We start from the raw sequence: 72,089 nt of genomic DNA on the forward strand, positions 1-72,089 counted from the left end.
TAAATTCTAATGGAGTATGTCCCAAAACACAACAGGAAACCATTTCTAATGGTTTTAATGGTTAAAAGTTGATGGTTTGGGATGATTGTAATGTTTTTTACTGGAAACCATTACAATTTCTGATGGTTTATATTGTTTTTTCAGCAGGGGACTAACTTGTAAGGCTACTCTAAGCAGTTTATGCAACCGGCTACAGGACAAAAGTTAATAATTTTCCTCGTGCTTTTTTATTATTTGCCTCCATCTCCTGGTGAAAGAGATGAATTACCAGAGGCCTTATAGGAGAACAGGAAAGGGACTAAACCGTGTGGATACAGCGAAAGTTCATTTTCTTGCATTAATTTCATTATATTATAAGATATATATGTATATTGGAAAAAAAAACATGCATTTATAAGATTTGTTCGTAAATAGACAATTTAATATTTGTGAGGCGTTTTCAGAGATGCGTATGGATGACGCAATCATTCCTCCACCAATGGGAGCGTTACGTCTTCATTCGTCTGGCCAATAGAAGCGCGAAGTGAAGAACCTGGCAGCTCGTTGATGACGTATGTGATCTGAAGCACAAAACCGCGTGAAAATGGTAAGTGTTGTTATGTAGCAATAACAAACCTTTCATTTCATTTAAAAAACACATTTGCACCGACCTAATAAATCTGTTTGCAATGTTTAAGATGGTTTAATGGTTACTGCTCACTGCCGTTGGTGAGGAATTAATAATAACAGTAGCTTGCTAACGGCTAGCTAACACGTCCAAACTCAAACTAATTTTTGTTAATCTTTTATTATTATTTTAATTAAATTCCAAATAGAAACAGCGTCTGTTGACACCAAATTTTTATATATTTATTATCAAGTCAAGTAATTTAGAGCCAGTGTAAATTGCTTTTGGTTTATGCAGTTAGATGCTTTCTTTCATTGTGTATAACGCAGTACTGTATTTCCTATATTAAATCACATTTTCATATCGTTTGATCAACTTTTGCTTTTACATCAGGCCTTTGAATGTAACATTAAAACTTTGAATTCCTCAGCTTTTCTACTCGTTCTTCAAATCCTTGGTTGGCAAGGATGTTGTGGTGGAGCTCAAGAATGACTTGAGGTAAGCACTGTCCCATGTACTTTTAAAATATAGTATATGCACAGTGTATTTTATATGGGAACTCATATTCTGAATGTCATCTTTGCAGCATATGTGGAACATTACATTCGGTTGATCAGGTATGGCTTCGCATTCCGCTTTATTGAAATATAAACAAATATTGAGCGAATTTAATTTTAAAATTAACCTTGTTCTCCCTTCGCAGTATCTGAACATCAAACTGACAGATATCAGTGTCACTGATCCAGAGAAATATCCACACATGGTGAGAACTAGTCAAGTGTGTTCTTTGTTACTGATAGGGAAGTGTGCAGACTATTTAAACCTCGATCACTCAATAGATTGATAAAGAGAAGTAATACCTAAATAGCAAAAAAGAACACTTGTTGTCTGATCTGTACCTAGAACCACAGCCACCTGAGTCTGTCATGAAATCTCATATTGAGTTTGAGCAGGTGCTCAACGGATGAACACCTTCAAGAAAACTTTGTCTGTATATGACTTACTGTTTATTATTGTTTTGTTTTAGCTGTCGGTGAAGAACTGCTTTATCCGTGGATCAGTAGTGCGATACGTTCAGCTTCCTGCGGATGAAGTGGACACGCAGCTGCTACAGGATGCTGCACGCAAAGAAGCTATGCAGCAGAAACAATAATGTGTTTACATTTGAGAATAGTTTTTTGTTGGACTGTTCACAAGCATAATCTGAGGAGTTTTGTAGATTAAATATGTTTTTCCCTTACCTGAAACTTTTATGTAAAGTTTGTATTTTTGTTTTCTCCTTAATTTCCAATTTTTTACCTCTGTTGTCATGAGGCACAATGCTGAGAGCGAGTGACTTTTTTCAGTTGGTAGTGGTTGTGTGCTTTTAATAATGTTTGGAAGGTTCTGTATTGCATCCAAATGACTTTTGTTTTAGTGAAGTTTCTCAAACCTACTAATAACAGGAATAAAATATTTTCTTCCACTGTCTATTTATTTTATTTTTTTTAATTCAACTACTGAAAAAATTTACACACTAGCTGTGTTCAGGCTCACCAGGCACAGGGGTGGAGACCCTGAACTTTAACCCCAAAATTTTTAAACCATTGTAAAATTGTTTTATATCATATGAATGTATTTTGAATGTATGATATCTGTCATTGTCAATTTCATGTGACCAACCAGTGTCACTTGCGTTGCTTCATTTGCCATTCACAAATCCTTTCCCATGGTCTCATGAGAGTCAGTTGTCCATTGTATGTGCACAACAGAATCTTGCTGGAGATTCATTTTTGCCTGCTACTTACTGGATATTGTAAATTTTGGATATACCACTTGTCTCACATAGTGTTTTTGCCTAGTAGGGAAGCATGAGATTTCAGATGCAGCTAAAGTGCACAGCTTAAAATGTTTATATACCGGTTAAGGTGTAGGAACAGTGTGACTAGTTAAATATGGGTGGGGTGCTGGGACACAAAGTTTTTGTCTTTAATGTTTATTTTTCCTTTATACAGTGTAGTGGAGTTTTGTACCTGTTTTAAATGGTGAGACGTTTGCCATTTGGCATTGTGCTTTAAAACGAAACATCATGAGATTTATTTTTTAAATAATTTATTCAAATAATTTATTTATTCATTCTTTAACACTGTGCAGCTTATTTACAGTGTTTTAATAGGAGTCCCTAAAAGTGATCCTGAGGGTCAGTGGGTAACATAAGAAGAATTTGCTTAATTTTTATGACATTTCTTAATATTAACTAGTTTCTGTTTAAAACTGAAACATTAAGAGCTGTATTTGACAAGCAAAAACAAACGCTACCCATCAAAAAACAGATGTTTTTTTTTTAAAGAAGTCTCTTCTGCTCACCAAGCGTGCATTTATTTGATCCGAAGTACAGCAAAAACAGTAAAATTTTGAATTTTTACTATTTAAAGTAACTTTTCTATTTTAATATATTTTAAAATGTAATTTATTCCTGTGATTTCAAAGCTGAATTTTTAGCATCATTACTCCAGTAACATGGTCCTTCAGAAATCATTCTAATATATATATATATATACGCAGTACTGTGCAAAAGTTTTAGGCCACTAGTATTTTCACCAGCTAAATAATGGTTATGGTTTAAAGTAAGCTATTTCTATCTTTTGCTGTAGTGTGTCAGTAAAAAATATCGGTTTACATTTCCAAACATTCTGTTTGCCATTAATTGTAATAATCCAGTGAGATTTTTGTTTGCACAAGAAGTCTGACAACAGCCAGTACTCCACACTGATCTAATCTCATCATCGTCTTCCTGGAATGACATGAAGACACAGAACAAACTGAAAGAGTAAATTCAGAAGAACTGTGGCAACGTCTCCAAGATGCTTCAAGAGACCTACCTGCAAAGCTACCTTAAAAAATTTGCGCAAGTGCACCTAGGGAAAAAGCTGCTGTAAACGCAAAGAATGGTCACACCAAATGTTGATTTCATTTAGTTAATAGAAGGTAATTAAGAAAATCTATTTATGACAGCATCCTCATTTTACAGCATTTTTACACAAGTGCCTAAAACTTTTAACAGGGCTGCAGCTTTGCATGTAGGTTTCTTGAAGCATCCTGGAGACTTTGTCACAGTTCTTCTGGACTTAGTCTGTCTGAGTTTGTTCTGTTTCTTCATGTCATTCCAGAGACAGACTGGATGATGATGAGATCAGATCACTGTGCAGAGCACTCGCTGTTGTCAGACTCCTTGTGCAAACAAAAATCTCACTGGATTATTACGATTAATGGCAAAATGAACGTTTGGAAATGTAATCTGATATTTCCTACTGACATACTACATCAAAAGACAGACTTGAACTGACTTTAAACCATTTTTTAGCTGATGAAAATACTAGTGGCCTAAGACTTTTGCACAATACTGTTTATACATATATATATATATATTTTTTTTGCTAAATAAAAGTATTAATTTCTAGAACGTCTTTTCCAATAAATAAATAAATACCGTCTTTTTAATTGTATACTGTATAATGTTACAAAAAGCATCTGGATTTGGATCTTTATTCATCAAAGAATCCTGAAAAATATGTACTCAGCTGTTTTAAATATCGACAATAATAGTAGTGATAATAATAATAATAATAATAATAATAATAATGTTTCTTGAAAAGCCAATCAGACTGGAGTAATGATGCTGAAAATTTAGCTTTGATCACAGGAGTAAATTACATTTAAAAATATGGGCTATTCATATAAGCAGTTATTTCAAAAAGTAAAAATATTTCACGATATTATTGATTTTGCTGTATTTTGAATAAGATAAAGGCAGGCTTGGTGAGCATCTTTAAAAAACATTAAAAATCAAAACGTTTGACTGGTAGTGTGTATATTACAACATTAGGCTGTAGGAGAGCGTTGCTTCATTTTAAAGTTGATTGTATGTAACGTTAGAAATAATAACGGGATTTTATTATCAATTTTTGTATATTTTAACAGTCTCGAATGTAGACATTTAGCATGTTAATGTTACGAGCACCCTTTAACAAAGTGGCGAAGGATTCGCTAATTAGCTCACCAATGAACTTGAGACCTGTTCATTTGGTTGAACCGGATGAACTACAGAATTGAGACAAACTGCTATCAGCCGTTGGCTAGTTTTCTATTCGAGGCCTTACTGAGAGATACAGAGTCTAATGAAAATGGTAGGTGTTATTTTTTTGTTAGTTTATGGTTCTTTCAAAACTCGTTGTGAAGTGTTATAACCGTCATGTTGCGTTCCAAGTCATCTCGAGCTGAGAACGCCTCCATGATGTCCACAAAGCTATTTTCCAGGAGTATATTTTATTACGACCACTTTTCGCGGTTTTGTTTGTCTGCTCGTCTTTATCACAAAGATTTAATACAATTACTACCTTGTGGCATCTGAAAAGCACTATGGGTGACTTTACTGAAGTCATGAATTGGGGACGGTATTGATTTCACACACGCGGAAAGAATACCACACAGCTTCCAAAGGTTCTAGTCTTGTGTTTTCAGGAGAAATACATGAATGAGAGTTTTGACATGGATGAGTGTTGCTCTGAACTCCACCACAGCAAAGTAAGTATAGAGAAGGACCTTTGGAAGTTTATGTAAATTATTTAACGATTACTAAAGTTTAAGCTTTAGCCTGTCTTATTGCTTTGTTGTTTAGATGGACGATCACATTGCTAAGGGTACTGCTCTAAACTCCTTACTCAAAGAGCTGTTAGATGAAAAGGTAGTGTTTTCTAAATAAATAAATAGCTTTAAGTTACTTTTTTTTTTCTTCAGTGAAACCGTTTTTTCTTATTTTTTTAGATTTCTACTCAGAGGAAAAATCATTGGATACTTGGCCCTGAGGACCTCAATGATACTCTTGTTTATGATTTTGAGATTGAAGAAGCAGCCTGAGCTTTGTATTGATGCCTACATGATTGTGCGTTCACCTGTGAATAAACTTTGCAGGTGAAAGGTGGTTTTTAAAAATTGTAAATAAAGTGTGTATATATATATTTGAATACTTTGCTGACTTCTGTGTGTAAAAATGCGTGTGTACAAGTTGTGTGTTCTTGTGAGGTCCTCACTATTCAAAAGTGTCCTTGCTGATATAGTGAAACTTGTTGAACACAAACTAGTGAGTCAGACTTAAGTAGTTAAAAAGCCCTGACTGACATAGTGAAACAAACATCTGCTTGTGTACACAATATTTTAGGAACAAATTTGTACCTAGATGTGACAAACCAACAAAACAGACATTGGGGATGTCCTCATTTGTAAAAACAGTATAAAATGTCAAACATTTTCAGTAGGTGTTAAATTGTGGCTATTAAAACCATAGAAGTTTATTGAATGCACCCACTTATTTATATATATTTATATATACAATACCCTCCAAAAGTTCTGAAACACCCCTGGCAAAGTGTGGTTTTGGACGATATCAGCATAAATCCTTATCATTTTTTGGTGCAAATACATTAAAGTAACTTGACATTATCATTGAAGACCAGCAAAAATAATTTTCATTTTGATTACATAGTAATGGCAATACATACATGTCAAAGTCAGACATGCCGTTTTGCCAGCTGTGATGCCTGGTTACTGGTTTAAACTTGGCCCAGGTTTTTAAAAGATTTTTGGGTCAGCACACCTTAATAGCTTTAACAACTGATTGACAATTAAGTTTACAATACAATGAATTTAGGCCCAGATTATGCAGAGCTGTAATAGCTGCTAATGGTGGATATTTTGATTAATCGAAAATTTAAGTATTTTCTGTGTATAAATTGTTTTATGTAATAACATATGCTTTTGTAGTTTGTGTTGTCCCCTATCAGTGCAAAATTATCACAAATTAAAAAGGATTCATGCCAATATTGTCCAAAACCCCACTTTCTAGGGCGTTTCCAAACATTTGGAGGGCAGTGTGTATATACATATATATAATATAGCAAGTGTGTGAATCAGGTTTTGTCTGTATTGTCATGAGCAGGTTACAGTCACCACAAAGAAAGCTAACACAAATTTTGAAAATTGCAGAGAGGTTTGGTTTAACAGACAATACTGGCTCAGTATAAAAACAATAGAAGTCGATGGAAATTCCCCACCATGGTAGAAAAAAAAAATGTACATCTATGTTGCATTCTGAGTTATATCAGTGTTGCATTTTCGTGTTATATTGGTTTTGAAGAAGGAAGCAAAAGAATCTCAGAGCTGTTCCAGAGTAACACAACAGGATCTGATACTTTTATGGTTTGTAATGCAGTATTCTGATCCCTTCTCCTAACCCCTCAGAATGGCTTTTATGTTGCAGACTTGGCCTTGTGTTGAACTGATTATGGATAATATCTGCATAACACTATACTGGTGTAGTACTATAATGTGCACACTGTAAGTCTGAGCATTAGTTGTGCAGTCAAAATCATTTTGGCTGATGGTTTAAATATCAGCATGTTGAAGTGGTACATCTGGTTGTGTTTTAGATGGTGTGGTTTGTCACCTGTTGACCATGTGAATTAGTAGTACCTGTATTTACAAAAAGCAAGTCTTAAAAATTAAAACGCTATAGCTTGGTTGTGTTAAACTACCATGGTTCATTCTTTCTTCATGATACTCTAGTCCTGTTTAAGGAATTGATACAACAGAGGTATGGAGCTTCCAGTGTTGCTTTTCACTACCCCAGCTTGTGGTGATTTGGTTCCCTGCTTTTTATCTTGACTCTCTAACAATTCTGCTATTGTTGTAACATGCAAGCCTTCCCGTAATGCTAAGATATATGGGTTGTTCTACAGAATTGGTGCAAACCACTGTCCCACAACCAAAAACGCAGTTAAGTATTCAAATGTTGTTTAATGTTTATTAAGTTCCTTCTATTATCTATTTGAAACCCACAATAATATTTAAAATATTAGTAAGCTTAATATATATATATAAAATCATCAATTATTGGGTACTTTCAATTGGGAGGTGGGTGTCCCGAACCCTAACCACAGAAATTTCAACTTATGAAAATGTTGAAATAATTTTTGTATTATCTTTCATTGTTTTTAAAAGTATCTTTTTGATTCTTTAAAAAAAAGTGAAGTTCAAAAAGCAATATTTATTTTTGTGTTTTCTTTTGTAATTTATGAAACTTTATATATATATAAAAAAAAAAAGTCACTACCAAAACAGTGTATGTTTTAGTCTATTGGCTGAGACTGATTTTAACTAAACCCGTAAATTTATGATCAGAAAATATTCCTGTGTCCCCCTCTTTCATAGCTACAAGGTGTGAGTAAATGTGTTGAAAAGTCTGAAAAATCAGTGTCTAACTTCAAGTAACGTCACTACCGAACACCCTTTTTCTGCAATTATAAGCATAGTTTTTTTTTGGGAGTTATTCCATAGCATTTTGTTTTTATGTGTACAGCTGTTCAGAACTGTGCTAGCCCACCATGTGTTGATTAGCATTTTTGAGCTGGGTTCAAAAGTATCTAAAATTGTCACTAGCGAAACAGTCAAGACCGAAACAACATCTTTGGTTTTTGGGTGTTATCCCATAGAACTGTCACTACCGAAACAACATCATTGTTTCAATACTGACAAAAGGTGACAACACATGTGACAACACATAATCCTCATATTTGGGGGAAATAAACAAAATATATTTATACAGTTATGCATTTTTTGTATTTTAGCATGTCTTCTAGTATGTGAGTTAAAATTCTGTAATGTGATGTGTGCTACCAAAGCATTACTGTCAATACCGAAAATGTGCTGTCACAACTGAAACATGGGATGTTTTGTCAAAAATAAAGTGTACTGAATTAACAGCTAAGATGCTATGATAGTTTTTGGTTCAATGTATATTCAAACTAATGAAACTTAAGTTTGAAATCAGTATGATCAACTTCTTGCCTTTTACAAAGGACAAAATACAACAAATCTCATACATTACACTTGAAATATTGTTACAATTTTAATTATGGATTTACATCTAAACATGTTTAATAAAATAGCAAAAAAAGATTTACAATCTACACTGTCCAAAATTATAAATGCAACACTTCTGTTTTTGCCCCCATTTTTTATGAGCTGAACTCAAAGATCTAAGACTTTTTCTATGTACACCAAAGGCCTATTTCTCTCAAATATTGTTTACAAATCTGTCTAAATCTGTGTTAGTGAGCACTTCTCCTTTGCCGAGACTTCTCCTTCCACCTCACAGGTGTGGCATATCAAGATGCTGATTAGACAGCATGATTATTGCACAGGTGTGCCTTAGGCTGGCCACAATAAAAGGCCACTCTAAAATGTGCAGTTTTATCATACAGCACAATGCCACAGATGTCACAAGTTTTGAGGAAGCGTGCAGTTGGCATGCTGACTGCAGGAATGTCCACCAGAGCTGTTGTCCGTTTCTAAAGGCATTTCAGAGAATTTGGCAGTACATCCAACCGGCCTTACAACCGCAAACTACGTGTAACCACACCAGCCCAGGACCTCCACATTCAGCATCTTCACCTCCAAGATCGTGTGAGACCAGCCACCCGGAGAGCTGCTGCAACAATCGGTTTGCATAACCAAAGAATTTCTGCACAAACTGTCAGAAACCGTCTCAGGGAAACTCATCTGCATGCTCGTCATCCTCATCGGGGTCTTGACCGAGGCAGTTCGTCGTTGTAAACTGACTTGAGTGGGCAAATTCTCACATTTGCTGGCGTCTGGCACTTTGGAGAGGTGCTCTCCTAACAGATGAATCCCGGTTTTCACTGTACAGGGCAGATGACAGACAGCGTGTATGGCGTCATGTGGGTGAGCGGTTTGCTGATGTCAACGTTGTGGATCGAGTGGCCCATGGTGGCGGTGGGGTTATGGTATGGGCAGGTGTATGTTATGGACAACGAACACAGGAGCTTTTTGTTGATGGCATTTTGAATGCACAGAGATACCGTGACGAGATCCTGAGGCCCATTGTTGTGCCATTCATCCACAACCATCACCTCATGTTGCAGCATGATAATGCATGGCCCCATGTTGCAAGGATCTGTACACAATTCCTGGAAGCTGAAAACATCCCAGTTCTTGCATGGCCAGCATACTCACCATGTCACCCATTAAGCATGTTTGGGATGCTCTGGATGGGCATATACGAAAGTCAATTCTGACTTTGGACCAGTTCTGTAGAATGGCCCATATATGCCCGGGGTGAAATGACCATAATGTAAGACTACTACAGTGCTACAGGGAGACAAGAAAGGACAGTTGCTCTTCCTTGCAGCCTCAAACCATTTGTAACCATGTGTCCCTCCACACGTCTGAGAACTTGCAAGTGCCTTGGCGTAAGAGGAGGGAAACATCTCACAGCAACAACTAGCAAATCTGATTTAGTCTCACCCTCATGTCGTTCCAAACCCATAAAACCATCGTTCATCATCAGAACACAAATTAAGATATTTTTAATGAAATCCGAAAGCTTTCTGACCCTGCATAGACAGCAGTGCAACTGGCATGTTCAAGCCCAAGAAAGGTAGTAAAGACATCATTATAATCGTCTCAGTGACATCAGTGGTTCAGCCGTAATGTTATGAATGTTATAAACAACCTCTCTTTCATGTCAGTCTTCTTTTCGTTTTTGCACATTGTAAACAAGACGAGCACATCCTGCTTTGAACACTGACCTTGAACGTAGTTGCGTTGCTGTCTATGCAGGGTCAGAAAGCTTGCAGATTTTATCAAAAATATCTTAATTTGTGTTTTGAAGATGAACGAAGGTCTTATGGGTTTGAGTGAGGGTGAGTAATTAGTGACAGAATTTTTATTTTTGGGTGAACTAACCCTTTAAAGCAGCTGGAGGCTGCTCATTTAGATATGCACCGCTACCTTCGTTCAGGGACTCATAATTCCATTTCTGTTAAACAAATGCCTGTGAAACGTGTTCCGTTTGCATCAGTGTTTTAAGTCTTTGTTAAAACATTCCACAAGGAATTTACTAAATAAAAGCAGTTGAATGTGAGAGGATGTTTCTTTTTTGTCAAGTTTAGAATAAAGAGTCTTTACACAAATGTTAGACATAGAAATCCAATACTTTTATTTTACATTCATACATCTATATTTTACAGTAAGCTTAATGCATTTTTTCTTATTATTTAAAAAAGCCCAATCCCAAAACAAGTCCTGAAGAAGCTTACGCAATGAGTTGCATTTTTTCTTGAAGTGTGTGAAAAGCATTTATAAAGCACACATGCACACACACTCGGTCACGCCGTCCTTCTGTCACAAAAACATTCTCACATGTTTACACACTCGAAAAGGGGAAAAAAAGGACACGTGTTGCCCTTCAGTTGTACCTTAGTAGAGCTGGGCTGAATGAAAAGAAATTCAGACACCATTGAGAAAGGCACCTTGAGTACACAGTGTATACACAGACAAAAAGAAAAGAAAATAAAGACAATAGTATAACCTTTTACATAGCTTCTAAAACAACGACAAAACTGTAAACCTTCACTTGCCAAAAGAAATAAAAAGTCACGTTTCTATACAAATACATCTGAAGCAAAATATCTCCTTGGTCATAACATAGCAGTACCTTTTCTTTTTTTATTATTATTATTATAATCGTTATTACTTTTGAATGCATATGTTACCATGTAATTCCAGATCGGCTCTGCCAGCAGAGAGCAATCTTGATGTAAAGTAATTACACTTCATGTCACAATATTTATGCAGTTGCCTACATAGTGAAAGTTTATCAGTGGCAACCCACCTCATGCATGTTTTCCATTTGAGAGAGCAGCCATTATTCGCAAAAGTACACAACATAAACCAAGTAAGATATTCAATGCTATAGTCACAGTTAGGAGTTCCTCTTACAAGACAGAGGTCGTTCCAACATAGTGTAACCTGTACATTTATATATATATTTATATATATAAAAATCTATAGACACAATTCTTTGCTTTGCGAGAAATGTGTTTGACTTAAAATATTCCAACCTCAATCAAAATCCCCAGTACCTTCAGAAAAGTATTTTTTTTTTCGTTAGAAAATACTGTATTTTCAAAAACCGGATTTAAATGTTTTACATTCCATCCTTCTTCCAACAAAATAAAGCTTTTTTTAGTAACTCAAAACATAAAAACACTCCCAACATTTATATATGTAAATATGTAAATATAAACAATAAAGTGACTACAAGAGACCATATTGTGGTTCTATGTTCAAATGTAGAGGAAACCCGTTTAGACTGGCAATTCTTGCCAGTGTAGTTTTTTTTTTCCTTCTTGTCCGATTAACACAGTGTGGCACTAAAATTTTGAATGATTGTACATGTCAGGTCATATAATGCCATGGTCAGGTCTGCCCCTAAGTGCCTGCTCAGCATGCCTTCGTCAAGTCGGTCGGTAGGTCTGTCGAGGACATGCGATATTGGATCTTGGTGTTGGTGATTGCGCCGTGCTTCTGCCGCAGGTGTAACCGCAACTGACTCTTGTGGCGAAAATGCAAGTTGCATTTTTCACACTGAAAAACAAACGTGAGAACAGCGTTTAAGGTGAGGATGAATACTTTTGCACCTTGCAGATACAGCGATGCAATCGCTCTGTAAATGCTTACATGATAGGGCTTTTCTCCCGTGTGTATTCGCAGGTGACTTTTCAGCGTCTGCAAATGGCGGAAACGAGTGCCACAGATTTCGCACGGATATGGCTTCTCTCCGGTATGAATCAGAACGTGAGCCCGAAGGTGAGCGACCTGTGCAAAAGAGGTCATGTTAGTCTTACAAATGTCTTGTTCTGTATCTATACAAACTTGCTAATTCAAAGCACTCACCTGTACGAATCTAGCGCCGCATGTCTCGCACTTGTATGGCTTTTCTCCTGAGTGAATTCGTGTGTGGGTTTTGAGGTTAGCTGGTCTGTTGAACTGAGCCCCGCAGATATTGCATCTATACGGTTTCTCTCCTACAGCACAAATAAAAGGAGGTTAAGGAAAACGTCGAACGCTGCAGCCAAAATGACATTTGTAGGAGCGGGCTGTTTATTTTTACCGGTGTGAACTGTTTTGTGACTGGCAAGGTTTCCCTTGTAGCGGAATGCTGCTTGGCAACGGTCACATTTGTATGGCTTGTCGCTGTGGACCTGAAGCGTGTGGCGTTTCAAGGCTTCCTCCTCTGCAAACTTGGAGTCGCATTCATTACAGAAGTATGTTCCATTTTCTGTGAGGCGAAGGAGAAACGCTTTTAGCTTGGTTTTGGAAGACGCAAACAGGTTTTTAGGAAACTATGTAGGAGAGTATCTCACCACAGCTGGAATCGGAGTACTCGGAGTGCATCTCAGACATCTCCTCGGCCAGACGCGAGGCGGACGTGTTGGGACAGACGTCAGAGTGCTGTGGAGACTGGGAGCCGCAGGACGAGCATTTTAAATGGCTCATATAGAGAGAAGAGTGGCTGTCGCTGTTCCTCTGCGATCCCTCTAGAGTTCTGCTGAGGAAAACACCACATTTTAGGTCTGCAGAGGAATTCACTCATTTTTTTTATAGGATATGGAATGAATTTCACACGTTCCTGCTAAGAGGTAAATCCTCTGTGTGCTTTCAGAGGATTGGAATGGATGAAGAAAAATTCAATCTGGCTTTGTGGAGGTGGTGGGTGGAGAACCGTTCCACAAAATACTCACAAACCTGCAGTTTTGAACTTTATTGCATTAGGAAACCAGGTCGGTTTCTGTACACAGAGGATTTTGGACAAACTCACCTGTTGATGATGTTGTTGAGGCGACTGGCCTGCGGCACGGTGAAGTCCTCGCCTTGCTCTGTAATCTTTGTTGTCGCCTTCGAGTCGGGATGTTCAGACTCAACATGGTGAAGAAAAGCAGACAAGCCTGGCCTCTGCGGGGAGTGCATTCCAGGGTCACGAGGACTTGTCTCCTCCTCTTTGGAGCTCTGGTTGAGAACGATGAATTTGTATTTCTTCCAGTTGCGAGCTTTAGGGTCTTGAGTACCTTGAGAGGTCGGAGGTTGCGAGGCCTGCGTGAGGGCTGCGTTTTTGCTGCTACTTGATTCTGTTGGGGAATTGGGCTGGCAGTCTGATTTCAGAGGGCTCTGAGGGCTGCTCATCAAGGTTTTACGTCCATTAGAGGATATGCCCATGGAGTAGTGTTGGTGGCTCAAGTGTTCCTCTACCAGGGAACTTTGCTCTTTCCCAGTCTCCCTCTGCTGCTCCTGAGCCAGGCTGGTGAAACCGTGCTTCCTGGAGCTCATCCCAATCGAATGGACCACTCCCTCCAAGGTCTCCCGCTTCATTTCCTCATCTCTTCCCAGCTCTCTCGAGGAGTATGAGCTGGCATGGCAAGCGGTTGAGCTCCCGCCAGTGGCGCTGCGGGTGAAGTCGGCCAGGATGGGATTGTTGCCGTCAGCCGGCGAGCAGTGTTTGTGATGAATGATTCCTCCCTTTGAGAAGTCTGAGAAAGTGTTTTTGGTATCTGTCAGCTTGCAAAGAGGAAAGGGAAAACCTTGCATGGGAAACTGGCTGTAAAGGTACGAGCTGTTAGGAGCATTTACTCCGTTAAACATGCAGACGCCATAGGGTCTCCCATCTCTGAAAGTCGCTCCCCGTCCAGGAACGTTTTCCATCACCTCATGGGGTCTGTAACTGTGAACGTCTTGAGGTAAAAGCAAGGGGCTGACCAGAAAGTCCTCTCTGGGAAGTTTGATGGAGGAGTCACTGCATGGAAATACAGAGCAAATTACAGAACATCTGCACTGTATCATTCATTCTAAGGTGTAATTTATGAACAAAGGAAAACATACCTGGACTTTATGAATCTGTGGCAGGTGTCAACAACGTGGTCCATCTGTAAATAGATGGCCGTGTTCATGATGGCCATGATGAGGCTCTCCTTCAGTGTGAGACGTGAAGTGTACATGAACTCCAGAAGGATTGCGAAACCCTCTGGGTCGACCTTCGGGTCCAGACTGATGGCGTTCAGGTTGCATTTGTGTGAATCAGTAAAGATTGAGTAGAAGAGCCCACTGTGGAGAAATGATTTTAGTTAGCTTTCTAACATGTTTTCACTACAAGAAAGCATGTAACAAATCCAAACAATCTTCAATTGCACCTGCATGCCATAAGGACTGTTTTGTGTGCTCGAAACTGTTGTCTGTTGACCAGAATCGTGACATCTGTGAGGATATCTCTGCTACGCAGTCGGTTCAGGTTGAGCAGAACATCACTTGCATGACGTGTGAATTGGATGCAGCTGTCGGCTGCACAAGCCATTTTTTCGAGATCTGTGGGGAAACAAAGTGAACCGTGAATGATGTAATCGGCGCTCACTGAACAACATGCGCTAAAATCAGAAAAGTTGGGTATTATTCTTACATCACACAAATCTTTGAAGCTCATATTAGCTGTTAAAAACTTCAAAAACAAGCCAGTGCTGTTATTCTTTGCTGTTTTTGGGCGGTATGTCAAAACATCTATTAAGAATGTAGTTTTAATCCTGTTATGCATCAGAAATTTGTCAATGTGTGCCACCTCTGCTTTTTCTTTGACAAAGGAACACAAAAGGAGACGTTATGGAGAATGACAGCCTCAGTCGCCATTCACTTTTATTCCAACTTTGCATACAATAAAAGTGAATGGTGACTGAGGCTGTCATTCTGCCTGACATCTCCTTTTATGTTCTACCGAAGAAAGAAAATCATTAGGGTTTGGAACAACACGAGGGTGAGTAAATGATGACAGACTTATCATTTATGGGTGAACTATCCCTTTAATCTGAAAATCAATTACATCTCAGAGATGCCGCCAGATTTCCCTCTCTGTCCGGTAGGTGGCGATAAATGATGCAAATATTTAGTTGGAGAACTGACGTCCATCCACGTGCGGTTTACTTCTGTCAGATACGAGAATCATTATTCTTCCTACCCACAATTATCTTTTAGCGTATCTGACAGCATTATCCTTCAAGTTCACAGTTACAATGAACTTTTAGGCACTTTGCGAGGTAAGTCAAACAAAAGGTATATTTATCCTAATATGTACCAGGTTCACTGAAATGTGCATTTAGGCTTACTTCTTGCCTTCGGAAGAAAATTGCTTCTTTCCCTGCGATTTTAAAGTCTTTATGTGTGGAGAATAAACTGGAGTGAGTCATGGGAAAATGTAGTTAGGCTGTTTATTGCAGTACTCTGGACCGATACACTTCACTATTGAGGAATGAGTGTAATAACAGACAAAGTGGAATAGTCAACAAACACAACCCAAGAATTATGTTAATACCGTAGAAGAGTTTATTTTCTTAATAGATTAATTTTGTGACAACCCTTTTTCTGCTTTCGCAAGTTCACGTATTGAACGATTCACCTCAGACGGGTCTCCCAGTCACATCTGGCGCCCTGACACAAATATAGTTTCACTGGACGCCTTTAAATAGTTAGGCGAACATTTCTCACATGTTGAACATTCAGTATTAGAGATTCTATTTCCATTTCAGCCTACATAACATCAATATCCCCGACCGCGCTCTGTCATAGTGCCAAAGCAGCTTAATCAGCCCATGACTCTTGTAATGCTCTTGTGTGAGGAGGCAAACACGCAGATGACCAGTAATGGAATCGGATTTTAACCACTGGACAAACAAATAAAAACCACACACACACACACACAAACACCTAAATACACCAGCTCTTCAGAACCTTTCTGAAACTGACCCGAAGAACTTTTAGCCACTTTGATTTGATGTTCTGAACAACTAGTTTTATTTCGCCAAGTTTTGTGTCCACGAGATGTCACCCAGAGACCGTTTTGACATTAAGCGACGCTGAACGACACCTGCAACTCGCATATCAAGTCATATTTGGCTGCTTTGCCGGCATTTAACGATCCTAAATCACTACGACCGTATAAACATCATCAACTTCTCACGAACACACAAAAGTGTCATATGGCAGAGCGCGTTCTCTGTTGAGCTCTTATTTGTCTCGCATTCTTGCTCTCGGTTTCCATCTTATTAAGCGGTAAATCGTATTTAACACTTTCACCCTATGTAACTAAACGCCATTAAATGTGCTCACTCCAGGAATAGTCCGATCCACAACACGCAAACAGCGGACAGATTTATGAGCCGTTCGCTCAATGCCAAGCAGCACTTTAAAGTCTGTTTTTATTTTTTTTTTTTTTTTTTTTTTAAATCTATGTCTGTTAAGCCATATGCATATGTACATATGGTGCATTTTATACAACGTATTTTTAAAACGAAACACCTAACACACTAGCGACAAATTACAAATATATACATTTAAAAGAAAACACATGGCTACAGAGTAACTTGTGCAGGTCCGCTGCGCTCGTACTGTTACAAGTGACAGCAACCGCAAAACGATACAAACTTTTCTATCGCATCTCCACTTGCGAACACTTGCATATTTTGCTGAAATACTATAAAATGTAACACTCTGACAAAAAACGATAATGACAATATCAGTGATGACATGAATGATTCTCCGCGCTACAGGAAAAAAAAATAATAAAAACAAATAACAAACGCACGCTCAACAACTCCACAACCAAATCAGAAACAATCTCTAAGCTTAGGATGTGATTTACACCATCATAACACACTGAAAACGCAATGTGCACGGCTTTTGGCAGAGGACAACAAAACTAAAACGTCAAGAAGAGAAAGAGCGAGCGAGAGTGCAAACTCCGGTTTCTAAGCGAACTCCGCGTTTGAAAGCATGCACTGAGATAAAAAATGAAATCGGCGGATGCCTTGGTTAACGCTTCTATCTTTGTATTTAACCACGCACTACACAACCACCGTTTATAATCTTATCCCCCATGTGCTATTTAGTCAACTTTGAAAGATGTCTAGTTCGATTGCTTTTCGGGGGAAAACGCGCACCGCGTCTAAATTTTCACCCCTCTGCCGCCTGCACATACTATTTACAACCCCACGATCCCGCAGTGAGGACTGACAGAGCAGTATGGTTCGTGCAGGACGACCTAAACTGTCAAAAGCATTTTCTCCAGTCCAGACAGACCCACTACATAAACACTTTGCTCTACAAGACTGTCCGCAAAAACAGCTAAAAATCAGCCGAGATAAACATTTAACCATAAAACCCAATAAAACAGCCTAATGAACATGTGTGAGTAATGGCAACAGCGCGCCAGAGGAAAAGAATGTAAAAAAAATCACCTGGTAGTGCTTTCCTAGAAACTTCTTGCATCACCACTTCTAAGAACCCCAGTTCTAAGAATCAGGAGAGCTCAATTCTCGGAATTTGAGCTGGCGACCATACCATTTTTAGAGGACAGGGGAGTGTGATGTTTTGCCTTAACTTTGGATTTCTTCACTTATCGTCAATATTTTGATTTCACACTACTATACTTTAATATTTAACTACTGTGTTTTTGAATTAAATGTTTAAAGTGCAAATTAAACAATCAAATTACTAGTATGATCGAGAAAAATACTTGCATTCAGCGTTTATTTCCTCCTTTCTCATGGACGCGTCCAGACCGAGACAGTCACGTGGCCAGAGAAAGTGGCTTACGTACGTTGTCTCTTTAGCCCAGCCTCAAAATACTCAGAACTAATTTGCTATTCCATGACATAAGCAAAGTGTCCATTCGTTGCCTTTCCCTGTATTAAACCCACGGCCATAACCTAGTCTATACAGAACATATCTGGAGCGCTTATTCACACGGACACAGTTTGTTTGTTTATTTATTATATTTTTCTTTCTTTCAGTGATATATTTTTTTTTCTAGCATGTTATCTCTTCAGTGCCGTGGACCTGCTGGCCAGTGTGCATAAGGGTTTGTTTGACCGGGATTATATCTATCTATATATATATATATATATATACGAACATTGAGACATTGTGGCTTTATTTCACATCTGGAATGTCGTTTATTAATTCGATTTTTTTACTTTGATTCTACTGCTTTGTTCTCGTCGTGGTTTGTCTGTCACATGTGTATACAACCGGTAGTAGGCTACTGACGAACTGCCCTATCTGGCAAGTCCATAGATGTGTTTAGAAATCGATATAAGTAACTGTGGTTGAGAGGAATATTGATGAATATTTATTTGACTTGTTAAGGCGCTGTTAAAAGCCGCTTCGTTTCGGAATTGTGCAATATTAATGGTTTAATTGTCAGGAGGCAGCTGAGTTGCAAGGAGAACCTTACAGCACCGGAGCGCTTAGTCTTGTAAAGATGCCAGTGACAGGCAGCAATTGACTGACGAATTAATCTCATTCTTACGCACAACTCGCATTACTAAACCATATTTGTAGAGCCGCGCGTTCTGTACGTATTAATTGATGTCACATTCTCCGCTGTTGAAGTGTCCATATCCGTCACGCTTTAAGTCAGAAAGACGGCAGCTCACAAAAACAGCAGTTCGTACAAAACACTTGTTGTTGAGGCCCACAAATATGATGTTGTTCATGCTTAATGATACGTGGTGCGGCTGATTTATTTTACGTTATGTTTAATTATGCTCTGAGCGAAAGCTGAGTATTATTTTATAAACCATTCTTTGAAAGAGTAGAAACTTCTATAAACGTCAGTTGAAATAACCAGCGAAGACCGAAATGCCAGCTCCTGTTCACAGGTTAACCTCAGGCCTCCGTTTAGTAGCCTTTAGGTCACACATAATAATTTTAAGAATGCGTTTTAGTATTTTTTTTTATTAGATTTATTAAAAGCTCGACACATTCTGATCAAAGTTTCACTCGTCTGTAAGTTGGGTGTTTTTATTAATAAAGGACATCAGTTGTCGTTTATTCTGCAGACTCTGTTTGTGAGAAGCATCTGTCAGAAAGCATAAGGAGGAGACGACATGTCAGTTTGGTGCGTTTTATATTCTCTTCCTCTTCCAACATGCTTCTCGCTTTTTTCCCCCCGCATCTCTAATGCACTAAAAACGCGTACAGTCAGTACTGGTCCAAACGCAGGCGTCGTGTTTTTCGTCCAAGTGGAGAAAAAAAATCTCTGTGTAGCCTCTTTAAAAGTCGAGTGTCCGAGTTTTTACATTCAGAGACAGCAGTATTTAGCTGCATCCCTTGAGACATAATATTACCTCATTAGAATCCCTGATAAAAAGTAGTTGAATTGATCCATCGGATGTAATGGATAAACATCGCTCAGCATGAAGAATGTAATACACGTCAGTTATTCAAAGTTAGGTTAACACTGGCTTAGCCAGGACACATCGTGTTCGATGTTTGTGTGAAAGATAGAGACTTGTTTTTACCATAACCCTATATTTGAGCATATATATCGTCTGGGATGATTTATACCGTGTTCTGGCTTTCAGGTGATTTATTATAAAAAGATAAAGTGCTGAGTAATAGAACATGAAGTTAATATGTGAATATTCCCTGGGGCATTTTATAATCTCACATTGTTATTGCTACTGCAATTAATTATGCTAGTATGTAATATATGTAACGGACTCTGGAATGCAAGGAACTTTTCCGCGGGGTTGTACATTTTGGCTGGCTTGTAGTTTTGGAATTTGTTTTGCTCTGGACATTTTTACATCTCAGGCCTGTTTGCAGCGCAGCTCAGGGAGTGGATTTTGAGGTGTTCTTTCATGCTGGTGTGTCACATTAGAGTCACGATAAAGATTGCTTATAAAATTGTTATTGTGGAAAAAACTATAAAAGTAACTGCGTAGAACAAGTTTTATACTGTTTAAAGCTTGTTTATAATAACCATATGGTATATTTATTTACTCTTGTGTATTGTACATTAGTTTTTTAATTTTTTTAAAACTGTGCTTCATGGAATTCCTGTAAATCCATAATGAAAATAAAATAGTTTTTACTCAATGCTGATGTCAAGTCTTTAATTTGCTTACCTTGAAACTAAACTCTTATGTGGTGTATACATGTGTGGGCATCTGTTGAGACGTATGTAATTAGAAAATATGAGCTGAATATTCATAGAAAAGGGAATACTTGCTTTTTTATTTTAACACAAGTGTCATAATCACTTTTACTTTTCTTCTGTAAAGCTAACTGTAACTGGACAGCTCTGACCTACATACACTACTTTTTACATAACTATCACCTGTTTTAAGTTTAAGCAGTCAAGAGAAATATCATCAAGATTTTTAAAATTTTTATTTCTGCCTTATGGTAGTTTCTTTTTAGTTCTTCAAGGAAAATGGGGAAATGCAACAAGTAGATTTTAATATTTGTGGGAAATGCAACAAGTACTGTTGTAAAAAGGATGATTAGAAGTTAAAAAATCAAGCCACTTGGTGAAATAACTGGATCTTTTTAATCTTCATATTCACTTTGAAACGTGGACTGATGAGTGATTTGCTTTCTGACGTGCTCACCTGGGTAACTTCGCTTGTGGCTCCAACTGGGGGGAGCTGGTCCGTCCTCCCTTGAGCCGTTTATACCCTGACACAGAAGGAGCATCTGTTGGGCTGTGGTGGAAAAAAGGAAGAATTTCAGTGCACATGTTTCCCCCCAAACAGATCCAGTGCTTTTGTCTGGGTTTAGTTGGTGCGTCTGTACATTTTGCTGCCTTAATGTTTTGCTGATTAATTTGTCGCCATAAACAACAGGTTTTGGTTTAATGATTCTGATGCTGTGAACAACAGACACATTATTCATCAAATATTGGACCTTAATTTTATTATCAGTTTTATTGATACACTTTGTCTATGACCTAATTTCTATGATTGTTGTTTATTTTGACAAAAAATGACACTATTTAAAATGCACGCATTAGGGCAGAAAATATAAGTATATTTAATTTAATATGTCTTGGCAGAAAAATATTTGACAGCTGTACGTACTTACGGGGTTTTCTTTTTTTGCTTGTGCGAAGTGCTCGGGTTTGCTGTTTTTATAAACAAATCACAATCTAAATAGCCTGAAGTGAAGAAGATCAGATTTGCACTTATCGTTTTTCCTACTGTTCAGTCTTTTCGAGTTTCATTAGTGTTTTGCTTTCTGCTTTGCATAATGCTAATGCAAACATTTAATGTAACTATGTGTTATGTGAGGGGAATTTTTTTTTTTTCGAATTCTGCTGGATAGCAACAGTGTCAGCATTGCACTGTTTGGGTACATGAAATGGTGGAACATCAACAGAAGAAAAAATCAACAACACTGCTGAACTCTTGTGACACTGTAACGTGACTCAAAAGAAAAAAATCCCTCAAAGTACTGAGATGGAGATCAAATCAAGAAAGTGAAAAAGTGACAGAATCTGACATATAGTTTTCCTTTCTGTCTCTTGGAGTTTTGTTTCGAAACAAGGACTATCAGAAAGTTGTGAGTTCAATCAGCTATGAATATTCACCTTATATACATAAGTAATGTAACAAATACATAATAGTTAAATGCTTAAATTATATAAATACTTAAAAATGTGTGTATTATTGTCACCTGTCTTATTGAATGTCTTTGTATTCTTATGAAAACTAAAAACCTAAATGTTGCCCCTCCCCCATAAACCTCGGTATAAAATTTAAATTTGTTCATGTAATATTTAATGTGGTTTTACAGGTACAGCATGTAGTATGTCACATATCACGGCATCTTGCAAGAATCTGTAATCTTTACTAAAAATAAATCTTTATCTCCTAATTACCCTGAAATAAATGTGCCGCTATTGTTGAAGTGTACAAGACAGGAAAACATGTTCCAAAAATAGTTTGCCTGTGCGCTACCTTGGCTAGTTGTACCCCGGATTGTGTGGGCTGATTTTTTAGAACAGAGGTGGAACAGACACAAGATGGAACGCCTCTATACTTTCTTGTGAAGATCATGCCTAGGTAGTCATAATAGAAGCATAAAGCGACAACGTTATATTTTTGACCTTCTCATGACAGCCCACAATGTAAAATTTAATTTCAAAAACAACCCACATAAAATGCATTTAGTGTTGTGAAGAGGCAGAAGTCATTTACTTTCCTCAGTTTAACACTGATTGACCTACTTTGTTATTTTGGCCCGAGGAGAAAATTGAATCAACGTAATAAATTGATTTTTCTGACCCACTAATATATTTTACCAGCTTTGATTCAAGTGTGTTAGTTTAGGGAACGTCTAATTGTTGTAGATGGAAAAGGAACGCTTACGACAAACTTGTCTTGATGGATTTCTGTCTGACCTAAAGCTGTTCTCACAAGGGTCAAATTTAGCAGAGATTTATTTTGTAATAACCTGATGTCAAGCACTCAGAGCTACACCATATCTCAGTATATCCTGTTCTTGATGACCTTTTTTCTTAACGTCTTGTTTAAAACACATATTCTTATATATGCTCTGAATTCATGTTGGTGTCATGTAGTGTATATACTAGTTTATACCAACCTAAAAATGTCATGTGGTGTAACCATATGTAAAAAATCATACAAATATTAGATACTTTTGATGAAATCCAAGAGCTGCGTAGACAGTAATGTAACGGACACATACACAAGGTAGTAAGGACTTCATTAAAATAGTCCATGTGACATCTGTGGTGCAACCGTAATGTTATGAAGTTACAAGAATACTTTTTGTGTGCAAAGAAAACAACAACGGCACAGGAGCAGGCATTGTGACGTAGAACCCAGATGCGTTGCGCCTTGTTTAAAAGCAGATGATGACGCACGCTGTACAAAACGTTTTCGTCTTCGTAAACGTTTTTGAAGATTTTAACAGAACAACTGAATATACAGACAATGAACTAAGAGAGACGGACATTCTAAGTCAGAACGCCGGCTTCTGCATCAGCAGCACCACTTGCATGCATTGTGGTACACTCATGAATGAACGTTGTAGGCTAAAACAGTAAAGAAGAAATTGCTGAATAGTTATTTTCAGTTAAACCACTGATGTCACATGGACTTCTTTAACTATGTCCTACTACCTTACTGGGACTTGAACATGTTAGTTGCACTGCAGAAATCTCTCGGATTTCATCAAAAAATATCTTAATTTGTGTTCCAAAGATGAACAAAGGACTTACAGGTTTGGAACAACATGAGGGTGTGTAATTAATGACAGATTTTTCATTTTTGGGTGGACTATCCCTTTTTAGTGAGTCACATCCCAGGACAATTTAGGGCGTGAACTTTCCTTCTCTTGTCCTTAGAAAGTCAAATTATCTGATAAATTAACACACTCTTTGCACACACCACATGACTTTGCTTTGTCGAACATATATATATATATATATACATATACATGTGTGTGTGTATATATATATATATATATATATATATATATATATATATATATATATATATAATGTGATGCGATCTAGGAAAACCCAACACATGGTGAAATTTGACCTTTTTTTAGGACCTTTTTCCGTTTTAGGAAAAACGGCTTTAAAGTGAGACTACTTTCACTTTCACTTTACCGGTTTAACGAGAGCTGTCTGTCAAGTTGGGAGCGCTATACTGCACCATTACACATCCGTTGTTTATCATATGCATAGTCTCCAAACTTTTGATCACTTTTGATTTTATGTTTAGATAGCGCGAATAATGCAGCTTACCTTGTAGTAAAAGTGAGCGCAGCGCAACTGTTCGCACACTATGCATAAAACTGTCATCGGACTCCTGCTCTTTAGTAACTTCATCCTCTATGGGAAGCCAAACAACTCAAATGTGGGACGAAACAGCGCGGTATTAAAGTGCTCCCGCCGCGCTGACATGTCATCTGCGCGGCCCAATGAACCGAGCCGCGCCACCGACTCTACAGCGCAGGGAAGACGTGTTTGCTAGCGCCACCCAATGGGCAGCGCGGTGCTGACAAACACCAAAAGTGGGACGAGACAGCACGGTGTTATATTGGTTTGCGCTGTTTAAATTGGTCAGAGCTGGTGAGATTAGTTTGCGCCGCGCTGCCCATTGGGCGGCGCTAGCAAACACGCCTTCCCTGCGCTGTGGAGTCGGTCGCGCGGCTCGGTCCATTCAGCCGCGCAGATGACATGTCAGCGCGGCGCGAGTATTTTAATACCGCGCTGTTTCGTCCCACATTTGGGTTGTTTGGTTGTTTGTCATCTGCGCGGCTGAATGGACCGAGCCGCGCGACAGACTCGACAGCTCAGGGAAGACGTGTTTGCTAGCGCTGTTCAATTGGCAGCGCGGCGCAACTAATCTCACCAGCTCATATGACTACAGCGCAACAGCGCAAACCAACATAATACCGCGCTGTTTCGTCTCACTTTTGGTGTTTGTCAGCGCCGCGCTGCCCATTGGGTGGCGCTAGCAAACACGTCTTCCCTGCGCTGTAGAGTCGGTGGCGCGGCTCGGTTCATTGGGCCGCGCAGATGACATGTCAGCGCGGCGGGAGCACTTTAATACCGCGCTGTTTCGTCCCACATTTGAGTTGTTTGGCTTCCCATACTTTAGACGGTGTTGTTGCGCTCCGCCATCTTACGAGATTAAAAAAAAAGTAAATAAATAAAAAAACTTTGCGTGCTGTAGTTTACACAGGACTGGCGGAGAATGTCAATTAATACGCCTTTACTAAATATGTTACGTGGTTTATTTTGATAGGTTAACTGTTGTTGTGGTGTAAAGGAAAGCACCTCAGCAGCGCGTTCTTAGCATAAGAGAAAGACACTTTCACTTCTACTTGCTGCAATAAATGGCTATTTTTCTGTACTAAACAAGTGAATTTCGTCGAGATATTTTCAGAGATGATAGACAAGATGTTATAGAATAATAATTTAATGAAAACCTAATTTTGACAAAAAAATTACATTCGACCTATTTATCGAATTTCCTGGAAACGTCCCAGCGCGACATCCGACGGATTTTTCCCAGATCGCATCATATTCATATATTAAATCGAAGAATTTCATTTTTTATGACTAGGCCAAAAAATCTTTTCAAAAATGCATGTATTTATTTATTCAAGAGCCTTTTTTTCTTCATAGTTGTATTTCACCAACTTTATGGTCCATATAAAAAAATAATTTTAATACTTGAATATTTTAATATTGTGTGTATAAAATGCATTTTTAATGTATTCTTAAATAAATTAATAAATTGCTTTAATGTATAGTTACGGGGTAGAAGATTCACCCTGAACTAAAGAGAGCGATTTGAGTTTTTCGGCCAAATTATGTTGGTAATTATTTAAAAAAACACCCTTTCCTTAATGGAATCGTACGGATATCCACCCATCTGGATCCGGCGCCCCACTAAAAACACCCCAGGTGTTCGCTAACCAACAGGGGAAAGTCTCTTAAATAGTTAAGGCCCTCCTTCACAACAACCGATTCAGCACTGCCAAACAAAGAGCATGTTGAGCTTCAAAACAAAGAGCAGCGTCAACTTTATTTCAATCCACTGGAGGGTTGTTTAAGGCCCTCCGATGTGGTTTTGCATAATACACAGCCGTAAAACCATCCAGGAGTTTCTGGAGAAATGTGTAATTTACCATGGCCCCCTGCAGTGCCCAACCACATGCGCACGAGATAATTACTGCGAAACCTTGGCAAAGTTTTAGCCAACGAATTCCACAAAAATAAATGACCCACTTAGAAAAGCTGGGTGGAGAAGGGGAGCCTTCATCAATACTCCGTGTGTTACATCAACGCTTAGCAGCTACTGAGCAACAGGCGCGAATGACACATTGTTAGGTTAGGGTGACATCACTGGGTTGTTCCCGCGAGTGATTTCTGTTTGGGAAACGACCTCGTGATGACAAGAGTTTACAAATACTTATTCTTCAACATGAGTCTAAAACGTTTAGTAGGCTGCTGTTCCAGTCTGTCTGAACGGCAATAACGGGGGGCATCTGCGGTGACCGCGTCTGCTCCGTTTCAACTTTTACTTACAAGTTGTTAAACAACTGTCTGATGATGCTGAATGCGCACAATGTGCTGCCCATTAACATTAGCCTGAGCGCCGGAAACTGCCCTACAGTCTTTTCTACACGAGCGGCAAATTTTTGCCCCCATCTGATAGCAACTTTTTTTTGTTTTTAATTTTTTTTGCCAGCTTCAGCCTTCATTGTCAGCGAAGTCTTGAGCCAACCGTGTTCATCAGAGGAATGATGCAACGGAGCTGTAACACGGTGCGGATCCGCTGTTAGCAAGTGCACTGAGGTCCTCTTAGTTCTTTAATATAAAAAGACTGCTTTTGGGTTGTGAATAAAAATTCTAAAGGAAGCCTTTTCTTTGCTAAATTTCCATAGAGAATAGAAGATGTGTCACATGGAGAACCAGTTTTTAAGATCAGCAATTTAATGCTTAGTTTATACTGGTATCACACTTTAGTTTAACACTTTACTTTATGATATACACACATCCATACATGTGTGTGCATTTGTGTAGGGCACAAAAATCTAAAAATATAAATATCTTTTCTGCAATATCACATCAAAATTGTTTAACTTACAGATAAATTGTGACCTCACAATGTCAGAGAGACATTTAAAGCACTGTTGCATCATGAAACACCAAAACATGAGTAAAATTGTAAATTTAGAGAGATGTAAAGTGTGATTAGAATATAGTATCTCTGTTTATGAATGTGCTGTTACACAGTCACTGAATGCCTTCTGTGCTGTGCTCAACGATTTTTTTTTTTTTACACCATTGCTCAAATTATGCTACAAGTACGCTAATAATCTGCCCTTATTTTAATAGAGGTTTTATAATAATCCACATGATAAGAAATTATATCATCCGTAAACTCAACTGCTCGTCGACTCTGTACTGAAAGAAGTTTGGCAGATTCCTGTCTGTGATAAAAGAAACCCTGAAGTGTCGGTACTGTTATCACTCATTCTTGTATCTGTTTGACTTCATGCTTGGCTCACAAAGCCATGAGAACCACACTAGTCTCCATAAACTGTAAATATGGCCTATTTACAGATATTTGACAAAATTTCTTTAAATAATTTCAAGCCACAAGCACAGAGCATTTGTGCACAGCTCATTAAATGACATTCATTAAGACAGATGCTGAATTTAAGTATGGGATTTAATAATTTAGATACGCTTTCTAAACTTAGTCTTGTTTTGAAGGACCCAAAATCGTCATATGATGAATGTCTGGATGTTACACACTCCCAACATGTCGTTTGCTATTCTTTAACATTTAACAAACATGGCCAGAAGAGACAAAGCTGGTATGTATTTAACGCCTACAGTGCTTCATACTCAACTCCTCAACTGTGGTGAGAAAACCAGCCTCTCTGTGGTCTGATCTGATGTTTCGACTTCTACATCCCACGTCAATTTACCATTCACATTCTCATAGTTTATGAGAAGTTGGTACGATTATATTTTTTGTGCAATTCAAAGACATTTATAGGCATTAAGTTAGTTAGTTTCAGGCCCCAGATGTATAATGCTGACATACATGAGCTAGATCAGATTTAGACTGAAGCGTGGGCCACGCCGTCTCGAGGTTTTGCATGTGAGCTGATCAGCACAGGATGTCACAGCCCAAACAGCAGTAGGCGGGGTGGGGTAGGGTGGGGTGGGGGGATGATGTAGAGTGGTGGAGGTACTGCTGCTTTGCCTACCTCAGTAACGTGTGGGTATGCTGTCTGTAAGCGGGGCCTGGCATGGGGGGTTGGGTAAAGGCATGCAGCTGCCACACTGATGCCGCAAGCATCCTCAAACAACCTGCTGAAGATGCGTATGTCATGCTGGTTTGTCACGTTTTTGAGTTTTTGATTCTTCATGCTAAACATTTGTGTGACAGTAGGTTCAAACGGTAAAAGAGGTCATCTGCAGTTGTTACATATGTATTTATTTGTATTTTTAGGTTAAATCGATGACAAATTATATTTTGGCTTGAATAAAATACATTAATTTACATGTTACCACGTTACCACAATTACAAAAAAAAAAAACTTACAATTAAGTGTTTTTAACAGGGTTGCCAGGTTTTCACATCAAAACCCAACCAATTGCTACTCAAAACTGGTCAAATTAGCATTCCAGGGGTTAAATACTGCGTTATTGGGGTCGCTTCAACCCGCGGACGATGAAAAACACAGGCATCACTGGTCTTTATTTATATATATATATATATATATATATATATATATATATATATATATATATATATATATATATATATATAATATACATATATATATATATATATATATATAATATATATATATATATATATATATATATATATATATTTGATACGATGCACTTATAATGTACTTAAATGTTTTTACATTGCATTTATATTTAAAAATACCTTTCTGAAAATGCATCTGTAATTAATTTCTCTAGTTACATTTGTAATTACACTGTTGACCCTATGTCTAGACATTAACCCGCCCTTAAACCTAACCACGAAACCCATCTGTAACCTTTACCGTATCCCACCTCAATAGAAGAGAAAGTGTTTTGCAGTTTAACATGAAACCAACAGGTACACTGTACTAAACATTTATTTATGTATGCATGTATTTATTTTTATGTAAATGGATAGTAAAGACACCTCATTTTCTATAAAAAATTGAGTTTTTTTTAATTATTTTTTTCTTCTCTAGTTGCTGCTTTATTTGCAAACCTAAAAGTTCTTTTTTAAATAAAAAAATATTTTCAAATTTATTCATTTTTGGAATTTTTATATATATATTTTTATAACAAATATTAAATTAATATATGGAATTGTGTTTTCAAGTAGACACTTTCTGTCTTTGTACTTGAAAATGTCATGTTTAATTCAGTGTTACTTGCCATTTCTTTGTCATTTTTTGAGTGTAATATGCATAAAGTTGAAAAAATTAAGAAAGCATCTGAATAAGTGGTCTAACAATAATGCTTTTTAATATTACGTAGTGTTTTGAAAGAGTTAAATTCTTCTCTTTCAGTAAAAGCCTGATGTGCTAAAAGCGTGATGGTGGGATTTGATTACTTGAACAGCACCTGGCGTCTTTTTCCGCAGATTTGAAAATTGACTTTTTAAGGAACAAATTCATCTACAAGAGCAGCTGAAAACAGCAGCAGTCCTCATGGAAATTAGCACAGTCACTTGGGGAAAGATCTTTAGTGACTCAGAGACAGTGGCAGGAAACTGGTTGCATCACACCTTGGAGGGCTATTAAAGTTTTCGAGTTTTAGTTTATGAGGTAAGTCTGCCAAAACTCGCAGGGAAATTTTTCACACCAGTGTAGAGTGGGTTTTAGCATATGCGATCGGTTAACGATGAATATAAAATGTTACAGTACAGGATGTTATTGTGCATTTCTGCAAGTGTTTTTTAACACTATTTACACCTATTCATCTTCATGCAAAAGGGTTTGTTAACCTGCATCACTCTACTCCCTGAAATATCGCTGTATATCCTCCTGCTCGTTCACATTTCAGCACTTAATAGCTCTTCTGACCTTGCCTTTATTGGCTCTGTTAGTTTCTTTAGGAAAGCCACTTTCAAAAACAACAACAACAAAAAGTCTAAACGAGGCCATCTAGTTTAAACGATTAATTTAAGAGATACATGGCAGGCTACAAGTGAGATGTGCTGAAGGAGCTGACAAGGAGCTAGAAAGAAAAAAAGGGGGGACAGCACAAGAACGAGAGAAAGAATTCGGTGTTTTGGAATTTTTCTGTTTTTCCCCTCAAGAACAGAATGTTTTCTGAGTCATGCGCCACCTGGTGGATTGCAAAAAAGAGTGAAAACAGTCTTCTGTCCTGTCAGGCGGTGTAAATTACGAACTCGGTCTGTATTTGTACAGTGTTCACTATGTAGGTTAAGACTGAGCCGTTCTTCAGAGCGTCCTCCAATTACAAATTTCACATAGCCTAGATCACGTTTAACCTTTGAAGCCTCCGTTTGAAGCAATAACAATGACTCATACTTTTCTCATTTCTTGTGGTGCTTCTGAGAACACAGAGCGGACTGGAAGGCAGGACGCCAAAATGCGAAAATATGACTCCCTTTTTTTTTGTTTTTTCATAATCCCACCCCTTTCGCACCCTCTAAACCTATCATGAACTAGTTTTCGAAACAGCCCATTTGTTGTTGTCACTGTCTTAAAGTGTCGAGGGAGGTGGTTGATCATTATCAGACGAATGCAGTACTCTATGTTCTGTCTTCACCGTTCAGATTCGCAAACCGAAGATGCGCTTATGTTTTTGTTGCCTTTAAAAATACATTATGTATTTCTGAAGGCTTGCATGTTGTGTGGTATAAAGGTTATGTACTCTCACTCCTCCAGATGTAATTAGGCACTAATCTCAGGGAAAAGATGTCTCGAATGCATTCATTTAAACGGGTGCTATTTCTTACTCTCCACACCTTGCCTTAATTTGTGGCGCAAGACTAATTTCTCAAACGGCCTAATCCCTTTAAGAATCGCGCTTGCGATATCATGCTCTCTTGTGGAATTGGGATTTGGAGAAATATGTTGGACTACATTTTCATGCCAAAAAGAGTCTTTCTTATCATTTGGTGGAAATGGGACTTGCTACAACTGGGAATAAAAATGCTACATGAATTTTTGAGCTCATCCAGAGGAGTTATTTGAGATCTCGTTTATGCGCCGTTTAACTTTGTCTGAGATGTTTCTCCTAAAATACACAAGAGACACAAAGAAGACAAATGTTGCCTACAGCCTGTGCTTATAGCGTTTATGGATAGATCATTATGTCTCAGAAGAATCTGATAAGAAATTATTGCTTTCACTTAGAAACCTCTGACTGCATATAGGTCAAAAGTTTACACGCACCTTGCAGAATCTGCAAAATATTATTTTACCAAAATAAGATGGATCATACAAGATGCATGTTAGTGTTTATTTAGTGCTACCCTAAATAAGGCGAGCATTTGGCATTAAAAAGTATATAAATTGTATTTTTTTTATTAAAATAACCGATCGTTACGCTAGATAAGACCCTTCTTTCTCGGCTGGGATCATTTACAACCGCATTTAACTGCCTTTTGGAAGTTCAAAATCGGGGCACCATATCAGTCCATTATATGGGAAAAAATGCTGAAATGTTTTCCTCAAAAAACATAATTTCTTTACGACTGAAGAAAGAAAGACATGAACATCTTGGATGACAAGGGGGTGAGTAAATTATTTGTAAATTTGTAAATCGCTCTGAAGCATCAGTGAGCATTTGAACCTTCTGTAATAGTTGCATTTGAGTCCCTTAGTTGTCCTCAGTGTGAAAAGTTGGATCTCATTGGAGGTTCAAATAAACAAAAAAGATGAAAAAAACAAAGAATTTGTGGGACCTGAAGATTTTTTAACTGTTCAGGACAACATGGGAGTCATGAACAACTATCACTTAACAAAAAAAAAAAAAAAAAAAAGGCTGTGAATCATTCAGCTATTTTTAACACATTTCTAAGAATCGAGTGTATGTAAACTTTTGAACAGGGTCATTTTTTATAAATTCAACTATTGTTCTCACTTGTGGACTATATGTAAATGTCTTTTATGCGAAATATCTTATTCAGGTCATTACTCAATAAAAAATAACCTGCATTTTGTGTCATGCTTCTTATTTTGGTAAAATAATTATCATTTTGCAGATTCTGCAAGTTGTATTTAAACTTTTGACCTCAACTATATATATCGACAATTACCTTAAAAATAGCCTTAAAATTAAGTTACTGTTCACGGGTCTATAAGGAGCTTAAAATCCCATTTTCTTCATTGGTTCATCAATAAAAGTTCTCATTTTGTCAGACTGAGAACTTTCAACCAGTGCAACGTAAGACAAATTAGGCTTAACTCTGAAGCAAGTTAGATTCCTTATTGAAACGTCATTATATGTGAGTTTTTAAAGCGTTTAAACATGGTTTCATCCATCCATTAGTTCAGATCTCCTGCCAATGCCTGCTTGTAAATGTAGCAAATCTCTCTATTTTTCATCACTGTTTAAGGCAGCTTTTTTTGCCCAAACATTCTTAAATCACAGAAGTCAGGATATCAGGAAAAATCCAATCTGGCCGAAATGCCTCAGTGGAATATCCATTAGGCCTGTGGAGGGGTGTGGTTCTGTGTTGCCTATTTTTGGCTCGCTCCCTCCATCCATCAGAGGGAGCAAATGGAGTGTAATCCATGATAACATGGATGCAGGGGCTTTTGGCCTGGATGAAAGCAATTCCACCCAGTCCCAGAAATCAGCTCCTCTAAAACCTGATTTTACTTGGATGGCCTCCAACTTTGACCAATTCTAAAAACCCAAGAGGTAGATAAACACGTATTTCCAGAAATTTTTAATAACATATCAATTTACATGGGATTTGGGGAGAGGATTTGCAGTAGTATATTTTGTTGGGTGGGTTACAAAATCCCTGCGAAAATACATATTTTTAAAAGTACTCCTAAGTGTGCTCATTGGGAAAACCTACAGCGGATCATTTTCTGTGCGTCAAAGTTTTATGCAAGCTTTAAGACTGCTTAAACTGCAAAAACGATCAGTCCGATGTTTATGCAGATTATTGTTATTATTGTATAAGTGTATCACTTTCGTAAGACACATGATCAGAGTTTAGATGTGAAAGAGAGGGCATGCATTCTCTGTTGCCAGGTAACTCGCATATCTCTGTTGGAACAAGTTGTAATACCAGCTCTTTGGTAATACAGTACTGTAGCTTATTTCATTTCTAACCTTATGAAGAACTACAATATTAGACATGTTGACAGGGAGACACTTAGCTTGTTCATGATCATGTTAGAGAAGATCTAGAAAAGTAATGTTTTTGGTCCTTTAAAAATTTGCGTCCCACCCTGAAATAGTGTAAACAAATCTTATATGTTAACATGAGGTGATGTTAGTGATCTGAACTTTGTGAGTTAGGTTAGAACTTTTTTTTTTCCAATTAAGTGCAGCTAGTGGAGGTCCAGATGGCATCAACATATGGATTTCGCTCTGCCAGCATTCAGATTGCATGGAACCAGCCACCCATCAACACTTACTTGCGCTGGATTTGACTCTGACTCCCTTAAACTGCCTTGCTAATGTTTACAGCAAACAGATCAGCCAGAGTCAGCGTCACTTCTGTGAAGTTGTGCTCATTCGGCATGTTTGCTGCTATGGTAAAAACCTATAATCATTATGGGAAGAGTGGTGTTGGTCATAAACAATGAGGGATATCAATGTAAATAAGGCATAATTAGCTCCACTGGAGACTTGTACAGCTTAACACCAATAGCGATTCCCATAGGGACCCAGGGAACCATAGGAAGTTCAGTGACTCTATCTGCAGGTTTCATTCTTATGCCAGTAGGTGGCGACAAGTGACTGTCTTTTAAATGAGCCATTTGAATCATTTACTCAACCAATTCGCTAATCATCTCTGAATGAATCGGGAACTAAACAAGTAAGTCATTGAATCATTCATTTAACTGATTTGTTCACCACTACTGTGTTACAATGAGAAAAAAAACAGCAATATTGTGTCTAAAATGTAAGTTACTGTAATGGATATTGATTTCTGGTTTATTGAAATGTTTAACAGAAGTATCACATATTGCTCTGCGGTCACATTTACCATTACTCTGTGAAAGTTCAGTGGTGAAATCCAGTCAGTTCAAAAGGATTGCATGGAGTTTTGTGGCCACTAGCATGGAGCAAACTGGACAGAGCGAGCATTTTCAGTTCATTCCAATAGTCCTTGAGCTTCATGATTGTGCAGTGAATTGTGGGATGAATTGAAAACGCTCGATCTGTACTGCTCTCTCTGCGCCATTGGGCACATGCCATATCCCTGAAGGTGAAAAGGTTCTCTATGTGACCCTGCTGGAAAAAACAACAACAACAACAATAGAAACCATAACAGAAATTCTAATGGTTTCCACTAAAAATACTATTCCAAATATTTTTACCATTAAAACCACTAAAAATGGTTTTCTGTAGTGTGTCTTGGGACATACTCCATTAGTATTTAGTGGTTTTAACAAGCCACCAATAAAAGGTGACCAATTGCCAGTAGAGACCAACAGGCACCATTACAATTTCCATTAAAACCAGTAAAATTCCCATTGTAACCAGTTAAAGCATTACAAATTATGTGACGTTAACTGTTGTTTTTTTCAACAGGGCAGTGTTTCTCAACTAGTGAGTCATAACCGTATTATACAGTCAAAGAAACATCAGCAACAAAAACGTTTGTTTGTGTCAACAATTTTGTGAAATAAATGAGCATTTTTTATTTATTTTAAATATATATAGTATACAATAAAAAAGTGGGTTGCAGCTTGATGACCATAGTAAAATGTAAGTCAAACCATTTGAGAGCTACTGCCCTATGCTGATTTCTCAAAGCCACACTGACCAAAAGAAAGCGGCTTGGTTTTAAAGTGAACTCTGTATTAGATGTGCTTCATATAGCTATAACAATAGCTCTTTTTGACCTTGGAATATTATCTTTCGAAAATGTGATTGCACTACTCCGACTTCTTGAAAATGTTGATAGTTCTATCGTGACATTTACAAATGAATGACGGTTTTGAATGAGTCACATGGCCTGCAATACTGATACATATGGACATAATGTACTCTTAGTATGATTTTTGCAAACGTGTATACCAAAAAACAAATATATGTCACTTTGGTCTCTGCCTGCCTCTGACTTCAAGAGAGACATGGATAGTTTATCTGTATGCAGAAGCAGAAATAAAGTCAGGTACATAAACCAAGGCTAAAGTGAGTCAGAAAAGCTAACCTTGTCTTGATATTACCGGTGAATCATGGTCAAACCAAGGAGAGACAAAACAGTGATTGTCCAAAATAGCAAACTCAAATCAATGTCAGATCTCTGCTATGTTTCATAAGCAGCTGCTTGTACATTTGCTCTGAACAGCTGATGATAAGCCGCGCTGTCTAAGTATTCAATTATTTTATTAGTCTGTGCAGAGAAATCTGTGTTGGCAAAACAAAGTTGCTGTTACAAATAATTTATTCAACAACTTAACTGATAAATGTGTCAGGGAAAATGAGTGGATGTTTACTTTCTGTACAGGTACTTTCAGCTTTTTACAAGGGATGTGATTAGAACCACATGTAATTTTCATACACTTTTTAAAAAAAGGTGCTTTAACAGGTTCTTCACAGCGATGCCATAGAAGAACCATTTTTGGTTTCACAAAGAAACATTCAATCAAAACCATCTCTTTCTTACCTTTTTATAATCTGAAGAACCTTCTTTCTCCACAAAGAAGTTTTTGTGAAACAGAAAGGTTCTTCAGATAGTAAAGGTTCTTTATAGAACCATTTAAACAAAAAAGGTTCTTCTATGGCATCTTGAACCTGCTAGGAAACCTTGCTCAGAATTTGAGCATTTAGTTTTACTGATAAATTGCAATACATACTGAGATCCCATATTGAAGTACGGATTTATTTTCAGTTAATATGTGACGTCAACTTGTTTGTTTTCAAACTTTTTGATGGACTTAAATATGGTGATCCCTTTGCAAGGGGCCATTTCATAAAATAAAAATAATAATAATAATAAAAAAATAAAATAAAATAAAATTTCCAGATTTTTTTTTTCTGGACCCCTAACGTCAATTAAACTAGCTGTTCCTTCAGAGAATTTAGTAGTTGCTGTTTTTGCAACCATCAGTATGTAAAGTAAAAATAAGCTTCAATACGCCATTTGGAAAACAGGACTAGCCATAAATGAAAGAATTCAGAGGGGTTAAATCCCACCATCAAACTTTCCGTCTTTAATGCATCAGAGTGCACAAACAGCCTTCTTGAGCATGAAAGGTCCTTCAGGAAGTCTCTGTGTATGAGACTGTGCAGCGTATGTTGGAGCAGCGTTTCCGATGTGAGCACATGAGTGGAAAATGAGCTTTAACTAAGCTTGTAAACATGACCATCTCCTTCATGGCTTTTAATCAGCTTCGTGACTGTCCCACTCCAGAGAATTAGATGAGAGATCTTTGCAGCTTAAGTAGTGCTCGCATACAGATGTACTGTACATCAGAGCATCTGCAGAGCCGTTTTGCATTCATGTCTCTCTAGAACACAAATTGTTTTACACAACATAGCATGAGAGCTGATTGTTTAATGGCTATTACTGTACATCCTGTGCTTGTGTCATGTACATGCACTAACCAACCATGTTTTAATGTAAAACCATATTATCTTAAATTGATGCTGCAAAGCACTTACATAATAACTTATGCACACAGATGCTAATTATGCTCATGGAATGCTATGATCATGTTGTTATCCAGCTGTAGTAATGTGTGCACATGCAATCTCCCTGTGATTTATTTGATTAGCTCTGCTAGAACATTCAGCTTTAACATCATTTACAAATTAACTAAGCTTGTGCATGTACAGAATATCTGTATTCAGAGCTAAAATATTTGTTCAACAGCCAATACAGAATCTTTTTTTCCCTCCTCCCACACTTACCTGCGACTTTCTCTGTCATGTCGCTGGAACTTGAGACATTTCCACTCTCAATTTATGAGCTGTTATCATTGCAAATACCAAATCATGTCGTTTTCAGTTTTCCAAGAGTTATTTAATTATCTTTTCTCTATGTGAGTTCATGGACACGCAGGTTTAATGCCTTTTGATTTGATAGTTTATCGCAGTAAGCAATGTTTTGAAATTCGTCTAAGCCCACTGTACAAAAAGTACACTTGGCAGAAAATATGTAAGGGGAGGGAGCCCCTTTTTAAAATGATGTCAAATACTTGTGAATTACATCAGAATGAATAAATAAGAGGGTCAAGCATTTTCTCTTAAGACTGTGTGAGCAAATGCCAAGAAGAGAAAACGCTCAATCTAAGATTAAGAGAGAGTGCCGAGTCCAAATAGCTTCGGGCACTTTCTTTCTGTTCTCTGCTTCTCTGCTCCTCTCTGGTGCCTGCTCATTTTGCTTACACACTTTACATTCTTATCGTATTAAAAATTCATTTTATCTTGAGTAATGGGGCAAGCTCTGGCTTTTTCTTGTGAAATTTCCTGAGCGCACATTTCAGGTAGTTTCTCTTTAAAGGGATAGTTCACCCGAAAAATTCAAAACCCGTATGATTCAGTTTCTTCTGTGGAACACAGAAGATATTTTGAAAAGTTACTTTTTTTGACCGTACACTGAAAATCAGTGGAGTTCACTTTTGTTTTGGACCCCATTGACTTTTACTGTACAGGCGAAAAACAGTTCTTCAGAATATCTTCTTTCGTGTTCCACAGAAAAAAAAAACTCCTACAGAGTAAATGATGTTGTGACCTTTGAGACTTGAGCAGATGGTTGCAGCTGATATTTACTAATTTGTGATGAAGCATTTGGCAATTCTAACCTCCACTTACCTTTTAATCAATACAAGTGCACTACTAATAACGTAAAAAGGGTTATGAAACAACAAGCAAACTTTGACCTGTAAAATTAAGATTTTGAACTCTCACAGTGTTTCTGTGTTGGTTTACTGAGCGTGTCAAATAAGGAAATTGCTCTGCTGGCATCTCTTTCGTTTTCTTCCCAATTAATGCGTTTGCTTTTTATTAATTTCCTTTGGACTACTTTACTGCAACCCCAGCAGAAAAAAGAAACACAGCACTGCTGGGAGTGTGAGGTCACGGAGGAGAGTAAGTACGAAGTTAGTTAAAGAGAAAATTCTCACCGTGTTTCTGCTGCATGGAGTGGGGCATGCTGGGAGAGGAGTGATTACTCAGCGGTCGCGAGGAACCCCCAGCTTCACCACGTCTTGAACGCTGGAGCAGGAAGTGGGACACCTCTGGACAGTCCAAAAAGTTGCCAACGGCAAGCAGAAGTCTCTTTTTTTTAACACTCACAGAGCTCAAATGTCGGTGATGCCTTCGGGGAAGCGGAGGACATCCGGAGTTCAACGAGAAGGAAGAGAGCGGAGCAGATTGTGACAGCTCTACAGCGGAACACAAGGATCGGTGGCAGCGAAGCTGGGATTGGCAGGAAAGCTGGCACGCGGCAGAGGGGCTCAGAGCTGAGCGTACATGCTGGCAGATGTTGAAGATGCCTGGCTGGATTGGGGAAGGCTAAGTAGGTGCTGATTCCCGCCGTCTCTTCTTTACAGGCAGTCGTCGGCCCCCAGAATATCCCGGCGTGCCGGAGCTGTCCCTGGTCGGATGCGTTTGCGAGTGAGTGTGTGGAGGAGGATCGGCGTAGCAGAGATCTGAAGCGAGTCGACTGAGCGTGCTCAGCGTTACAGAAGAGGTCCACAGGGCATCGGTGGCACTCTAAGCTGATAGGCCAACAGTGATCTAGCGTACATTGTTTGGTGTATGCTTACTTGGTCCACTTTCCTTGAATGCTAAAATTAAGGGGCGTGCTTCAGTTCTTTTTTGGTGCGGAGGGGGGTAGCCCTCCAGATTAAGTTATCCTAGTAATCCCAGTCTCTCCTTTGCTTTCTTTCTCTCTCTCTCTCTTTCTCTCTGAGGTGAATCTGAAATCTCAGTGAGTTGCATGAACTCTAGACTTTGCGATATTCCCATTAATATGGAGCAGCTCTTGGGCTTCGGGCCATCTGCCAGATTACAGTCTTTCATATACAACTGTGACACATTGTTGTATAAACTCAGCTTTTATACAACAAACATTTCAGTGTCCTCTAGCATTAATCTACCTAAGCTCATCTCAATCCACGGAGTTGGATATTGCTCTTTATAACTCAGCCAGCAATGGAAGCTGATATTACATCACTCCAGATGTCACATTTCTTCACCCCTGCTATTCATGACAAGCATCTTGACCGTGTTAGATTGAAAACTGGGTAATAAGCCGTTTAAAGCAGTTTGCTGAAAAATAAAATTGTCATTATTTTCTCACCTTCGTGTCTTCGAAAGCAGTGTGATTTTTCTTTCTTCTGTGAAACACAAAAATAGTTATGTGAAGCGAAGATCATGCTGTTCTTTTCCATTTAATGAATGTGAGTGTTGACGAAATATCCAATTGTATGCCTTTAGAAGATTCGGAATATAGAGTACATATCAGATGGACCACATTTATGGTACTTTTTTTTGGTCTTCATGTAGCTTTACGTCAGCTATTGGTCCCCATCCATTTTCAGTAATTTTATGTCTAAATATCCCCTGTGTTCCATGGAAGAATAAAAAAGTCTTACAGTCAGTGTGAGTAAATAATAACACGAGTTTCATTTTTGGGTGTAATATCACTTTAGTGTCACCTTTCTAACATCTTACAGACATTGACCTTTCAGTACTGCAAAACAAAAGGCTACTGTTCTCAGTCAGGTGTCTGAAACCTGCCAGGGATCCTTGAAGGTACTCTTGGACAGAGGTCTATAAATAGGTCTATATGTGACCCTGGACCACAAAACCAGTCATAAGGGTTCATTTTTTTGAAAGTGAGATTTATACATCTTCTGAAAGCTAAATAAATATGTTTTCTATTGATTTATGGTTTGTTAGGATAGGACGGCATTTGGTTGAGATACAACTATTTGAAAATCTGGAATCTGAGGGTGCAAAAAAATCTAAATGTTGAGAAAACCACCTTTAAAGTTCTTAGCAAAGCATATTACTAAGCATATTAATGGTAGGAAATTTACAAAATATCTTCATGGATGCATGATCTTTACTTAATATCCTAATGATTTTTGGTTTAAAAGAAAAATTGATCATTTTGACCCATACAATGTGTTTTTGCCTATTGCTACAAATATACCCGTGCTACTTAAGACTGATCATGTGGTCCAGGGTCACATATATAATATTTTACATTTACAAAACAGTTATAAGCTAATTTTGTAGCTTTCTAATACTTGGTTAGACATTGCATAATTTAGCAGTGTAATATTTTTAGTAAAAGTTAAAACTAAATCTATTTTCTATATCTAATTTAACTTATCTACCAATTTATGTATTTAGCAGATACATTTGTCCAACGTAGGCTACGTCTACATTAATCCTGATACATTTAAAAATGGCATTTTAAAATGCTCTCTGTCCACACTAGCATTTTCAGAAAGTTTCTCATCCACAACTGAAACGTCTGAAAACGTTGAATTCGCAAATAAACTCACTGAGACGATACAGACAGAACAGACATGATACGTTTTCATACAGAACTTCTGGCAGGATCATTTTATTAAGGAAAATATCTCACCATTTACTGATGCGTCCAGTTCGCACACACTCCCGATTATATGTCTAAAATGCAATTGCCCGCATGCTTTGCTGTAAACAGCAATCACGAGTAAATTTTCTGTCATCTTTGCAAAACTGCGATATGAAGAGTGTACAAAGCAATGCATCTGTAGCAATAGTGTGAAAGTAGCTCATAACAGGCACAATGCAGGGATAAATTTAGATATCTGTTGGTACAGTATGTCACATGATTAAACGTGCGTCATCGTTTTCAAAAGCCTCTATATTCACAATCCACACTACACTGTGAAAACAACGTTTTCGTATTTATCCACTTTGGAGAGCGTTTTAGAAAAAAACGTTGTTTTCCTTGACAAATTCTTTCATTAATTACTCACCCTCATGTAACCTGTAAGACCTACCTTTTGGAAATGTGCATCAAAGAGTGATGGAAGAAGAAATTGTTGAATAAAGTCGTTATTTTTGTTTTCTTAGGGTTAGGGTTAGTATAATATTACAATAATATTATAATATTATGGTTAAACCACTGATGTTATGTTCTTGGATTTTTTCAAAAATATCTTAATTTGTGTTCCAAAGATGAATTAAGGGGTTGCAGGGTTTGGAACGACATGAGGGTGAGTAATTAATGTCAGAATTTTCATTTTTGGGTGAACTATCCCATTAATTTATGTTTGATTGATATTGATAAGAAGATAAATTCGATTGTGCTCGCATGTGATGTCACATTTACATTACAAGCTTACAAAAATGACAAGACATGTTGTCTCAGACTTTGTGTTCAAACAGTTTCTGTGCCTTATGGAAAGTGCCATCCTGCTTTCAGTGAGATATTCTCTACGACTGCATGCTACTAGAGACACACATACCTTTAGCATTTGAGGTTGAAAGTTCAAAACATGGCTTGTGTCATAATGTGTTCTGAAAGCTGTCTGTATCTCTTACACACCTGATCTTCTGGATATTATTGAAGTCCTGATGTTCTATAATATTTTTCAATTTTGTATAAATGTGTGCCATTTATTCTCATTTTAAGGATAATGCATTTTCGGATGTATGTGTGTATTTCTGCCTTTTGTTAATAATTCTTGAATATCTGACCCATTTCTGTAGATTTACTCTCTTGACTGAATGTTACATCAAATAATTATATATGTATAATGAACGTGGTGCGTATGTGGGTGTTCTGGAGTCTTTATGTTAGGAGAAAAAATATGTCAGTCTGTGAGCCTTTGAAGTTAGTGTTTAAAAGACAAATGACATAAATAGATGTCTTTTCTTTTTGAAGAAATTGCCACAGATACTTACAATAGATTTTCAGAGTTCTAAATTCCTATGTTGCTCTCTGGAGCAAAACAGTATGTTTTTGGAAATAATTTTAAAAAATCTATTCGTTTTATCCCTATAGAAATTGACTTTTACTGATAACGTATGAACTAGACCATCCATGATCTCTGAGGTTATGCTTTTAAATTTATTTGCTAAAATTCACTGTGAAATACTACATTTTCCATAATCTTACTGTAGATACACAATCAGAATACTTGCGACTATCATGGAAGCTTGAAATGCAGTAATAAAGCTCCCATAACTCCCTTAATAACTTCCTTAAAACTACATTTCTCTTAGATTTTTTTTACACATATTTAACACTAATACACTCTTAAAAATAAAGGTGCTTTAGAAGGCTCTTCACAGTGATGCCATAGAAGAACCAATTTTCAGTCGAAAAGAGAAGCATCTCTTTCTTACCTTTTTATAATTTGAAGAAGCTGTTAAAGGGGTCATCGGATGCCCATTTTCCACAGGTTGATATGATTCTTTAGGGTCTTAATGAAAAGTCTATAATATACTTTGTTTAAAAATTCTCAATGGTAGTGTAAAATAACACCCTTTTTAAAATCGACCCATTCTGAGATGTATTGTTCCTTTAAATGCAAATGAGCTCTGCTTGCCCCACCCCTCTCTACTCTCTGTGGAGTGATGAGCTGTGCTTGGAGAGATTGTTTACTTTAGCCGCATTTAGCGCGTTTAGCCGTGAAACTTGCTAACTAGCACGTTATTAGGAAAGGCGATTACTCAACGTTATATTCAATTCTGCTGTAGGTGAAGCTGGATCACGAATTATTTGTGCGAAAATAGATGCATTTATGTAGATCGGGAGGCGCATTCCCTTCACAAACAAATGTAATCCACTGCATCTTCAGCGGCTCAGATGTTGGGAGTAAATGACGACGACAATGTTCATTATCACATCCAGCAACACAACACCTCAATCGCTCAATCAGAGATATTCTTGTCTAACTTACATCCCTGCTCCGGCATCGAAACAATGGAGGTTGGAGTGTTACAGCTGATTAGGGCGGGTCTGAGGTAAAACGCTCATGTCAGTCAACCATTGTGGGAGTGGCCTCCACCGACAGGCATCTGAGAGTGGCTCGATTTGAAAAAGGGGATATTATTTTTACAGATTAATTAAAAACCACTGCATGGATTTTTATCATTATAGCGTAGATTTGTACATACACTGCCAACACACATTAATGTTCAAACAACATGTAAAAGTGAACTTTGCATCAGATGACCACTTTAAAGGTTCTTTATGGAACCATTTAAAGAAAAAGGTTCTTCAATGGCATCGTGAAGCACATTTATTTAAGAGTGTAGCTACTTTAAATGTGTTATTCTATAATTAAAAGTAGTTCTATATCATATCATCATTTCTAATTTGATTGTCATTTGCAGTTTTTCATTGTCTTTTTTTTCCCAGTTTTTAAGCAATTTGATTTGCTTTTAATTGCATGTTGTAATGTTGTAATTAAAATCAAATCTTGAATGGGAAAAGTACTTCCAGAACAAAGGTTGTTGGAAAAGCGGACAGTCACACAATTGAGCTATATTAAAAGTCTTTGAAGATTTGTGTCCTGCAAATGTGCAGAAAACTATTTTCTTCAGCGCAATTGTAATGAGAGAGATGGTGGACAAATACAACAGCAGTCAATTTGATCTGCTCCTGATAAAGTTGTTTGCTTGTATGCCTCTTTCTGTCCAGGCATGGCTGAGTGACTTTTGTGGTTCTTTCAATTCCGAGGTGTCTCATTATAAACACCATCTTTTAAATATTTTATCTCCTTATATAGATGTTGTGTGTGCACACTGCAAGTCTAGAGACACTAATTAGTGCTGTCATAAACACTCCCACATGCCTGGGTGTTCACTTCGCATCACACAGGGTGAGTGGGTGCCGCTCCTCCCTCTGAGTCTCGGGTCTCAGACAGAAGGTTTGGCAGACTGTTACAAATGACCTTTATCAAATCATACAGTAATGAGTTTGTCAGCTTATGCTAATAGGACTTTGCTTCAGCATTGTAGGTGAACTTTTTTGTGACACTGTGTAATTTGGTGCTTTTTATTGTTCTAATTCAATTAAAGGGATAGTTCATCCAAAAATGAAAATTCTGTCATTTACTCACTCTCATGTCATTCCAAACCCATAAGATTTTTGTCGTTCATGCAAATGTTCATGCAACCAAGTCTTTGACACTTCAAAAAGTTTAAAAAGACACTGTAAATGCAGTCCATATGATCCATATATACTGATCAATCTTTATTTGTGAATAAAAGCCTAAATTAAATATGCTCATCACATACAGCTTCAAGTTTAAAGACTTGAAGATTAAATCAATTTACTTTAATGATGCCTTTACGAAATTTTTGAAGCTTCAAAGTTTTGATTGCTTGTACTTTCACTAGAAGGACAGAAATCTCTCTGGTTTTGTTTTAAAAAATCTTCAATTTTGTTTAGAAGATGAATTACGAGTCTTACGAGTCTACAGCCATGAGGGTGAGAAAATTATGACAGAATTTTCCTTTTAAAGAGGACATCGGATTCCCATTTTCCACAAGTTGGTATGATTCTTAAAGGGTTACTTCACCCCAAAATATTTTTTTGTCATTATTCACTTACCTTTATGTTGTCCCAAACCCATAAAAGCTTTGTCTTTTGTCTTCGGAACACAAACTAAGATAATTTTGATGCATTCTGACAGCTCTCTGGCCCTCCCATAGACAGCAATGTAATTAACACAATCAACATCCAGAATTGTAGCAAGGAGATCGATAAAATAATCCATGTGACATCAGGGGTTCAGCTACGATTTTACGAAGCTTTGATTTTAATGGAAACAACATATCCGCGTGGCGCAGCTGACACAGAACAGCATACGCTGTTTGTGTTCAGTGGATATTCTCCAAAATGGCACTAGGGTGTGATGCGGAGGAGAAGAAATGTTGAGTAAAGTCAATATTTTTGCTTTCCTTTCATACAAAAACTATTCTCGTAGCTTCGTAAAATTACGGTTGAACCCCTGCTGATGTCACATGGATTATTTTACTGATCTCCTTGCTACGATTCTGGATGTTGATTGTGTTAATTACATTGCTGTCTATGGGAGATCCAGAAAGCTGTCAGAATACATCAAAAATATCTTAATTTGTGTTCCAAAGACGAACTAAGCTTTTACGGGCTTGCAATGACGTCGGGGTTTATGATTAAAAACAAAATTTTCAATTTGGGGTGGAGTAACCCTTTAAGGGTCTTCATGAATGTCTGTTACATACATTGGTTTAAGTACCGCAATGGTTGTATAAAACAACACCCTTTTTACCTTGTCATAATCAACTCTGTTCACAGCTACCCTTTTCAGTGCATGTCTCTTTAAATGATAATGAGCTACTGCTCACTCCGCCCCTCTCTTCCATTTTTTTTGTGTATTCGGTGGCGCATTACCATCAAAAACAGCAGTTGCTCTGATGTCTGGAGAAAATGAAAGATGTTCACTTTTACATCCAACTATAAAACACGGAAATATGCTATTTCAGGACAGTCTGTCAGCGGTCGGGGGCGGGGCTTGAGCAGTATGATGTCATAGTGCTCAGAAAATCAAAACTGGTTGATAATGGTTCTGTCCACACACCGCTAAGACACATTCATATGCAAACATGATGTAAAAGTGAGTTTTACATCAGATGTCCCCTTTAAAAAGCAAGTAATATTAGTATTTAAAACAGTAGTTGAAATTAAATGAAAATGCATCATTTATTCACACTTTCTTTCTTTTTTCACTTTGGTTTATTGAAACTAGCACTAATCTGAGTCTTTTCAGAGTTAATATTTGTATGGAGCTGATGGTAGGAACACCAATAAAAAATTTTTAGTGCAACCTTACCAGGATACATTTAAAATGTTGTGTACAAAGATTCAATACAAAGGTTCAAATAATTTTTTGTGATACAAAAATGTCATGTTGGTTTTTAGTAGGATTACGACTAGAAATGTTCAGAAACTTCTCAATAGCACAAATGCTGCTTGTGGAACTCCATCAATGACTTTTTGCAGTTGAGAAAATTGAATCGGACAGTGAAACAAATGACCTTATCCCATCACCAGAAGGCCATTTGCTCTGACCGCAGTCTCTATCCTACAAAATTTAAAGGCTTCGCTTGGTTTACGTGCTGTCTTGTTTTCCTCGCAATATCCAGGACCAACTCTTCACAGATTTGCGTGGTAAAATCACTCAGCTGAGTATAATATAAATGGAGTAATGTGCTGAAAGAAGGTAAGGAGAGACAAACTGCCAGACACACTGTCTCATCAGCTCAGTGTCTCACTCTACCTGCTACATTTGCCGTCTTTTTTTACGTTAGTGAAACCACATTCAGCGTTTCAATGCTACAAGCATGTCAAATGCAGTTATTCAGGCTTTCCTCAAACTTTTTAGCCATTTTCTCCTTCCAACTCTTTTATAGGCCACACTAACAGAGCCAAACTTACATTTACTCTAGGTTTCTAAGCAAAACTTCATACATTATTTTCAATCTTTTCGGTTCTGTAGTACTTTCTTATTTTTTTTATGCACACATCGACTACTGTAGAGTACAGAGCCAAGGACGGTTACAAACCTTTTCATGATTTCAGTTTTTTTCCCCCCAGTATTAATAGTAGTAGTCAGTATCTGCTTTAAAAAGATAGTTCACCCAAAAATGAACATTACCTCATGATTTACTCACCCTCAAACCGTCCTAGATTTATATGACTTTTTTCTTTCAGAGAAATACAATCGGAGTCGTGTAAAAATTGTTGTGGCTCTTCTAAGCTTTATAATGGCAGCGAATGGGTGTTGAGATTTTGAAGTCCAATAAAGTGTATCCATCAATCATAAAAAGTACTCCACATGACTCCAGGGGGTTAATAAAGGCCTTCTGAAATGAACTGATGCTTTTGTGTAAGAAAAATATCCATATTTAAAACACCACTCTCTCGTGAATGCGTGTGTATATAGACCAATTCGGTGTTTGCAAACAGTGATTTTTTTTTTGGGGCGGCAGAAAATGGCAGTTTTGAAGTGGCAGTCTATGGAAACCATGGAATAAAAGAATGAAAAATTACTTACTTTATTCTCACAATTCTCATAAGAAAAAAAATCAATCTCTCTTTTGAGTTTATATCCCACACCTCTGCCTTTTTTCTCCCCTCAGAATGGACGAGCTCGCTATTGTTGAGTTAAATCGAGTTATAAAGTCTGAAACATGACATATAAACTTGCATTTGTGAGAAAAAAATCAGAATTGTGAGATAAATTGGGTAAATGTAAAGGTTTAAATAGTATTTCATGCTGTAACTGTAGTGCTAATAAAATACAGTATTTTCCCTATGAATTCCATATGTGAATATTATGTAGACCTATTGTTTAAATCAATTTTATGCTTTAAAAGTAATCATAGCATGTTTCATACATTAGTTTGAGCTTCAAATGGCAACTTTGATGACAGTACTCTTTAAAAATGATTTGCATACCAATTCTGACATCCAAAAGCACAACAATACATTTTCCTTCTTATTCCATGGATTTTTAAACTAATTTTGAGTATACTGGACTATATTAGGAAAAATAACGTGATTAAAATACTTTAACGCAGTTAACACGCTGGCCCCGCCCCCAGACCTGTATGTCATCTAATATAGTTGACTGATGACTAATATGATGCTGGGCAACAACTCCATGATTAATTTGGTGCAAAAAATAAAAATGCCCTGTATGTGTTCTGTCTCATATGCCACATATCCCACAATATCACATGGGCAGCAAGAGCAATATGACACAAGTGCTGATTTTGTCCCGATCTATCACAAGCTTAAAGGTGATTTTATACAACAGTTCAGTAAATAAGAAGTTGATATTGTGTTATATTTTAAACACAATATTGTGTTTTTGCTCAATTTTGCAGAGAACATATTACCCTTGAAGCCATAGCAGAATTGTTGCACGTGTCCGAGCAACACAGCTGTGTTTAGTTTCAGAATGAATCTGCGTTTTGAACGAATCGAGTGAATGAATGGATGACTCATAAAGACCTGATACTTTCTAGTTTAACACAAAATAGCCTTAACCCTTTAATTGTCACTCCCATTTTTGAACACAGACATAAAAATGCACTATCCAGACTTACATTTTTATAATTCATGAATCAAAACAGTTTGTAATATGATTTTAATGTACATTTTCCATATTACACATAAACATTTAGGCTGCAACGGCCTAATGTAAACATAACAGAAGATAATGTGAGAAACATCTTTATTTTTTTTATATTTTTTCAAAACACTCTTCAAAATACCTTATTTTATGTTCCATAAAAGAAAGGTTTAAAAGGACATGGCTTTTAAAGGATGAATTTTGAAATTTAAATTTTGAACTGGTATATCATTTCTTATGATTTCTAAAATGTGATAGGGAAAAAGGCAACAAAGAATGTCTTTTGTGACAAAGGTCAGAACTCATGTTATGATGTAGATTTTTTTAAGTTGCACTCTTGACATATATTAATCTATTAGTTTTCCTACATAATTTATAACACAAAAATATGGTAAAATATCTATTTAGGAGTCTTAGACCTTTCCAACGATGTATAGTTTGTCATGATTAGATTAGGATTTATTTGTAATATGGTAAAGTAAACTTAGGTGTCCCACAGAGGGTACGGTGACAGTTAAAGGGTTAAATAATCTTTTGTGGGTATTTTCAGTCAAATTTATTTTGCAATTAATTTGATTAATAATCGAAACATCATGTAATTAATTAGATTAGAAATTTGAAACGACTGACAGGCATAACATATATATATATATACAGTGTTGGGGAAAGTAATGCATTACAATATTGAGTTACTCCCTAAAAAAGTAACTAATTACATTACTTAGTTACTTTTTATGGAAAGTAATGCATTACTTTACTTTTGCATTACTTTTTTAAATCTGGGCAGGGCTTGCTTGTTTGTTTTTAATATAAAAAGTTCTATGTTTGGCATATGTAAAAGCCTTTTCACACCAAAAGCCCCCGGCTTTGAGAAAAGTAAATTCACATCTGTACAGCAGACTGCAGAAGAAAAAAATGTCAACTCTTCAGCAATAAAAAAAAAGGAAAACAAATGTTAGATTACCTTGACTAATTTTTGCTTATTAGTATGGTTGAATTGGATCATCGAAGGTTGGCAGCAAAGACATTGGTTGATAAAATGGGATTAAATGCATAAAGGATATTTGTTTTATTTAACATGTATTCTGAGTTTTCTCTGTTTTTATTCATTTTGAGGAATACTGAATCTGTTTTTTGTGAGTGAGACGAATTAATGCATGTTCACATTTATTGTGGAACTAACATCTTACTCCCGATTTCTCTCAACATGGGGACAGGAGAGCTTTTAATCAATAAATGGGGGGAAAAGTAACTGGCGTTACTTATTTGAAAAAAGTAACTCAGATATTGTCTTGTCAATTAAAAAGTAATGCGTTACTTTACTGGTTACTTGGAAAAAAGTTATAATATTGCGTAACTTGCATTACTTGTAATGCGTTACCCCCAACACTGTATATATATACATATACACACACACAACTAAACTATGTATAATGTCAATTGGAAATATGCTTGTATTGTATTCTGAACTACTTTAGCTTACATGACTCATAAACCTAATAAATTCAAAATGCAGCAAATTACTGAAATAGACTGGATTGTGCCTGTGGTTTGAAGTCACAAAAGTCACATTTAGACATTTGATCTGTTTTATTGCCAGAGAACTTTTGTTTAAGCAGTTTATCCATTATGCTAATTTGCCGTCTATCAGAAATAAGGCAAACAAATAACAGCATTCTGCAACTTTCATGCTCAGAAATTGATTTGATAAAGGCCCTGACTTTGCAGGGTAAACGCAACTTTCTTCGCCACGCTTAAAAAAAAAAAAAATTCTCTCTAAGTGTCTCCAAAGCAAACACCAAATCCTTCTGTTCTGTGCTTAGAATCAAAAGCCACGGCCGCAGGCTTGTATCTGCTTCTGCTAGCCTGATGAATATTTACATGCTTAAACACTCAAATTAGAATTCATTATCTTGTGTAATCTTGGGTTTAGATCTACATGTGCAGTTGTTTGATTAGTTGCTCGAGGATATGGGTTTTGTGCTTGGTTTGTGGGCCTTCTACCTTTCCTCACACTTGCCTTTTGATGCTAATGTCTGGCAAACGATAGGCCTGTTGTGTTCAAATTAGCATCTCTATTAGAATTGAAAAGATGTTTTTTTTAGTTTTGAAGTTGTGTGATCCAACCTCTCAATCCAACTTGCACATGCACATCATCTTGTGGCAACATGCTTTTGTACCGGACATATCACGATGAATAATTTAAGAACAACACTGGATTTAGTTGAATGAGCACCTGCACATTAACCGGTTTAATGCAGGAGCTTCACCGTAGCTGTGGGATTTTTACATTATTAAAGAGCAAAATACAGCACGGTCGCCTTTGTCATTCTTGACATTTCCTGAAACCATCTTTGCTATTTGACAGCATTAAAGATGCATGGGAGGCCTACGAATCCACTCTAAGAATTTTCTTTTTCCTCGAGGACTGAAATCTTGTGCGGCTTGGAGTTTGTGAGCTTTAAAAGGTAAAGTAGGTTTATTCTGTTTCTGTCACGGTCAGCCTGCTGCGAAGCAGGTCACTGTCACGTTGACATTCTAAAACATGTTCTCTCTTTCCTCCACAGCTGCTTGAGGTTTATCTCGTGCAACAGAGGAAGTGGTGCGGGAAGAAGAACGCGTCGGCCCTAACGTTTTGTGTGTACAACAGGATATCCGACGCTGGGAGCGTTAGCCTCGTGTCGAGAGGTGATATAAAAGATAGATTGTCGCTTGCATTCTTAAGAAGTGCACAAACTGTTGTGTTGTTTTTTTCTTCCTTGCCTTTTTGTCTTTCAGCACATCTGCTCTCTCGTCGTATCACTGCGGTCCACGTTTCAGCTTGACGCATGTAGCTCAAAAAAGTAAAACATTGCTTATCTGGAACTCCCCTTATCATACTTGTAGATATTCTGTGTACTTCAAGTGTTGGATTCACTCATAGGCGAAAACGTTAATTGCTAGTTGACTGACAGCTGAAAAACACAGGGATTTCATGCTGGGGCAACGGTAATTGTTTTCAGATTTGTTTTAGAGTGTCTTTTTGATCAAATTTGTGCGAGAGCGAGTGAGAGAGAAGGAAAGAAGAAGGAGAGGGAGCCAGACACTACTCATGGGGCCCATTAGGAAATTGCCAGTAAGCAAAGTTGCAAATAAGCTGTCACACAGTACAAATGAGATTACCTTTCCAATGTGCCCTGGAACCTGCACACCGGGGGATGCAGAACCAGTCACGGCAAAACAAGGCACAATCGTCTGATTTATCTCAGCGCTTGATCTTCTGGTGGTGTTCTTTCTGCCTCTGTTTTTCATGCATGGTGTGCAAAACAGTTTACAAAGTGCTTGCAGCACAAGTTAATCAGTTGTAGACAACCTCTGAAGCGAGTCGACATAGTGTTTCAAGTCAGGGATTTCACTTAGAGTCATCAGCGCCGAATTTATACGTGTACAGAGAGACTTAGCTGCGAATTTCTGTCTAAACTGTTTACATTTACTGCTCCTGCTTTTCATCTCTTGATCACGTTGTTGATGAATTAATGATTTAGTTTCATTTGTTGAAGAGATATAGAAGCACTCTGCAGGTGTACCTTGCAGTATGACCACATGTTTGTCTCAGGGTTTAATCTTTTTTTTTTTTTTTTTGAAAGATCACATTAAAAACTTTATACTGTGCCTTTGTCAGCATTTTACAAATGCTATTTATCTGTATAGATTTTATTGTATTACTCTTGTCCCTTACCTAAACCACAATATCAACTTAAATGATCTAATGAACTATGATAATCAAAACCAATGTTAAAGGAGAAGTCCACTTCCAAAAACAAAGATTCACATATAATATACTCACCCCCATATCATCCAAGATGTTTATGTCTTTCTTTTTTCAGTCGTAAAGAAATTGTTTTTTGAGGAAAACATTTCAGGATTTTTCTCCATATAATGGACTGATATGGTGCCCCGATTTTGAACTTCCAAAATGCAGTTTAAATGCGGCTTCAAACTATCGAAATGCAGTTGTAAACGATCCCAGCTGAGAAAGAAGGGTCTTATCTAGCGTAACGATCTGTTATTTTCATAAAAATAATACAATTTATATACTTTTTAATGTCAAATGCTTTTTTTTCCCTAGCTGGTTTATGACAGCTAGGGTATGTCAAAAAACTCCCATCTCATGTTCTTACTCAACTTCAAGATCATCCTATATCGCTGTTTTACCTTTTTTATTAAGGGTGTTTGATTTTCTTTGCATGTTGACTTTGCATAGACAGGTCGGTACTTCTGCAGCGTTGTAGGATGATTTTGAAATCATTTTTGAAGTTGAGTGAGAAAATACGATTGGAGTTTTTTGACATACCCTAACTGTCTTGAACCAGAATACACAGAGTTCAACGAGAGCAAGGCAAGACAAGCGTTTGAGAATAAAAAGTATTGTATTTTTTTAGATGAAAATAACCAATCGTTTCCTTCTTCCTCAGCTGGGATCGTTTACTACCACATTTGTGATCGTTTGAAGCTGCATTTAAACTGCATTTTAGAAATCAATTCAATTCAGTTCAAAATCGGAGCACCATATCAGTCCATTCTATGAAGAAAAATGCTGAAATATTTAACTCAAAAAACATAATTTCTTTACGACTGAAGAAAGAAAAACATGAACATCTTGGATGACAAGGGGGTGAGTACATTACCTTAAATTTGGGCATAGAAAGACCAGAATTGCAATTGTGAACTTCAAAACTTCAAAAGGCTATGATTTTTGAACACAAATTTTTGGTGCCGAGGGCTTTCATGGGTCTTTAAAAAGTCTTAAATTTAGTTGTTTCAAATTTAAGGCCATAAAAATTGTACAAGAAAGTCTTAATTTATGATTTAAAGAGGTCTTAAATTTGGGCATAGAAAGACCAGAATTGCAAACCTGAGGTATATTTTTACAGGCTGCCAAAAGCTAAAGAAAAGCAAATGGATCGCTGCAATTCAAAGAAACTAATGGACTCCAGGTGGCGAAACATGGATTTGCAGTTATCGTTTCATGTTAACATGTTGAATACTGTGGTAAAATCACACCCTATATATTGTATTGTCATATATCATATTGACAACTCGTCAAATAAATATTTACCATCTTAAATTCTGCTGGATGTTTTCAAGTAAACACTGATAAAAACTATTTAAGATTTTGGGCTGGACCATATGACCATATATACAACATTGATAAGTGATCACCGGGGTTTAGACCAACATATTTTGTATTTACAATATGTGTTCACAGGCAAATCTGCTTTGTTTATTTCCCCAGCGTTGAAATCAGGCACATATAAATGTCAGGAAACACGAATACTGGCTGCATATCAATATCCTTAGACCACTGGATATTTGGTAATTTGTAAGGAACATTATACTGAGTCCAGCAAAATGATTATCGTTTTGTTTTACTCGCTTCGCTATTATATTTCTGCCGTTACAAAAGCGCCACCTGCTGGCACAGAATGAATTAGCATTTTAAGCCTGTTGTTTTTGCTTAGACCAATGCAAAAATCGACCCATGTTTTCACCCTGCAAACACACAGAGCTGTAAATGTGAACTGGTGGATCGGTAATAAGATAATGCATTATAAAACTCTAAACAGTAAAATGTATTTATATGTTGTTTAATTAATATAATAATTTATTGATAATAATTGTTTAAATTAATATAATAATACTTTTGACTCATCCATTTTCTTGAAAATGGTTTTAAGGCTGAAATGTGAAGTCTATCATTTAATAAAACCTTTAGTTATTTTGTGAAAACATGTATCTGAACTGCAAATCATACTTTTTATGATCATTTTACAGTTTAATATGTTACTATAGACATTGCCCTGTGCTGGTCATATGGTAGTAATTTTATTTGTGCAGGTCATAAAGAAAGTCTTAAAAAGAACGTTTCAAAGTCAGGTGCTGCTATTGCTGGGGAAACAGTTACATTTCTGCCGTTCCAAAAGCGCCACCTGCTGGCACAAATGAATTTGCATTTTAAGCCTTTTGTTTTTGTTCAGACCAATGTGAAAATTAACCCATGTTTTTACCCTGCAAACATGCAGAGCTGTAAATGTGAACTGGTGGATCAATAAAAAGAGAATGCATTATAAAAATCTAAAAAGTAAAACGTATTTATATGTTATTTAATATAATGATTTATTGATAATAATTGTTTAAATTAATATAATAAATTTTTTTTTTTTTTTTTTTTTTTTACATATTCTTAATGGTTTAAAGGCTGAAATGTGAAGTTTATCATTTTATAAAACATTTAAACTGTAAATGATAATTTTTAGTCATTTTGCAGTTTAATATGTTACTATAGACACTGCCCTACCCCGCTCATAATGTATTCATTTTATTTGTGCAAGTCTTTACATTTGAGCTTAAAAGTCCTGCAGAAACCCTGTAATAATGATGAAATATGAAACATCATGTGAACACAAAGAAAAATCAAGGAAAATATACTGTTTTTTTATAAGTTATGAAGAGAACAAAGGTTTTTCAAAGTATGTTTTACATGAAAATACTATTTTAGTCTTTCTACTTAAGAATTTCACATTTAATTTAATGCATTTGCTGGTTCTTAATTATAATTAATTGTAAAACTAGCCATTTCTGAGAGAGAGCTATTTCAGATTGAGAGTCTAAACAGCTAATAAAAAAGCATCAAAACAATTTTTGTTAAAATCTTCATTGTTTTTATATTGTTGAACAATGTCTTTAAGGAATAGTTTACCCCAAAATATAAATTTACTCACCCTCAGGCCATTCAAACTGTAGTCATCAGAACATATTCTGAGAAATATGGCATTATGTGCCAATAGCCTTGTGGTTAACGCACTGACATATAGGACAACTGCGCCTCTACCCGACCTGGGTTCGAATTTCAACCCAGGGTCTTTTGCTGATCCTACTCCCCAAACACTTTCCTGTCAATTTCAGCTGTCCTGTCATCTAAAAAGGCCTAAAAATTAAAAAACATGTTTGTTTAGAACTGTTTTTGACTGTTATTGCTTGTAAACAGTGAGCATATTTGCATATTTCTCTCCTGATTCAGATGACTTTTTCACTGGAGAATGCAATATTATAGATAGAGGACTCATATTTTAGCTGAAAGCAACAGTTTGAAGTTAGAAATTATGTATTTGTTTATTACAAATATGCATGTCGATTACTTGTGGAATATTTCAATGCTTTTATCAGGTGTTTGAACTCGTTCTGACGGCACCCATTCACTGCAGAAGATCCATAGGTGAGCAAGCGATGTAAAGCTATTTTTCACATGTCATCTTGGATGACCTTAGGGTGAGTACATTTTAGCAATTTATTTTTTTTTTTTAAATAAATGTAAGTCTTCAGTGTCCATACACTTATGTATACACACTGTAATTTTTCTTTAAAAGTTATGAATAAAATAGGCAAACTCAAACTTTATTTTGAATGCGATTAATCGTGATTAATCTCAATTAATCGTTTCACAGCCCAAGAATAAACCAAAGATTACTGAAGTATATTTTATACGAAATTCTACTTTTTATTCTTTCTACTTCAAAATGTAATATTTCATTTAATGTACTTGCTGTTTCTTAATTATAAATAACTTTAAAATTTACTAGCCGTTTATGAGTAAAAACTGTTTCTATGCCTGTTTTTTGTGTGTGTATAAATATATTAAGATAAGTCTTACCAGAACCTTTTAATGAGTCATGTAATTTATTTATTTATTAGTTATCAGGCACTATTTATATTTAAGCAGCTTGAATGAGAAAGATAGATAATAATTAGAGTCATGCAAGCAGAAGCAATTAAATGCATGGAATTGTTCTTACATTAGTATGACCCTGAACTTAATCACCACAAGTTTGTTGACGCAAGTCATAATTTTCACTTGGATGCTAGTTATATTCAGCACAAAAATTGTCTTTCTGTCAAATACTGTGAACTCCATATCATGAACATAAGTGTGAACATGTATGAGTCACTACGATGAAGATGGAGATAGATAAGAGCCTTAGGTAACTGCTTCCACTTTTCAGATGCAAGAAATATCAAGCTGTCAGTGTCTTTGCTTGACAGTATTTCTCTTTCTAAAACACAAGGCTTATTCCAATTATGATGACTTATGATGCTTTTATTGGTAACGATGGGGTGCAAATCATGCCAAAACTGCCAAAATAGAAACTATGCCGATTTCTTTGAATTTACAGTATGTGAATTTGGGGTATATTTTGTGGCGAGACTTTGCTTTCTTGTCTTAAAGTTTGTATTGTGGTGAAACACAAGTCTATTTTCATTCTGTCGAAACGCCATTTCTGTAGACAACTGGGAGACCCTCATTAAATTCACACCAAATGTATGACTCTGTCACACCCACAAAACCCCTCTGGTTGCACTAGACCCATTCTACGGCTCGATCTTGTTTATCTTTTGTAGGACCCAAAATTACTATATTTAAACTATTCTGGCGAAGGTCTGAATGAACCATGCTATTCAGATGACGATGAGGTTTATCTCAAACTGTTACCTTTAGAGTGTGCGGACACCACTGTCATCATCATTCAAAGCTATTGTGGTACATTCCCAAGCACACAGAAATAAAATGCAGAACCAGAGCACTGCTATAATATTTGCATTGACAGCTGAACATGCAAACTTTCAGATTTGAATGCAAACTGCAGTGTGTGGTTGAGTGTTGGCGGGTGTTGAAGGGCAGGCTGCGTCTGAGAGTGTCAAGCGTCCTGTCGAGTGAAGTGAAAAAGGAGATTAGACTAAACAGATCATAGTCTTATCTGTGAGGTATATTACTGAATTACTATTACGTACACATGTCTGGATTACTATTATTTCTGGTTGATGAGTGAGCATTGCTGCTCTCCCTTAGAAATCCATTGACAATTGTAAAAAATCTAAATGAAATTTTAATGAGATTTTAATGAGACTTGTCTTATTATCCAAATGATATTTCTGAAATTCATCTCGGAATATAGTCCACCGATATTGCTGAAGAAGAAAGATAGAGTTCATTAAACACACATTGGCCTATTGGGGCATGTTGTCACAATGGGAACCTGCCATTAAAAAACCAACTATTGGTTTCCAGAGCAAGTTAAAATGTTAAAAATAAATAAATAAATCAAAATATAAATAAAATCATAAAACTTAACACAGAAAAACAAATCTGTAGTTTGACAGTAAATATTGCAATTCATAAGTAGTAAAAAAGTCATTTTAAAACAGTCAAACTGAAAATTTTCAATTTTTTTTTTATATTATTTTTTATATTATTGACCCCGTCTTCAAGGAATAGTTCACCCCAAAATATAAATATACTCACCCTCAGACCATCCAAAATGTAGTTATGTTTCTTCATCAGAATAGTTTCTGAGAAATTTGGCATTTTGCCATTTGCTCATCAATGGATCTTCTGTGGTGAATGGGTGCCGTCAGAATGACAGTCTAAACAGCTAATAATAAACATCAGAATAAGTCATACCCTGTTGTCCTCTCATATCAAAATCCACCAATATGTCTGTTTTGGACTTTTGCTTGTAAACAGTACTTGATTTGTGCATATTTCTCTCCTAATTCAGACAAAATGACTTTTTGACTGAAGAATGTAATATTATGGATAGAGAACTTATATTTTAGTTAAAAGTAACTGTTTGAAGTTAAAAATGATGGATTTGTTTGTTACAAACATGCATGTGGATTACTTGTGGAATATTTAAATGCTTTTATCAGCTGTTTGAACTCAATCTGACGGCACCCATTCATTGCACAGTATCTGTTAGTGAGCAAATTATGTAATGCTATTGTTTAGATGAAGACACAAACTCATCTACATCTTAGATGACGTTAGGGTGAGTAAATTTTAGCAAATTTTCATTTTGGGGTGAACTATTTAATATATGTCAAGTGTTTTAAATGTGTTTTAATATTTTAAGTGTGTTTACTTAAAATAATAAATGTGATCCTGGACCACAAAACCAGTCGTAGCACAGGTATATTTGTAGCAGTGGCCAAAAACGCATTGTATGGGTCAAAATGATCGATTTTTCTTTATGCCAAAAGTCATTAGGATATTATGTAAGGATCACCGTAAAAATATATCAAAACGTATTTTTTGATTAGTAATATGCTTTGCTAAGAACTTCATTTGCACAACTTTAAATGCGATTTTCTCAATATTTTGATTATTTTGCACCCTTGATTCCAGATTCTCAATTTAAAAAAAAGAAAAAAACACCCATATGACTGGTTTTGTGGTCCAGGGTCACAAATATGAAGATACTGAAACTTTAGTTTGCTGCACATAATTATTCTGCATCAAGAATATCTAACGTAAGAACATTGTGTTTAACACAAACATATCAAACCTCTGTGACAGAAAACACCTATATGTAATTGCCCCTGTCAGTCAAAATCTTACAGTTACTAAATGTAGTTCTTGCGACAACTCCTCTGTGTAGAAGCCTCGCTTTCTCCTCTATATCTACATTTATAACTGTATCTATATATATATAACTCAGTGCTTACAATAACATATTTCAGTGAAATGCCATCTGCATTCTCCCTTCTGTAGTTTTTACAGTAAGTCGGTCCACAGAATGCCCTTCAGACCACAGCTGGTTGAATAAATCAAATTAAGCGTTTAATTATATTATCTGTAACATTGATTCCTTAAATTTAAAGATTGCAGCAGATACAAAGAGGACAATGTCCAGGCCTTATTAAACGGTCCTACTGCATATGATGAACAATCCTAGTTATTACACTGTTTGCACAATAAGACAAATACAGCCGTTGTGAGGAAGAGATATTGCATGAGTGCTGGCTGAGACTGCCATACATGGGCAAATTTCAGCGACTCTGTGTGTAAGTGTGTGTGCTGCCGGCTGGAATTTCGCCCTCTGACGTCACTGCCTGTTACTCTCCCAGATTTGGGAAAAAGAAGTTTCACTTTAAGTGGGGATTTGAAACTCTGTGATTCTTAGAAAGCGAGGTAAGAGAACTATTAAAGCTTTCGAGGGGCGGCTCCACGCGTTGAAACGCCGATCGCAGGCCAGGGATAACGCAGCGTTGTTTCTGGGCTCGAGCTCTACAGCTCGAACTATATTTGACAACTATATGTTCTTCTGTGAGAGATTCGAGCTGTGCCATTGAAATGGAGGGCGTGAGGTTGCTGGGAAGGAGGGGGGCGAACTTTGTGTCGTGTTTTTACCACGCAGCCGAAACATTTGAGCGAACATATAGAATGTGTCGGCGTGCTTTGAATGCGATTAGTAGATACTTGGTGCATATGAACTTCTGAAACTGATCGTGTTGTTATTCCGAAACATTCTTGCACTGTTGTGTTTCTTTTGAAGAATGCGGAAGTAAATAGGCTGGAGGGTTTGTGTGCTGGAGGATTGTAGTGCCCTACAGACGTGGCTTCTGCTTACAAGAGCAACAGATATGAAATGTTACTGTTGTCCATGTGTTTTGTTTGCGTTGTCATATTAAAACATCGGTGTGAAGGTGTGCGACTTGTATCGGAGTTTAATAATTCATTGTGTGTACTTGTTTACCGGTTAATGCAGGGGATGCATAATTATTACACTTACTTGTGATTTTATTTAGCTCTGGAAGGTTGCCTAAATGTTCTGCCTACGCAGATGCTTATTTGATTACTTAAAAATATTTATTTTAAATGTATGATAGTGCTCAGGTAATTTGAGTACAGGCTGAAGTAAAATAGCCTACGCTTGGTGGTTAGACCATTCTGAATGATTTTAGCCTGTTCCGTCTACTTTTGAACCACAATGTGGAGGTGGTTAAGATGCGCTCAGTATTGACATTTTGTTAGACAGACTTGTGGCTTGAAGTTGAATATGCAATTTGTTTGGAGTTGTGAGCTTTATAGCTGCCTATTGAAATCATCAGACTTCAGCTAACTAACTCTGCAGTGATAATATGGTTGGTTTTGTCAGCATAGCTTTGTCATTTGTGGGTTTAATTGCTGAAACGGAATGTGTTTCTATCTACCATTGAAAGTAAATGCTATTTTGATTTTTGTAATGATTTCTCTTTTGGTAAAGCATGAATCCGATGCTGTAATCTAAGCGCTTTCTATTGTGTGTGCAGCTAATAGTAAGCACACAATTTGTCTCTCCTGAAAGATGTTTTCTTGTCAGAAAAGCAAATATCTCCATTTCAAGTCGGCCGAAATGTCTAGAATACAGACATTGTTCATCTTAAAAGTAGCTAAGTGCTAAAATATTTATCTGTTTCCTCACAAAGACGACATTCAGAATTCTACTTTCATATGAATCTCTAATCAATAACATCAAGGCCTCCCAGCCATCAAACCGAATATCTCTAGCACCCCACCCACCCCCAGTCTCCCGAAAAAAGTTTGAACTCCAAACTACATCTCACCCAACAGCAGGAATTAAAAAAGAGGATGTGTTTGACAGGCTAGCGATGCTTAAAGTTAAAAGATGAATCCTGCCTTTGAGCCTAGTCTTCCGTGCTCACTCCTTTGACTGTCGTTTTGCCATTAGTGCAGACTTTCTATGAATATTGACTCTGTGCCGTATTACTGTAGGTTACTGTTGGATCAAAAAGTGTTGTGCCTCTTTTCTGTTGCTATGGAGACTCTGTGATCAGGTGATGTCTGGAACAAGAGTGACAACTGAAAGTTATAAATACACTGAAAACAATTATAGTGAGCATATGATTTGGATTCGTGCAACTGTTAATGCGTGAACCAGTTGAATGAAGATTCCAAAGCAGTAACACTGACTGAATGATTTGTAATCTAATTTAATATAATTATTTATATGTTTAATCTAATTATTTAGAAACATGTAACCCTTTAGAACCCCAGAAAATATGCTAAAAGGCTTTTTAACAGGTTCTCTTTTGCAAGAATTTTTGAATTTTTAGCATTGATTAAACTGAAAAATTCTATGATTTTTATCAGTTTTTTTTTGTTGTTACTTGTATGTTTTTGTATAGTGATTACAGTATACTTATCTATATACTTACTATATATGTACACACGCACACGTCTATCTAGTGTTACCATAATTATAGCCATTGTTGCTGATGGTGTTAAAACATGCACATATATATATATATATATATATATATATATATATTTTATGTTTTATGTTTAATATATATATGTGCATGTATGTATGTATATATATATATATATATATATATATATATATACATACATATACATACACATGCATGCATGCATACATACATATATATATATACCCATTAGAACCTGGAGCTAAAATAGGTAATTTACATATTACAAATTTATTTTATTTTATTTTACTGTAAAATTCTAAAAGTGCAAGGTGTGATCAGTTAGCTTTCAAGAAATAGAGCAAATAAAGAGCAAATATTTTTAATAGCTAATATTTATGAGAAGCACTTCTGCATTTTTTGATCAAAAAAGCTGTTAAATAAAAGCAAAAATAGAATACAAAAGGTTTCTATTTAAAATAAGTGCTGTTTATTTGGACTTTCTATTCATCATCAAATCCTGGAAAAAAATATTTATGGTTTCCACAAAAATATTAAGAAACATTGATAATAGAAAATGTTTTTTGAGCATCAAACCAGTGATTTTCTTTTTTTTTTTTTTTTTAAATTGGCAATTTGATGCTCATTTCCACCTCTTTTTGCATTTCTGTAAATCTGTAAATACGAGCGCTCATTCATATTTAATATTTAATAACACATGCAATTTAATATATTTTAAATAAAGTAAATACTTTAAAACATAATGTTGTCATGGCTAATTTTACGTTTAGCATTTTAAACTACTAAAAATAGATATTTACCTATATATTTTGAATTTCACCCATTTATCGTTTAGTCATTACTGGCTTGTCGGTATCAGCCAGAATTTTAATACTGAGAAATATCATATATATTTATTTATTTAATGAATTATAAATTAATTTTATTTTTTTATTTTTTTTATTTATTTATTTTTTTCACCTATTTTTGTTTGCAGAGCGCAAATAGCTAAGTGAAATAACTAGCCACGTTTTTTTTTGTTTTTGTTTTTTTGTCTGAAAATATCAGCTACTGAATTTTAACTCTTGTACAAAAGCAATATCCCAATCCTGCATTTCAGCACGGCTGTGATTAACTACAGCCTTGTGCCTAGAGCCGAATAAGATTCGATTTTGCTTAAATTAGCCTGACATTAATGCTTTTCATCTGAAACTCATGTAAGCTGAATTTGCCGATGAATAAGTTTTGAACAAAGCTATAATTTGCGATGCGTTTCAGTACTGGATGACAAATTCAGTAGTCTGGTAAAACAGCTGCACCCCTACTCTATTTTTCACTGTTGCACTTCAATTTCCAAGAGTTAGTGAGGACGGATCTGGGTAGTTTACGTACACAGGAAACAGGCATGCAGGATGAGAGGTGGATGAATGAGTGTACAGTGGCTCTGTCCTTTAGGATGTGGTGTGGAACAGGCTCCGGACCGCGAGACGGATGATGCGGCGGCCTGCTCGTGCGGTTATGATTTACAGCAGACTTCTGCTCATTTCTCACTGCACTCATTGACACAGCAGTATAAGGAACGCTGCCCGACTTAAAGTTCAGCTGCACTGTGACTTTGATCTTCCTCTGAACTCTGGGTAATCAAGCTTCCACACATCCCCTTCAAGTGCTTGCAAGGAGAAAGACAGATTGCCACATTAGCATACAAGGCTAAGAAGACACCTGCAGCCGTAAAAAGGACACACAGTGTTTTAGCTGCTGATAGAAAGAGGAAGGAGCGTGCAGATAAGAGGAAGGACAGCTGAGACGTGTTCACACGCATTTAGAAACATGAGCGTTGTATGCTTATTACCACGGTCGGACAGGCCTTCTCGATTTATGTGGATTAAACGCCGTTTCTCTTGTCCTAGTTGTGATTGATGAAGTGTTTCGTAGTACTATCTCTCTAGTTTTTTCTGAACCTTCATCTTTCCTTTGGTCCACTGTCTGTTGACTACCAAATAAGAATGTATTGCCTGTATCCAACCTTTTGTAATCTTTGTCAAATACTAGTTCCTCTTAGTCAGGGCTTGCAGGTATTACCTTGACTCCAGGCAAGGGTTTTGTTTTTAGTTTTTAAAAGTGTGTTTAAAAGTGTGTTTGTATGTTTTCAGCATTCTTTTATTAAACTTAAAGGTTTTAAGTTGTAATTTAGACACTCTAATAGTGTAATTCATACATTATGACTGCATTATCAGTACTAGTCAGGAGAGTTTCATGAAATTGGAAAAAAAAAAACTGCCGTTGCGATATATAAAAAAAAAAAAAAATCTGATTTTTCACCATATTTCTATATTTAGAAAATAATGAATCATTTTTTTTCTGCACAATTTGAGAAAAACGTTCATAATTGGGTTTGCTCTTTACAAGAATTAACTCCGTAACCTTCAGGCTAAAACGGTAAACCAATGAACTTTTATTTTGACTGGCTGTGCTGCCGGGTTCAGAGTGAAGTCTGACTCTGTGTCCATTTATAGGCATACAGGCAGTGATGTCAGTGTCTCACAATGGCTTCATTGACAGTAAATGAACCGAGTTGTTGAACTGTACTTGTGTAAGTGCTGCGCCTGAAAATGATACAGCTTATATTATTTCAAAGAAACCATATTTGACAGTTGCCCAAATACGTATTGTGATAACGATTTCAATAAAACAATTTTCAAATTTTAATTTTAGCCCTATTAGTAACTTACTTTATCTAGATGCGATCTAGGAAAACCCAGCACGTGGTGAAATTTGACCTTTTTTAGTTTTTGATACCATATGAAAGCTGGTATCAAGCCCTTTCCAAAACAGTGTGTTTCTTTTTTTTTCATAGCTTGAACATAACCAAAGTTATGGCTGTCTCAATTTGGCTGATAGCGATGATTTTCAAGAATTGAATTTTGACAAAAACGACTTTAAAGTAAGACGGGTTTCACTTTACGGGTTTAACGAGAGCTGTCTGTCAAGGTAGGAGCGCTATACTGCTTCATTACACAAACAGACTAACGTTGTTTATTATGTGCATAGTCTCAGAACTTTTGATCACTCATTTTATGTTTAGATAGCATGAATAATGCAGTCTACCTTGTAGTAAAAGCGAGCGCAGCGCAACTGTTCGTACACTGTGCAAAAAACAGACTGTCATTGGACTCTTCCTCTTTAGTAACTTCATCATCCAATCCTTCATCTCTGGATTTGAAATAGTCCATTATAACATGATGGGTTTTCCCAGATCGGTTTGATTTTTATATGCAAGAACATGTTTTGTATTAACAGCCCCTGGCAAATGTTTGTAATCGGTGTCAAGGTAAGTATAATTATATAAAGCTTCCAGTTAAGAATGCGTAGTTCACATTAGCTTCTTGTTCTAACCTACTGTCTTGATTTTATTAAGTGTTATTATAGTTTTGCCTGTGCCTAACAACAGATATTGGTTGAACGTATGTGTTGAAGCTGTGTGGAAAGCTCTCTGACCTGCTATGAATAGCTCTTCAGGTGCAGCGTGATTATGAGAATATGTAAGGCAATGTAACAGACATACAGAATGTCAACTAGAATTTGCACTCAGCTTTATTTTCCATTAAGAATATCTGATCATTCTTAAAACAAATTAAATTTGCTTCTCAAGTAAATTTTGTTTTAAGAATGTTGACAGAAAATACTGATTAATAACCTGTTTTGTTGCAGTTCATGCCAGGTTCTCTCTTTTTTTTGACTTCGTAGTGTGTGCTTCTTTGTAGTTGGAAAGCTGATGAAAAAACTGTTTGTTAGCGCAATCTTAGGAGTGATGATCTTCTGGCTGTTGTGATTCATCCATCTCTGGTTTTTTGGATACACTTGATGTTCCTTAGAAAGGCAGTGACATTTGCAAATTATTACGATCTTGTATTAGTCATCCAGTAATATAAGCTTTTTTTGTGGCTGATCTAGAGGACAGTGTAATTGTAATATGTATGCAGAATTAATGATAACATATGATATTTATTTTTTATATAAAAGTCAGTTTTTTTTACACTGGTAAAACTCTCCTGGGGCCAGATGTCCATATAAAAGCTTATTTTATTTATAAAACGGTGGAATTTTATTTATTTATTTGCTGATTTATTATTTATACATGTAATTTTGTTCAGAATTTTTGTCTTGTTTTCCATTACAAATATCTAAACATTTTTAAACAAGATACATTTTAGTGCTGCGACTACTAAAATATATACAGTAGTTGAAAACTTATGAAAGATTTATGTTATTTAAAAAATCCACATGGTTTTATACATATTTTGGATTGGGGGGGCGCCATTATTTTGATGACGTGCAAACGGTTGCACTCATTGAGCTACTGGTGCTACCTGTTGCTATTTTTAAAATAAAATACGGAAATTCTGAAAATAAAATACTGATACGATGACCACAGTTAGTGAAAGAGTTTTCAGGTTGCAATGGATAAAAATGTAGTCTTACAGGCACAATATGGAAGATTTTTTGATTAAAATATCCTAAAAACCACTAGAAAAGTGTTATATTTTTTGCTTCCTTGTGTACTTGCATTATCTCAAAGATTTCCAAGAATGTTTAAATCCTGAAAAATAAACAATTTGAAATACTGAACCGTGTCATTGTGTCGTCTGCCAATGACGTCATACACCCTCGATTTTCCAGTTTTGTTTTGTAGAAAACATAGAAACGCTAAAAAACACTTCATTTTATTATGCTTTTTATTAGACAGGTGACGAACGCACAGAAGTAGCATTATAACAGAACTTTCATCACACTCAAATGTATCTAGTATCAGCGCTGCTTTTTCCTACATGCGTATGACCGGAAGAAGCGGAAGCGGGCAAATGTAGCATAATAAAAGCTCTGCTGCTTTTGAGCCGTGTATCACACTCGTCCTTCATTACCGATCGCTCCAGCATTCCTGTTTCGTTTCCACAAGTTTCATTCCCATCCTGCTTCATACTACAGTGACCCTAATAAATCTTTAATACATTAGCTCATCAATAAACATGATTTCTGCCTGAATCCTCTCGGATTGCATCAGCTGTGAGGATGAAGACTACAACTCCCATGATTCCACACTCAATCACAGCGTCATCAAACTACGCCTTTGTTTCTTTGTTTGTTTTGAATATGTGCCCTCTAGCAGTGAAAACTTACATGTTTTGCTTTTAATCCAAATGCCGTACCATCATTTTTTTTCTCTCCCCTTAAGGAGTCTAACCGCCCGCGGATATAGAGTGAAATCCACACTGAGAATTTTTTTAGTGGCAGCGGCATCGTGTCAAACATCGGCATCTAGCGTTTCTTGTCTCTGCCATTTGTAAGCTCTTTCAGTAGCTCTGGTCTGCTAAAAGCCTTAGAGGCATCAGAGCTAAAGTGGAGAGAACAAAGACGCGGATCTTTAGGAAGTGTTATTCATCCACAGGCATCTTCTCATTCTTTTCTCCTCTTCTTATCGCTAGGAAAGCAGTGAAGGCTTACATTACTTCTCTTGTTACCTTTCGGCTAAATATCACAACCAAAAGCCGCACATTGTGGTATCGTATCAGTATTTTAATTTCAGAGTTGTGTTGTGGTTAAAAAATAGCAACAGGTTGCACTAATAGCTCACCGAGTGCAACCATTTCACACCATCAAAATAATGGCACCCCCATAGTCCAAAATATGTATAAAACAATGCAGGTTTTTAAATTAACATAAATCTTTCATTGGTTTTCTACTACATATTTCAGTAAGAGACATCATTTATATTATATTAAGCCATAAAAGTCTTAATGCCCATTTTGTATACAAAAAAGACATACAGATAACTGGACTCTGGACTGGAGTTAAGACTTCTGTTAGTTGAATCTCAAATGGCCATATACTGAAGTATCAGTCTGTCACTATATTGTATTAGCATGCAATCACACATTTTAGAAGTGGATACGTCATGAAAATGTGCAAAACATGATCTAAATCTCACTGTTATGTGCTCAGTTGTGGGTTGGGCAGGCCGGCTCTCCTCTGAGGGAGTGCAGGGCCAGAGTTAATTAGGCATCTTTAATCACCTGAAGTCACTCTCTCTGACACCGTTTAACCCCCTTGTAAATGGGTTATTATTACTTCTAAAATCCCCTCTGTGGATTCAGGAATGAAAGGGCTATTTTAGCTCTGCTAAGTGAAACCCTGACGAAATGCACAAGAACCTTTTCTCCCCCTCAAGCAATGAAGAAATACCAGCCTCCTCTGTTCTAACCATCATTTGCTTTGTGTGGAATTAGTAAAGATTTCTGTTTTGTATAAACAATTCTCAAGATTAGACATTCAGGGCTTGAATATGTTTTAATTACATTTGCTATCTTTATGATTATAATATCACGGAGCTCTGCTCTTTACGTGAGGCAATCAGTGAGATTAATTTCTCGATTTGAGAATACATGCTGTGTTTATTCTTCTATGAATGTAAGTTTTTGTGGCTTTCAAATTAAGCTCTGCACGGTGATGCTTTACGGCTGAAAACATCTGCACACGAGTGACCAGAAGCCAATTATGTGTTAATGTGTTGACTGCTTTATACGGTAAAATCTGGTCTTGTCATGTTGTACCTTATTAACAAGCTCGCACTTATATCTTATCAGTGGAATACATAAAATGAGTCAACATTCTCAAGAAACACTTTGCTCTTTTAAACCGGATGCTGTATTTTCCCCAGATAGCTGATAATTATAATAATCATCACACCACATGGAATACAGGTTTACTCACAGGTCTAATAATGATCCCTGTCAGAAAAATGAAGAACTGTTTTGTACAGGAAAATTGGCATTTGATGTGAAATAGATACATGGGTTTTTAGGCTTTTGAGTGTGGCAATACCGCTTTGCTGATGTGGATGGAGCACTTGAGGCTCTTGGTCCTTATGACAGTCCACGGTTGTATGTGTAATATAGGCCTTCACACGCGTAACTGACCATGTCTGCGCACTCATTCCGAACCGCTATATGCACTTCAGTGTGCTTGTGTTTTTGTGTGTCTCAATGTGCATGCGCTTGGGTGAATATTGACCTGTATTAAGGTTGATCTCTTGCTTACAGAAAGCTATTGTGGCACAGGAGGATGTTCTCAAAAGGTGATAAAGGGAGGTGATTTGCTTTTGTATTGTGAAAAGCTATAGAAATAGGCTTCCTAGGTGCTCCAATTGATTGAGCACCACCCCGATTTCCATGTTTGGTCAGTCCTTGCAGTCTGTTCTGTATATGGGAATAGCCAAGAACAACCATTTCGTAGGTTTGCTCAGTGTGCAGACAAAACAAAAGAGTGATTCCATGCTGACATATCTTCAAGGGAGAGTTCATCACTTACTCTGCTTCATTTCACAAACAGAAAAGGGGATTTTCATTTTTTTTGCATACTTTGTCTCAAAATCAAAATATATTTTTCAAGCCATTTGGCAGATGAATTGATGGATGGATAGATAGACATGAATGAATGAATGAATGAATGAATTTTTTTATTTTTAAATAAATGTAAAAATACACTGTCAAATATGATTATTTGAAATTGTAAATGAAACAGATTTTTGCAGAATTACTGAAGATTACTGGAGATTATTGTAGTACATGGAATACTATTTCAGTATTTGCTTCAAAATTTCATGTTTAATTATGTGTGTTACTTGCTGTTTCACTGTGATTACTTGTGAAATTTACTACACTATAAAAATGCTGGGTTAAAACCATTGCTGGATTATTTGGCAACCCAGTGCTGGGTAAACATGGGACAGAACACATGCTGGGTTTTTGAGAGAGGTGAGAAAGACAAGACTATGGTGGAAGAGTTTAAAAAAAAAATAAAAAAAAATATTTTGGATTTTGAAAAGCCTGTTGACTTCTGCCATTTATCTAAGGTGATAGTGGAAGTTTCATACTTATTTGGTTCCACAGTGTTTGCTGATTTTTATTTATTTAAACTGTGTAATTTTTATTTTTTTATTTTATATTACATCAAGGTGTATGCCATGCTTCCAAGCTTTCGTATTCGTTTTGCTAATAAATGTTCTATGTTTCTTATTTATTTGGTTACAGAGTGTTTACTGATTTTCAGTTTTGTATACCTATTTAAACTCTTGTGTAAGATGGTGTGTAACATGGTGTATTATTATTCGTTTTGTTAATAAAAGTTTGTTACGTTAATACCGCTAATTTAAAATTGAAAGTAAAAAAGCGCTTTCACAAGCTACTCAAAACCGAAGGAAAGTGAAGTAAAGAGGGAAAACTCAATCGAACTAAAAACAAACAATTGCTTGCTGCTAATTTGAAAGTGAAAGTAAAATGTCCATGGCGGTTTTACTGAAGGAAGCGAGGAAAAGAGGGAAAACTTAAACAAACTAAAAACAAACAATTGTTACATGCTGTATTGCTGCTAATTTGAAAGTGAAAATAAAACTCGAACTATACTTAGAGAACATTGCTGTATTGTTTCCCTTCAAACAAACTGAACTAAAAAGTTCTCTTTCGTGTCTTATTGCGCTTAAACTGTCAAATACACACAAGTTTGTTAAAAACACACACGAGTTGGTTATGTAACCCAGTCGGTTATGTCTGTGAAGGTAAACAGCTGGAAAAGAAATCGCATGTTAATATTAGATCTGTGTGGCAGCAGTGTAATATACAGTAAATAAATCAATAAATGCACTGCTCTCTTGTCTCCTCTGAGGCTGGGACTCTAAATAGTGTTCTGTGCTCATCTATGCAGCCAATGACAGAAGTTACCATGGTTTGCTTGAACTTTTGCCATGACGTTAGAACTGTTACACCGTTTTCCCATGCGAAAACTAAATGATGGCGCCATGGACGGAAATGTGCAGATTAAGGGGCAGTGATATTATAATAGTTTTTCACATGGGCTTACCAAAACAAAGTTACTGGGTTGTCCTATTTCATGTTTTCTGGGTTGGTAGATGAACTGGGTTCCTGATTATAGCACTTGAACATGGAAAAAAAAAAGTCTGATTTTCACGATATGTCACCTTTAATATACTAAAAAAAAAAAATGTGAAGACAACATTGTTATTCTTGAACATTCATGTATTCATATACTTTTCACTCTACGTACATAAAAAATAATTTCTAAATATGATTCGGTGTGGTACGAATTAATAAAATGACTATATTAAAGTAAATGTTACGTTTCCAGTGTGTTTGTGTGAGTCAGTGGCATAGCACTGTCTGAGGTAGTCCTCCCTGCAGGCATTCAAGAGTACTTTTAGATACTGTGGTTGGTTTTATTCTTAGAGACCATTGTGAGTGTGCTTGCCCCCCTCTTAAATAACTCCCAGCAATTACCATTGTTATTCTGCAAATGGTACGAACCACAGACTTGGCTTCTATGTGACTCTGGCCAGTGAAAAAGAGTGGCATTCCAGACCAAAAAAGCAAGCCGAATCAAATTTTGCCCCCAATCTTTCGCCTATTTTTATTTCCATATTTGGAAATGTTTACCTCCTCATGACTCCACAGTGCAGCAGGAAGAAGCACTATGAGTCATTTTAACAGCATAAGGGCCTGACTGTGGGTCCTCCTCACTGAGGGCTTTTCTAGTCCATAGACACACGGGATGCTGTGAGTATCCTCTTCTCTTACGTTCTATTCTATGTAAGTTTGAGCACGTTAACCTTGCTGCAATCCTGTGGCATAGCGCTTTATACTTTTATAATCGCAGTTGTGCTCTTCACAATGGAAGTATAGCTTAAAACTAATATGTAGGAAGTTATAGAAAGGCTGCTGTTTATGGCCTTCATTTTCTTGGGTGAATTGTTGGTAGGAGCCACCTGACATTTTCTTGGAGGTTTTGAAGTACTTGTGTATTTAGTCATTCATACAATTGATTAAAGTTGTACAAATAATATTAAGTGGCTTGTACTTTGCACGACATGTCTTTGTTTTATTTTAATCAGAGAATTTAAAGAACAACCTTCAGTGGGTTTAGAAACACTTCCTCAGTCTATATACATATACATGTCCTTTCTATTCAGTTGACCAAGGTTGAATTTTCATTGAAATGGAAAATAAGATATTTCATTGTAATGTGTGCTCTTTATTTTGCTCAAACGTGGCTTTGCATGTCATATGTCTTTTTGGTATGATTATGTGACTCTTTTCTTTGTTTGGTAATATTTGCTGAGGAGATATATTTGTGGAATGTATTACTCATGGTGTGAAGAACTACTGACAAGTATGAAAAGCTATACTGCCTTTAAAGGAAAACTTTAAAAAGCTCAAATATGTGGTTATGGGAGAGTTTGTTTGCATTAAGTAGGAATGTGTGTGTGTTTTTCCGACTACATTGTATAGGTCAATATTGGGGGTCTGTTGGGGTCTCAAACTCAGACTTTCAGGGGAGCGATACCCAGGTGCCGTTGTCCGGCAGGGTCCGGTGGAGCAGAACAAATACAGGTGTTTTTACAATCATGAATCTGAACTAAACACAGTTATTATGCATGGACAGAGCTCTGCTGAGTTGGGCGTCTCATCTCCCTCATGCCTAACATACTGCTCCGCATGTTTAGTAGAGTAATGACGCATGAGATTGTAATTCCTTCCTTGAGAACTGCATTTTTCTCCTTGAACATTAAGCAGGTACCCATTCCCCATTAAGATGCCAGACTTCACAATGTGGTTTTAAAGTAATGGTCAGACATAATATAATAATAATAACAACATATTTTTCTTCAGTCGAAAAGAAATTAAGGTTTTTGAGGAAAACATTTCAGGATTTTTCTCCATATAGTGGAATTCAATGGAAGCTGACAGGTTGAAGGTCCAAATTGCAGTTTCAGTGCAGCTTCAAAGCTCTACACGATCCCAGTTGAGGAATAAGGGTCTTGTCTAGCGAAACAACCTGT

At 36.7% G+C, this 72,089-nt stretch overlaps 3 protein-coding genes across 10 annotated transcripts in view; 2 read left to right on the forward strand and 1 right to left on the reverse strand.

Annotated features, from left to right (window-relative positions):
• Window positions 1-443: 443 nt before the first annotated feature.
• smx5 lies at window positions 444-2,077 on the forward strand. The gene is made up of 5 exons (XM_051112296.1): window positions 444-586; window positions 1,038-1,105; window positions 1,194-1,224; window positions 1,311-1,370; window positions 1,635-2,077. The coding sequence occupies exons 1-5, from the start codon at window positions 584-586 to the stop codon at window positions 1,758-1,760; spliced, it is 288 nt and encodes a 95-aa protein (XP_050968253.1). The 5' UTR covers window positions 444-583; the 3' UTR covers window positions 1,761-2,077.
• Window positions 2,078-10,655: 8,578 nt separating this feature from the next.
• Window positions 10,656-38,299, reverse strand: bcl6aa (BCL6A transcription repressor a). 5 transcript variants are annotated; one of them, XM_051112285.1, is made up of 10 exons: window positions 38,141-38,299; window positions 20,938-21,030; window positions 14,689-14,860; window positions 14,381-14,602; window positions 13,326-14,294; window positions 12,871-13,055; window positions 12,618-12,785; window positions 12,401-12,531; window positions 12,185-12,322; window positions 10,656-12,091 (listed from the first exon to the last, which is right to left on the reverse strand). In XM_051112285.1, the coding sequence occupies exons 1-10, from the start codon at window positions 38,166-38,168 to the stop codon at window positions 11,948-11,950; spliced, it is 2,250 nt and encodes a 749-aa protein (XP_050968242.1). In that variant the 5' UTR covers window positions 38,169-38,299; the 3' UTR covers window positions 10,656-11,947. The 5 variants fall into 5 exon arrangements, with proteins under 5 accessions (XP_050968242.1, XP_050968243.1, XP_050968245.1 ...); XM_051112286.1 differs by having other exon boundaries at window positions 12,871-13,052; window positions 38,141-38,295; XM_051112288.1 differs by lacking the exons at window positions 20,938-21,030; window positions 38,141-38,299 and adding an exon at window positions 17,776-17,843 and having other exon boundaries at window positions 12,871-13,052.
• A 20,687-nt stretch (window positions 38,300-58,986) lies between these two features.
• The window catches only part of lpp (LIM domain containing preferred translocation partner in lipoma), a 248,798-nt gene continuing 235,695 nt past the window's right edge, over window positions 58,987-72,089 (forward strand). The window contains exon 1 of one of the 4 annotated variants that reach the window (XM_051112291.1): window positions 58,987-59,162. The gene's annotated coding sequence lies outside the window, so the exon portion shown is untranslated. The other 3 variants (XM_051112292.1, XM_051112294.1, XM_051112293.1) reach the window with 3 other exon arrangements.

The sequence above is a fragment of the Labeo rohita genome, chromosome 6 (assembly GCF_022985175.1).
Source record: "Labeo rohita strain BAU-BD-2019 chromosome 6, IGBB_LRoh.1.0, whole genome shotgun sequence".
Classification (NCBI taxonomy): Eukaryota; Metazoa; Chordata; class Actinopteri; order Cypriniformes; family Cyprinidae; genus Labeo; species Labeo rohita.

What these genes read in the sequence shown, in the direction of transcription:
- smx5 (XM_051112296.1), top strand. An exon ending in GAGCTCAAGAATGACTTGAG is followed by an intron (nt 1,106 to 1,193) that starts GTAAGCACTGTC and finishes TCATCTTTGCAG; the next exon opens with CATATGTGGAACATTACATT. An exon ending in CATTACATTCGGTTGATCAG is followed by an intron (nt 1,225 to 1,310) that starts GTATGGCTTCGC and finishes CTCCCTTCGCAG; the next exon opens with TATCTGAACATCAAACTGAC.
- bcl6aa (XM_051112285.1), bottom strand. Translation starts at nt 38,168, where the DNA reads ATGCCCCACTCCATGCAGCAGAAACACG. An exon ending in CCACAAGCGAAGTTACCCAG is followed by an intron (nt 14,861 to 20,937) that starts GTGAGCACGTCA and finishes GTTTCCCCACAG; the next exon opens with ATCTCGAAAAAATGGCTTGT. An exon ending in TCACAAAACAGTTCACACCG is followed by an intron (nt 12,532 to 12,617) that starts GTAAAAATAAAC and finishes TTTGTGCTGTAG; the next exon opens with GAGAGAAACCGTATAGATGC.